This window comes from Notamacropus eugenii, chromosome 7 (genome assembly GCF_028372415.1).
Source record: "Notamacropus eugenii isolate mMacEug1 chromosome 7, mMacEug1.pri_v2, whole genome shotgun sequence".
NCBI lineage: Eukaryota > Metazoa > Chordata > Mammalia > Diprotodontia > Macropodidae > Notamacropus > Notamacropus eugenii.
Window position 1 is genome coordinate 13,612,541 of NC_092878.1, and position 72,089 is coordinate 13,684,629.

At 37.5% G+C, this 72,089-nt stretch overlaps 1 protein-coding gene and 1 long non-coding RNA gene across 2 annotated transcripts; one reads left to right on the forward strand and one right to left on the reverse strand.

Annotated features, from left to right (window-relative positions):
• Positions 1-2,524: 2,524 nt before the first annotated feature.
• LOC140514895 (uncharacterized) lies at positions 2,525-13,837 on the reverse strand. The gene is made up of 3 exons (XR_011970769.1): positions 13,704-13,837; positions 11,974-12,013; positions 2,525-9,566 (listed from the first exon to the last, which is right to left on the reverse strand). It is a non-coding gene; the product is annotated as an uncharacterized lncRNA (long non-coding RNA).
• A 7,940-nt stretch (positions 13,838-21,777) lies between these two features.
• RNASE12 (ribonuclease A family member 12 (inactive)) lies at positions 21,778-24,114 on the forward strand. The gene is made up of 2 exons (XM_072625280.1): positions 21,778-21,920; positions 22,924-24,114. Exons 1-2 carry the CDS (start codon positions 21,881-21,883, stop codon positions 23,409-23,411), a joined length of 528 nt encoding a protein of 175 aa, XP_072481381.1. The 5' UTR covers positions 21,778-21,880; the 3' UTR covers positions 23,412-24,114.
• Positions 24,115-72,089: the final 47,975 nt, after the last annotated feature.

Consider the following 72,089-nt stretch of genomic DNA (forward strand, 5'->3'; position numbering starts at 1 on the left):
GTGGGTGTAGCTCCCAAGGCAGGCAGCAGCCAGCAGCCAGCAGCCAGCAGCCAGCATCCATTGTTGATCGTAAAGCCCCTGGGGGAATTGAGCAGCTGATCTGAATCTCAGACCCAAGTGCTGGTGTGGTGGCACTGGAGGCAAGGTGGTCATGAAGAGGAAACTCTACTACTCCCAGATTCTGGGCACAAAAGTTTTGGGTTGCTCTCAGACCAGTGCATAGGCTTCATTGTGCCACCTTGGAGGAACTGAGATCTTACAGATCCCCAGAGTATACCCTACTTTTGACAAAGGACCCAAAAATCAAGTAATGGGTTGGGAAAATGCCCAAAAAAGGGGAAAAAATAAGACTACAGGAAGTTACTTTCTTGGTGAACAGATATCTTCTCCCATCCTTTCAGATAAGGAAGAAAAATGCTTACCATCAGGGAAAGACATAAAAGTCAAGGCTTCCATACCCAAACATTCAAAATAAATATTCAATGGTCTCAGGCCGTGGAAGAGTGCAAAAAGGATTTTGAAAATAAACTAAGAGAGGTGGAGGAAAAATTGGGAAGAGAAATGAGACAGGTGCAAGAAAATCATGAAAGGCAAGTCAACAGCTTGCTAAAGGAGACCCCAAAAATGCTGAAGAAAATAACACCTTTAAAAATAGGCTAACTCAATTGGAAAAAGAGGTTCAAAAAGCCAATGAGGAGAAGAATGCTTTAAAAAGCAGAATCAGCCAAATGGAAAAGGAGGTTCAAAAGCTCACTGAAGAAAATAGTTCTTTAAAAATTTGAATGGAACAGATGGAAGCTATTGACTTTATGAGAAATCAAGAAATCACAAAACAAAACCAAAAGAATGAAAAAATGGAAGATAATGTGAAATATCTCATTGGAAAAACAACTGACCTGGAAAATAGATCCAAGAGAGACAATTTAAAAATTATGGGACTACATGAAAGTCATGATAAAAAAAAGCCTAGACATCATCTTTCATAAAGTTATCAAGGAAAACTATCCTGAGATTCTAGAACCAGAGGGCAAAATAAGTATTCTAGGAATCCACAGATCACCGCCTGAAAGAGAGCCAAAAAGAGAAACTCCTAGGAACATTGTGGCCAAATTCCAGAGTTCCCAGGTCAAGGAGAAAATATTGCAAGCAGCTAGAAAGAAACAATTTGAATATTGTGGAAATTCCATCAGGATAGCACAAGATCTAGAAGCTCCAACATTAAGGGATTGAAGAGTGTGGAATATGTTATTCCACAAGTCAAAGCAACTAGGATTAAAACCAAGAATCACCTACCCAGCAAAACTGAGAATAATACTTCAGGGGAAAAATGGTCCTTCAATGAAATAGATGACTTTCAAACATTCTTGATGAAAAGACCAGGGCTGTAAAGAAAATTTGACCTTCAAACACAAGAATCAAGAGAAGAATAAAAAGGTAAAGAGGAAAGAGAAATCATAAGGGACTTACTAAAGTTGAACTGTTTACATTCTTACATGGGAAGACAGTATTTGTAACTCTTGAAACTTTTATCAGTATTTGGGTAGTTGGTGGGATTACACACACACACACACACACACACACACACACAGAAAGCGCATAGGGTGAGTTGAATAGGAAGGGATCATATCTAAAAAAATAAAATTAAGGGGTGAAAGATAAATATATTGAGAGGAGAAAGGGAGAAATGGAATGGGGCAAATTATCTCTCATAAAAGAGGCAAGAAAAAGACTTTTCAATGGAGGGGAAAAGGGAGGAGGTGAGAGGGAAAATGTGAAGCTTACTCTCATCACATTTGACTCAAGGAAGAAATAAAATGCACTCTCAATTTGGTATGAAAACCTATCTTACAATACAGGAAAGTAGGGGAGAATGAGATAAGCAAGGTGGAGGGGATGATGGAAGGGAGAGCAATGGGAGTAGGGAACAATTAGAAGTCAACACTCTTGGGGAGGGACAAGGTCAAAAGAGAGAATAGAAGAAATGGAGGGTAGGGTAAGATGGAGGGAAATATGGTTAGTCTTACACAACATGACTATTATGGAAGTCATTTGGAAAACTACACAGATTTGGCCTATATTGAATTGCTTGTCTTCCCAAAGGGGATGGGTGGGGAGGGAGGGAGGAAGAGAAGTTGGAACTCAAAATTTTAGGAACAACTGTTGAGTATTGTTCTTGCATACAACTGGGAAATAAGAAATACAGGTAATGGGGTATGGAAATTTATCTTACCCTACAGGACAAAAGAGAAAATGGGGATAAGGGAAGGGAGGGATGTTAGAAGGGAAGACAGATTGGTGGTGAGGGTAATCAGAATGTGTGGCATTTTGGGGTGGTGGGAGGGGAGAGATGGGGAGAAAATTTGAAACTGAAAATTTTGTCAAAATGAATGTTGAAAGGTAAAATAAATAAATAAATCAAAAAAAGAAAACCAATCCAAATGGAATTTGTTACTAAATGATCCAGGGATAAATGACATCCTATTAATCATCTATATTTTTGTTCATTTACTTATTCACTCATTCATTCGTTCATTTATTTATTTATTTATTCGTTCACTCATTCATCCATTTATTTACTTATTTATTTGCTTATTTGTTTATTTTCAGTGTTCCACAATCACTACTATACAACCTAGATTTTTTATTTACCTCCCTCAGTCTCCCTCCCCCCCCACATTCCCCCTCCTTCCCCGAGATGGCATACAATTTTATAAAGGTTGTACACATACATTCCTATTAAATATATTCTCACCATAGTAGTATTATATAGAGGAATCAAAATGAAGGGAGAAATCATATAACAAAACAAAACATAATACAAAAGAAATTGATCTGCTACAATCTATGATTGAATTCCATAGTTCTTTCTCTGGATGTGGAAGGCATTTTACCTTAAAAGATCATTTGGGAATTTTTTAAGCCCTTGCATTGCAATGAAGTACTAAGTCTACCAGAAAAAAATCCTCGCATACTGTAGTTGTGGCTGTGTACAAAGTTCTCCTGGTTCTGCTCCTTTCGCTCAGCATCAGATCATATAAATCTTTCCAGGCCTTTCTGAAGTCTTCCTGTTCATCATTTCTTATAGCACAATAGTATTCCATTACATTCATATACCATAATTTATTCAGCCATTAGCCAAATGATGAGCATCTCCTTGATTTCCAGTTTTTGGTCACCATAAAGAGTGCTGCTATAAATATTTTTGTTCATGTGGGACCCTTTCCAATTTTTATGATCTCTTGAGGATACAGTCCTAGAAGAGGTATGGCTGGGTCAAAGGGTATGCACATTTTTGTAGTCCTTTGGGCATAGTTCCTCCTTGCTCTCCAGAATTGTTGTATCAGCTCACAGCTCCACCAACAAAGAATTAGTGTTTCAACTCTCTCATAAGTTCTCCAACATTTATCATCTTCCTGTTCTGTCATGTTAGCCAATCTGATAGGTGTGATGGGATATCTCAGGGTTGTTTTGATTTTCATCTCTCTAGTCAATAGTGACTTACAGCATTTTTTCATGTAACTATAGATATCTTTAATTTCTTCCTCTGAAAATTTCCTGTTCATATCCTTTGACCATTTATCAATTGGGGAATGACTTCTATTCTTGTACATTTGACTCAGTTCTCTATGTATTTTAAAAGTGAGGCCTTTATCAAAGATACTAGTTGTAAAAATTCTTTCCAAGTTTTCTGCTTCCTTCCTAATCTTGGTTGTATTGGGTTTGGTTGTGCAAAAACTTTTCAGTTTAATGTAATCACAAGTATCCATGTTGCACTTCATAATGCTTTCTATCTCTTTTTTAGTCAAAAATTCTTCCCTTCTCCATAAATCTGATAGATACACTATTCCTTGCTCCACTAATTTGTTTATAGTATCAATCTTTATATCTAGATCATGTATCCATTTGGACTTTATTCTTGTGTACTTTGTCAGTCAATAGTCTATGCTTAGTTTCTGCCACACTTTTATCCAGTTTTCCCAGCAATTTTTGTTGAACACTGAGTTCTTATCCCAGAAGCTGGGGTCCTTGGGTTTACGAAACAGTAGATTGCTATATTTGTCGCCTACTGTGTCTTGAGTACCTAGCATATTCCACTTGTCTACCCTTCTGTTTCTTAGCCAGTACCAAGTGGTTTTGATAATTGCTGTTTTATAATACAATTTGAAATCTGGTAGAGTTAGGCTACCTTCCCTAGCATTTCTTTTCATTAGTTCCCTGCTATTCTGGCCCTTTTGTTCTTCCAAATGAATTTTGATATTATTTTTTCCAGCTCTAGAAAATAATTATCTGATAGTTTGATTGGTATGTCACTAAATAAGTAAATTAATTTAGATAGAATTGTCATTTTTATTATATTGGCTCTGCCTACCCACGAGCAACTGATGTTTTTTCACTTACTTAGATCTGACTTTATCTGAGTGAATAAGTGTCTTGTAATTGTGTTCATATAGTCCCTGGGTTTGTTTTGGCAGGTAGGTTCCCAAATATTTTATAGTACCTACCCTAGCTTTAAATGGGATTTCTCTTTCTATCTCTTGCTGCTGGGCTTTGTTACTAATAAGTAGAAATGCAAAAGATTTATGTGGGTTTATTTTGTAACATGCAACTTTGCCAGAGTTGTTTATTATTTCAAGTAGTTTTTTACTTGAATCTCTGGGATTCTCTAAGTATGTCATCATATCATCTGCAAAGAGTGATAACTTAGTTTCATCTTTGCCTATTCTAATTCCTTCAATTCTTTATCTTTTCTAATTGCTAGAGCTAACATTTCTAGTACCATATTGAATAATAGTGGTGATAATGGACATTCTTGTTTCATCCCTGATCTTATTGAAAATGCATCTAGCTTATCTCCATTGCATATAAGGTTTACTGAAGGTTTTAGGTAGATACTGCTTATTATTTTATGGAAAGTTCCCTTTATTCCTATGCACGCCAGTGTTTTTAATAGGAATGGGTGTTGTATTTTGTCAAAAGCTTTTTCTGTATCTATTGAGATAATCATGTGGTTTCTGTTAGGTTTATTGTTGATATGATCAATAATGTTAATAGTTTTCTCAATATTGAACCAGCCCTACATTCCTTGTTTGAATTCTACCCGATGATAATGTATTATTCTCTTGATAAGTTACTGTATTCTTTTTGCTAAAATCTTATTTAAAATTTTTGCATCTACATTCATTAGAGAAATTGGTCTATAATTTTCTTTCTCTCTTTAGTCTCTTCCTATCAAAACCATATTTGTATCATAAAAAGAATTTTGGAGGACTCCTTCTTCTCCAATTTTCACACATAGTCTATATAGTATTGGAATTAACTGTTCTTTAAATGTTTGATAGAATTCACCTGTAAATCCATTTAGTCCTGGAGATTTTTTCCTAGGGAGTTCATTGATGGCTTGTTCAATTTCTTTTTCTGAGATGAGATTGTTTAAGTATTCAACTTCCTTTGCCCTTAATCTGAGTAATTTATATTTTTTAAAATAATCATCCATCTCATTTAGATTGTCGAATTTATGGGCACAAAGTTTAGCAAAGTAATTTCTAATTATTGTTGTAATTTCCTCCTCATTGGAGATGAGTTCACCCCTTCTGTTTTTGATATTGGCAATTTGGTTTTCTTCTTGCTTTTTTTAAATCAAATTGACCAAAGGTTTATTAATTTTATTGGTTTTCTTATAAAACCAACTCTTTGTTTTATTTATTAGTTCAACAGTTTTCTTAATTTCACTTTTATTAATCTCTCCTTTGGTTTTCGGTATTTCTAATTTGGTATTTACTTGGGGATTTTCAATTTGTTCTTTTTCAAGCTTTTTCAGCTGCATGTCCAATTTATCAATCTCCTCTTTCTCTATTTTATTCATGTAGGCATTCAAAGATATAAAGCTTCCCCTAAGAACTGCTTTTGCAGTATCCCTTAAGATTTGATGGGTTGTCTCATGATTGTCATTCTCTTGAATGAAGTTGTTGATTGTTTCTATGATTTGTTGTTTAAATCACTCCTTCTTTAAGATTAGATTATTTAGTTTCCAATTAATTTTTGATCTATCTTTCCATGGCCTTTTATTACATATAATTTTTATTGCATTATGATCTGAGAATGATGCATAGACTATCTCTGCCTTTCTGCACTGGATTGTGAGGTTTTTATACCCTGGTACATGGTCAATTTTTGCATATGTGCCATGTAACACTGAGAAAAAGGTATATTCCTTTCTATCCTCATTCAATTTTCTCCAGAGATCTATCATATCTACCTTGTGCAGAGTTTTATTCACCTCCTTAACTTCTTTCTTGTTTATTTTAAGGTTAGATTTATCAACTTCAGAAAGGGGGAGGTATCTACATTTCTTTTGCTAATTTGGCTTATACAGGAGGTCTCCAGCATTTTTATGAGGAGGTATTTTTTTTATTTCTATAAAGAACCAAGATCATCAAAGAGATGGGTGACAATAAAACTTCTGAGTGGAGAAAATGGGAATTATGGGGATCAGGATAGGTGGCACCAGTAAACTTCCTGAATGGAGGAGAGAACACCACTGATACAGCACACCATAAAAAGGGAACCATACAGAAATCTAAGTAGTCAATAAGAATATAATATTGGACTTTAATATCTAGTGTTGTATTTTTACCACAACCTTAGGACATGCTGAATATCAATGATTATTTCATCTCGTGTTTTCAACATGTCTCATTAAGGAAATAATTGGCTGTGGGAATCTCACAACAACAAAACATTCATCCATCAAACTTATACATGTTAGCTTATTGTGGGAGGTGGGAGAGGGGAAGAGGCAGTCTTTAGAGCATAAGCAAATTCATCCTTCCTGGTGGATTTTACCAAACATATTCTATGTCTACTCCCAACTCAACCAAAAGAACTTTGGGGAACCAGGCTTTAGCCACGAATGATTGAAGGGCTAGTATTATCTGATGTTGAAAGAGCTGGTTGACTAAGGATCTGGGACTGATGACTCAATGCTGCAATGAAGTATGCATATAAAAGTCTCAAATATCAATCTTTTTCCTCTCCTTGGTAGGGTGGAAGAGGGGTAAGCTGTCCCAACTCAGACATGGCCATTACATGTCCATAAATGCAAGATGGCTCAGTTTCTTTTGTTAGTTTTATGTTTATTCTTTACTGTTCATAGGTGAATGAATATGCATATCTAGAGAAGGAATTGACCACGTTATGATTTTATGAGCTTCAAAAGGTCAGAAGAACCCTTAGAGATCCATTAAGTATCTGGAATCAGTAGCAGAAATCACCAAAGTCACTAGCAACAGTAGCTGAGTCTAGTATGGAACTAGCTCATATTTCTGTTAAATCACCAGGTCCTACAAGGAATGAGCCTAGCATAAGCAAGGGAGCATTTCATTCATTGGTGATGCCATTCTCTGAAGTCACCCTGGTGGGGATTCCTCTCAAGGGGAGAAGACTTTTAGTACTAGGAGTTGTGGGGTAAGAACACATGTGAACCCCATGTGTTCACTATGTGTATGCCTCATTCTATATATATGCCTTTATTCTTTGTTTGATATTACTTTCCCCAGGGCCTGTGTGTGTGCAGGCAGAGAAGTATGCCCCCTAGTTTGGCAGGTCCTTCCTATAACTTCTTAGTAAATATTCTCTTGTAAAAGCTAATTGATGTCAACTAGTAGATCATTATTAGGGAAGCACATTGAGTAGGGGCTTTTGAATAATTGTACTAGAAATCTAGCATCTTAGATTTACCTAACCAGACCATTCAAGGAGATGGTAGCCAACTGCCTTCAGGGGACCTGGTTTATTGATGTGAATAGGAGTTGGGAAAACAGTGATGCTCTGCTGATCTTGAAAATCCAGATCTATGATAAATAACTCAGATGACAAAGTAGGAAGAGTCATAGATGGTTAGAGGTGAAATGAGCTTGACAAATCTTCTGGTCCAAGACTGTCATCAATAAAGAAACTGGGGTGTAGCCTAGGATGGCAAGAGTCCAATAGCTAGCAATTGATGGAGATGGGACCTGAACTTAAATGTTCTGACCACAATCCAATCTTACTGAGGTAGCTTTTTGAAGATTCAATGCATGTGGTCATTTAATGTGACAAATGGTGATTGTACAACTCAGCAAAGCAGTAGGAGAAAAAGTTTGCAAAGGAATTCCTTCCCCATGTCATACCTCCAGAGTATTAACAGAAGCACTTGTGAATTTCTTTAAAATACACCTTTATAGGATCATTGAAGTATTTAAAAATTTTAAATGTATTTTTCCCAATTATGAGTAAAGACAATTTTTAGATTCATTTTTACAAGATTTTCTCTCTTCCTCCCTCATCTTCACTCCTCCTAAAATGATAAGCAATTAGATATAGGTTATATATGTGCAATCATGTGGAACATATTTCCATATTAGTTACAGTTGTGAAAGAAAAAACAGATCTAAAGGGGAAGAATCAAGAAAAAATAAAGTAAAAAAATAAGCTTCAATCTGCAGTTAGAGTCCATCAGTTCTTTATCTGGAATTCTTTGTAATTGTGTTGGATCATTGCGTTGCCGAGAAGAGCTAAGTCATTCAAAGTCAATCATCACACATGTTACTGTTCCGCTCATTTTGCTTTTCATCAGTTCATACAAGTCTTTTGCAGGTTTTTCCGAAATCTGCCAGCTCACCATTTCTTATTGAAGCATTTATTTTTAAATGCAAAGACAAGTCAAGGATGTTAGGAAGGAAACAGACAAACAGGATATCTTGGAAAGTAACACATCAAATGGATTATATACTTTTAAAAAACAATGCATAATAGAGTTTCATGGTTTCACACATAATTCTCTTTTTCTGCTCTGCTTTTACATGGAATTTTTTGGTGTTGCATAAGTTCAAAATTTTTATAAAGTTAATTTTTTAAAAATGCACCTCTACTAGGTTCCTCAGAAGAATTTACTGGGAGGTTGTGCAAGGGGAAATGAGAAAAAGCAACGTGGGGACATGAGCAAGAATAATTCATCACTCCTCTTGTGCTCCAATCACAGAGGCTGAAGGGAAGTGGGCCCTTCAGATTACTCTGTGCCATGCATATACACTTGACTTCCATTCACATAATCTTCAAAGTGAACAGCTTGATGTTTCCCATTGCAACCAATTTTTATATATGCATTCATTTTACGAGGGGAATCATATTCACATGATCTTCCTGATTTCTTTGTCTCACATATAGTCAAATTAAATTTAACACTACTTCTAAAGCAACGGTTATAATTAGGTTGTTTGCACTTTAAAGGAGTTCCTTTCTTACACACTTTATTGACTTCCTTTATATTGCTATGAATAAAAGTATTGATTGGTTTGCAACGACTATGATTATTAACTGCATCCATCACCTTATTACAGTCTGTAATATTTTTATAAGCAATGTGATTTCTTTTAAATTGGCTTGGGCTTTGATCCCAAGAAATTTCCAGACCCATATATGGCTCTTCAGGAGCTTCTGCACATACAATTATTCCAGCTACAAGTTGTACCATCAGAAGATGCATCAGAGGAAAAGCTGTTCTGAGAACCATATGTACCATCTCAGTCCTGAGAAAGGAAAATGAATAAGAAAAAAACAGGAAGCAAACAGTGGAGGTTTGATCTTTCCCCTGAGAAACCAGCACCTGCATTCACTCTAGAAATAATTATAGCAAGCCACTCAAATGAAATCCTCTTATGATCGCTCATTAAAACAATTCAGAGATGGAGGATGCTTTTACAAATAGACCATTTTATATTAATTAATCATCAAGCATTTATTAAGTATGTATATGATCTAGAAACTGCTAAGTGTTGGTAATGCAAATAAAAAGTAGAATCAGCCTATGCCTTCAAGGAGGGTATATTTTAATGGTTGAGAAAGAAAGATAAATAGATAGAAGGATGGATGGGTGGATGGATGGATGGATGGATGGATGGATGGATGGATAGAGAGATAGAGAGAGAGAGAGAGAGATGATAGATAGATAGCAGATGCATATAGGTACGTATACATATATGTACATTTATATAGATCAGAACATAAAAGATAAATAGAATAGATGAAAGTTAATCTGAGAGGTTGGAACTATACTATATTAATAAGGCAGCTGGGTGCACAGTGAATAAAGCTCTGGCCTAGAGTCACAAAGACTTTAATTCAAGTCTAGCCTCAGTTACTAGCTGTGTGATCCTGGGCAACACACTTAACTTTTGTTTGCCAAAGTTTCCTCATCTGTAGAATGAGAATAACAATAGCAGCTTCTTCCCAGGATTGTTGTGAGAAGCAATGAAATAGCAAAGGGCTTATCAAGTCCCTGGTACATAGTAAGCATAATAAAAATGTTAGCTATTATTATTTTTGAAAAGTTTTGATTCAGTGGTCTCAACTCTCTGATCTTTGAGTAAACTGGGAATCTAAGGAGAAGGAGTTAACTGTAGATGAGATTTTGAATTTTGCCTTCAGTGCTCTAAATTCAGGCTTTATCCCAGATTCTCATTATCTAGAATAAGAATATTTTCTATCAAATGTCATAACTCCAAAGGGAGAAATGGCCACATTGATTTTTTACAAATTAAATTAAAATAAAATTAAGTAAATATAAAATGTTCAACTCAATTGCTAAATTAAGAATCCCCATATCTTCAATAAGTGAAACAAATATTTTAAAAATGTACTTCATATTAAAATTTGCTTTCAGTAAGGAGAGGGAAAGCTAGGGAAAGATAGACAGAAGAAACAAGGGGAAAGAGAGAAATGAGAGAATGAGAGAGCCTGACATAGACGACAGAAGTGGAGGGAAAGAATAAGAGAGGAGAAAGGGAGTAAGAGACAGAAGAAATACAAAAACCTGGAGAAAGAGCTACACATAAAGGAAGAAAGAGAAGCAGGAAATCAAGAGAAATAGACAGGTAGATGGAGAAGGAGAGAGATGGAAGACATAAAGAGACTCAGATTTTTAGCAAATGTTAGTCAAGGTAGACCATTCTTGTTATGGGATAAAAACATGAAAACCCTACTTTTCACTTGTTTTGAGGGCCTCAAAATAGATTATTTTGTTGAGGTTCAGTCATGTCCAACTCTCTGTGACCCCCTTAGGAGTTTTCTTGGCAAAGATACTAGAGTGGTTTACCATTTCCTTCTCCAGCTCATTTTATAGATGAGGAAAGTGAGGCAAACAGGGTTAAGTGACTTGCCCAGGGTCACACAGCTATTAAGTATCTAACGTCAGGTTTAAATTTAAGAAGATGAGTCTTCCTAACTCCAGGTCTGCTGCTCTATCCACAGTGACATCTAGCTGTCAGATACTTTTGCCCTTCAGAATTGATCAGTTGATTAATTTCTGATCATTGCTTTTTGGCTACTGAAATGCTCATATCTTGAGAGACTTTGCTAGAGAAGCACAGCAGTCTCCATGAACAAAGTTGCTCTCTGCTATGTAACTGCACTGACTAGAATGGTATCTTTGCATGGGGTAGACCAAGAAAAGGGGCAAGTCAGGAGTTTTATATGCTCACCTGGGGCTGCTCCTTTTGTCTGATGCCTTCTGAGTACCCTCCCCCTGCCACTATTGCCAAAGTCTCTGCTACCCTACCTAGCACAGTCCTTGCCAACTTCTATCCTTAACTGCCTTTTAGCCATACCAAGGTTTTTTGGATTTTTTCCTGCCTCCCCTAAAATTTCTTCCCTCTCCCCCTTGCACACGTGTCCACAAATTCTGAATAGCTCATCATTGACGCTTACCAGTCCTGAAAATGAAACGTTACCCATCTTCTGCCAGAGTGGTGGTGGACTTGAGACATAGAGACATATATTTTGGATGTGGCCAACGGGGTCAATTGTTTTTCTGGATTAAGCATGTTTGTCATGAGGGTCTTATTTTTCTTTTTTTAAAAAAATAATTCAACAGAGGTAAATAGGGAGAGAGGGATAAAGAATGCTTATAAAAATAATTTTTTTAAGAATAAAACTTACCACTACCAGATGTCTGCTTGTTTCCTCAGAGCCAGATACCCTGTAATTTCCAAGGTGACAATTAGCTTATCGATAAACCAGTCTCTAACCATGGGAGAGGGCTCAGTGAGTTATCTAGGGGGTCTTGATACCCTTTCAGGGAACAAAAAATTTGGTGGTGGCCTTTTGGAGACAATGATATTTAATTTGCTGTTCAAACCAAAAATAATCTGTAATGGTAGGAATTTCAGGCAAGGTGGGAGAGCATGGGAGTCTCAGAATAAAGGAAAGATAATTTCTGGGTGATTTGGATTGGTCATGGGGGAGATTAAGTGTAAGCATAAGGTATAAAAGTAGAAGTATATAGCTGGGTGCTAGCACGTAAACAGAAACCTAGTGTAACCCAATAATAATTGCCCCTACTTATAGAGTGCTTTAAACATTTTCCATATCACGATCTTGTAAGAGAGAGAGAGTGCCAGGGTTATTGTACTTAATGTTACAGATGATAAACTAGTTTGTGAAAGGTTAAGTCCTTTGACCAAAGTCACGCAACTATGTTATTGTCTGAATAGTGATTTAAAACTAGACCTTTTGACCGAGCAAAGTTATTTCTCCTAACCCATTAAAGTCCTGCCCGTAGTCATCCTGTTCTCTATCCGCCGTGATTATTCATTTGTACACACTGTGTACAGCCCCTACAGACTGTTTCATCATCTTTTTTCATTTTTTGTGAGATATGGAAAGAACAAATTTAACAGCTAGAGGAAAGAGACCATATTCTTCTATGTTGTCTTAAAAAAATGTGAAATTAACAGAACTAAGAGAACATTGTATACAGTAATAGTTACATTGCTTTAAGAACAACTTTGAGTGAATAAGTTATTTTGACTACTATAAATACCCAGATTAGCTACTAAGGACATATGAAGAAGGATGCTATCTACATCCAGAAAAAGAACTGATAAATAGAAGCTTCTATAGAATAACTATACACATCTATTTATGTTTATACACACACACACACACACACACACACACACACACACATATATATGTAACTATTTGTGTCTAATGGTAGCCATCTCTGAGGTGGAGTGGGGGAGGGTAGGAAAAATAGAAAAAAGAAATTTACACGATAGTTTTGTTGTATATTTCAAAGGAATGACAAGTTGTACTTAGTAGATTTGCAGTTTCCTGTACAATCATCCTTTTTATTGTAAGCGTGTAGACATGTCTATTTTATTCCATAAATTTGTATTATTGTAAAAAAGGGAGAAATGCAAAACAAGTATTTTTTTAAAATGCCATCACAGTTCAGATCAGAGAGAGCAGGGTAGAAAGAGAATTAGGATTAGTGTCATGACACCTGGCTTCTAGGTGAGATTCTATGTGTGACTCGCCCTACCTTGGGCAAGTCACGTAAATTCTCTAGGCATAGTGGATATGGATATGGGACTGGACTTGGAGTCAGGAAAATGTGGGTTCAAATACTGCTCCCAATACTAGCTCTGTGCTACTGAGCAAGTAACTGAACCTCTCTACCCCAGTTTCCTCAATTGTAAAAGGAAGGGGTGGGGGGGGGCACAGTTGGTTGGACTAGATGTTCTCTAACATTTCTTCCAGCTTTAAAGGTATGATCTTAGGGTTCTGTAGTCCTATTTCCTTATCTATAAAACAAGGTGGTTAGACTAGATATAAAATCTTTAAGATCCCTTCTAGTTCTAGCCCTTTAATAATTATCTGCTTACCTTGATAATGGGTCCTGTAGAGAGCAGATCTAGCTGGTCCCTTGCCTGTGAGATTCTCTGAAGTTTTGAGGGTTTGGGGTTTTTTTTTACTGACAGGAGACATTTATAGGTTTTGATTGAATGGAGGTTGGATGTGTTCTAGTCTAGTCTAAAGAGGGTTAGCTTGAAGGACTGCCCCTAAACCACAAGGCTTAAGTTGCTAGGAATGGAAATATTGACTTATTTCCAACTACCCTGTCTATTCTCATAATATTGGGGCCTCTCTCAGGCTTTAATATGTTTAGTAAAAGCTTGAGGACTTAAGTAAGAAATGAGGGAAGGAGAAGGGATCAGACTTGATCCAGAGAAGAATAAATTTAGGGGTGAAATACGTGGAGGCAGAAGATTAGTGTCCTTAGCTGTGACTTCCTCCCAAATGGTTCCCTAGGAACAAGTATTAATTTTACTCCAGGCTGAGCAAAAACCAAACTAGTGAAAACACCACCCCTGCCCCTCACCAAACTGATATGGTTTGAAAATATTCTGTCTGGGAGAGTAAATATTTAATTGCTAGCAAAAGACACTGCAGAGAAATCAATCTTTACACCAAAAGAAGAGACAAAATAAATAACTTAACATATTAGAGGTAGAATTGAGTTTGTAGGTAAAAGGGATAGAAAGCAGTAACCACAGGATTTTTAAAAGGGAGAACTTGAGACTGAGAATCACACACTGACAAAAGCACCATTGTTGTGAAATGCATGGCCCAGAAATGAAGCTCAGGGTTTATATGAATCAGTTTCATTATTGGGACAGGGGCCTTCCCCATAAGCACTTTGTGCTTATTCCCCTACAGAGGCTTCTCCATGGAACATAAGAATTTGGCTTATAACTTAGTCTCTATAACAAAAAAGGAAAAATATGTCACAGGTTGGGCAAATATTCAGACTAATGTAACACAGAATAAAGGACAGGCCATTTTTAATCCAATTGAAAATGCAAAAGACTCACATCTGAGTCCATAAACAGTTTCTTTTCATCCCCTCTCTGGTTGTCCTTCAGCTTCCTCAGGGACAGTCCTCTAGACTTATAGTACTACCCTGGAGTTGAGACCTCACTATGCAACTGGGGAAAAAATTGAGTTTACTGGAGAGTCAAACAAGTCTGGTGAGCTCTGCCATCCCAGTGACCCATGCAATCTTTGTTACTTATAATACTGCTTTGGGTGCGTACCATTAAACATGGGAGAGTTGCTTGACTCCATGGTAACCCTGTGTTCCCTTCCTTCTCAGGTTGCCTCAATCCCAGGATAACACTGGAACATCTTAATAGGTCTTTGGAAGAGATGGAATTCATTGGAGGAGGTGAGTTGTTTGATTCATTAGCAACTCCACATTTTTTGTCCATAGCTATACCAGGGAAGCTACAATACCAGCTTAGTATTATAGCTCTGGAGAAGTGGGAGAGATGCAGACCCTCCAGAAAGGGAAATAGAGTTACTTCAAATGTTTATTGGCTGTCAAATGAGTCATTTGCACTTTCTAGGGTTAAATAAAACTTGTAATGTATGTTATATTGTGTAATGTGTGCTATGTGTGACAAGGGATGTAATATATGTGGCTCATAGGGAGAAAAGAATAGACATCCTTAACTTCCCCCTCCCCATCCTTCTCCAAAAGAGATTTGGGTACTTATCAGGAGGGAAAGCAGGAGATTGTATTCAGAGGCTAGCTACTCTATTCATCTCAGAGATAGGGCTCAGGACTAGAATCATATCTATCCTTTCCCTTAAACATGATTAATCTTGAAGATATAATTTTGGAATTCAAATTAAACCTCTGATGACTATTAGCATAGAAAAGAGGGCCCCGAACTTTGGCTCTAAGGCTTGTCTTCTTTCCCATCAAGTACTAGTTCCATAATTGATACATGTAAATAAATAGCCAATAAATTAACACGTAAGGAAATAGCAGATTAATTCATTTATCCCTATCACTAGCAAAACAGAAATTAGAGAAAGCATACATGTGAAAATGTACATCACATAATCTGCCATTGGGAACAAGATGGCTCAGGTCAAGCAGAAGAGAATCCGAGATCTCACCCAAAAAGAAATGTCCTTTAATTCATTAGTGTAACAAACTGGGAATAGTGACAGGAAGGAGACTGCCAGCTCCTCTTAGGTTATCGTCTTTCCAGAGTCATTCCTTTCCTTCAGCCACCTGAACAGAGATTGACATTGTGGAACTTCTGTCTCCAAGTTAGAAACCAGAAGAAATATGAAGAGACTGAGGAGACCATGCCTCTCTTCTCTCTCATTCTCACCACCTCTGCCTCACCCTTGTTGTAGACATCTCCATCAACAAGGAAGGAATCCCATACCAATGAGTTTGGAGGCTTGGTTTACTAGTTACTCTAGTTACACGTTATACTAGTCTGAATGCTTTCATGAAAACTGAGGGCTTATTTTTTCTCTTGATTGTGGAGACCTACACATTAATTTCTGATGTCCCAAGGGGTCCCAAAGAAAGATTGAATTGTGAAATTTCCCAAGAATGAATAAATTCTATGTAAACCCAGAGCTACAGCCCTGAGCTGTGGGTTATGATTAAATGGCAGAGGAGGTAGGAGGAAGCCAGTCCAACAAATGACAACCCAGTCTGAATTGTACGTAGTTAAAATGATTTCAAAAGAGATTCTCCACTCTAGCTTTTTGTCTCCTGCTTCTTCAGAAGTAGCTCAGTTCTATAGATCCACTGTAGCCTTCCTGTTCCCTTTATTGGCAACAGCTACACCCTTCTCTAAATAAGAAACTTGCACAACAGCCATAGTTCTTGTCTGCATGCATGAATTCGAATGTAAAGTTTATGGTTACAAAACTCCAAATAATGAGATGAGATACTATTCATAGGTAGCATTTGAGAGCTTTCCTTTTTAGGTGATCATAGGACTTCACAGTTGAAAGGACCTCAGAGATCAGATATATGATTCACCCATTTTCCAGAGAAGATGAACGAGTCTCAGAGTCATTAAGTGACTTGTCCAAGGTTACAAAGGAGGTGAGTGATGTCAAACTCAAGTATTTTTATTTAAAGCCACGGCTTTCTCTAACTACAGAACAAAGTTCTAGCACCTCAAAATTCCTCCCACATAGTGGCTCAGGTTTCCTATGTTGACTAGCTCAAGACTTTTGAGAAACACTTAATTGGCTAGGTAAATTAGGTAAAGGATTCTAGAGAAGAAATATACGTAAACTTTGGTGGAAAGAAGTGGAGAGGGCATTCCGCATGCAAAGAATGAAATGTAAAATCCTGGGAAATGGAGTCAAGCTGGCAATATGAGGGGTGTAGGCAGGCTTACTTAGACTGAGGGGACGGTTGAAACTGGCGCAGAAGAGGGTAGATGTTCCAATTAGGGAACAATGAGATAAGGGGAAATTCAATAAGTGGTGGATGATCAAAGAGTACAGATTTTAAGAGAGAAATAAGACTCACTCGAGTTACATATAGGGGAGCAACATCATCAAAAATGCCTTTTAGAGGGAAAAGTACCTCTGTGTAGAGGACAGATTAGCTGGAAATGAGGCTGAAGAGCTGATATCTAGGGGAACTATTTCCATAGTTCCAATATGAAGTGATTACAGAGGACAGTCTGGACCATTAGTGTTATTAACTCTTTCTGCCTTCTATATACTTCTGCATACTTCCCTGCTTTCCCTTTCCCCAATAGAAGTATCATCAGCAGATCTAGGCTCTAAACCCCAAGGGTTTTGCTCAAAACCAAGCCTTAAACCCAATTCATTCTGGAGCTCATATATTGGACAATAGGTCCCCACTCTCCCAGCACAGAGTGAATGTAAATACTAAATAGTAACTGCTTTTCTTTTGCCAGGAACCCTGAGGGTCTTCCCTTCCCAGTTTGATTTTTTTTTATTAAAGGGACCATCCCTTGAGTAACTATTGAAAGAGGCCTATTCATTGAATAGCTATAGCTCACTCAAAGTGAGAATCTCATAAAACCTTAGCCTAAAATGACCAGGGTCTCCCTGGGCCCTGATGAATATCTGGTCACTGGACCCAGATGACTCTGGAGGAGAAAGTGAGACTGGTGACCTTGCACAGACCTCCCTCACTCAAATCAAAGACAGTTGCAAGTCATGTCATAATCTTGATGTCACGGTCCTCTTTGAGAACGAAGGACAAACACCACTTGCCATCAAACCCCAGTTCTTTCTATCTTTCTTAGCTTTGCCACTTTTAGGCTGGGTGACTTTGAGAAAGTTATTTAACCTCTATGATCCTCAGCATCCTCATCTGTAAAATGAAAATAATACTGCTCCACTGGATTGTTGTAAGGAGCAAACTGGGAGCCTATATGTAAGGTGTTTTGCCAACTATAAAGCATTGTGCCCATGCAAACTGCTGTTAATTCCAGAATTGTCCTTTCTATTTATTCCTAGATATGTTCTCTCTCCCTGATCCAGTGACTGCTATACCAGAGATTCCTTTTCTCCTCACATTCTCTTCTTTCATCCTATAAAGCAAACTAATTATATCTGAAGATGGTTAAAGAGAAATATAATCCCATGAAGGTGTAATTGATTTTCCTATACTTCTTGAGATCTTCCACTTATCCTTTTCTCTCCTTTTAGCTTACACTGTCTAAGTCTGTAATTCAAAGGCAGTGCCAGAAATGTCTTTCCTTCCTCCTTTTCTTCCTTCCTTCCTTTTTTCTTCCATCAATATTAGATCTCCCACTACATACAAGCTATTAATCTAATGACCATCCAGTTCCTTCCCTTGAAGGGCTCAGGGATAGGAGGAAATTAATATCTTCTTCTTATCTACTCCCCTCATAAATGAATATAGGTGAAATCCACTAAAAATGTCAACATGAAAAGGAGATATGCAGTGACTGAAAGAAATAATCTCAGAAACATAGACCTATGTAGTGTTGCAGGGAGGAGGTGTGTAAAAGGACAACAAGCCTAAATGATCTGACTTTGGCATCCTGAAGATTACTGGCCACTGGAAAGTGATTTTTTGCCCTTGAAATCCGCAGAGCAAAATTGTGATCCAAGAATAGGACTGGTTCAGATTAAAAGTGGTGGTCAGAAGGGAATAGCTTTCTCTCTTTGGTAAGAAGTTCAATGTAGTATCTTACATAGTACTCCACAAGTTTTGCACATTTCCACCAAAAGAGAATTTGTTGCTTAGACATACAGAGAGATGGATGGATGGATAATACATTACTTGTCGAATGAATCATTCATTCAATCAGCAAATGTTTACTAAGGACCTGTCTATTATGCACAACAAAACAGGTGATGCTCCCTGTAAAGAAAGAGGTGTTTTTTAAAGCAAAATGGTGAAAAATCCCTTTGTAACATGAATTGTCATCTTCTAATTGATTTGTTGTATAGTCTTATCATGTAAGTTTTTTCTTTAGGTAAAGCTATAGTCTTATTCTCTGTCCTTCTTGGTGCATCTTCCCTTTTCCCTATCCTGCTGTTGACTTCTCCTAGGGACTTCTCAAGAGATTGAGCTGAGGAATAGTCAATATGATGTTTGCTGCCTGACAACTCTAGGAGAAATGCCAGAAGCAGAACAGAGATCTATACACAACGTTTGTAGATCTGACCAAGGCCATTATTACTGTCAGTCATGAGGGTTTGTGGAAAATTATGTCAAAATTTGATTGTCCAGAGAAGTTCATCAGCATTTACATCAGTTTCATGACACATGTTTGTCTGGGTTCTAGATAATGGACAATGAATGCTCTTGTGTTTTCCCAGTCACTGATGGAGTGAAACAAGACTGTGTGCTTGCTTGCGTGCTTTTAGCATGATGTTTTCAGTCATGTTGTCAAATGTTTTCAATGAGAACGAGCATGGCCTTGAAGTTAGCTACCACGCTAATAGTAAATTCTTCAACTTGAAAAGGCTGCAAGCCAAAGTGAAGGGAGTGTTGGGGCATGATTTTCTGTTTGCAGATGATTGTGCACTCAATGCAGCCTCAGAAACTGAGATGTAACAAAGTATAGATCAATTCTCAGCCACTTGTGCTAATTCTGACCTAACAATTAACATCAAAAAATCCAAAAAAAAAACCAAAAAACAACAACCAAATCCATAGGTGCTACATCAGCCACCACCACACCATCTAGACTTGGAATCAGCAGTTGCAGCAAATGGAGAAGTTTTGATGGTTGTGGATAAATTCACTTATTTTAGTAGTGTACTCTCCAGGCATGCACACATTCATAATGAGGTTGACACATGCACTGCCAGAGCTAGCTAAGTGTTTGGGAGGCTCCAAAGGAAAGTATGGGATAGAAGAGGTACTAGACAGACTACCAGACTGAAAGTCTATGGAGTCATTGTGTTGACCTCATTGTTGTATGCCTATGATACCTGGATAGTATACCACTGCCATTCCAAGAAACTGAATTGCTTCCATTTGAATTGTCTTATGAAGATTCTGAAGATCATCTGACAGGATAAGATACCAGACATTGAGGTCCTTACTTGAACTAAACTGCCAAGTATTCAGATTCTGCTTCAGAGAGCGCAGCTCCGATAGACTGACCACGTCGTTTGACTATAGAACCTAAAGTTGCCAAAAATATTATTTTATGGAGAAGTCACACAGAGCAAGCGTTCACATGATGGTCTGAAGAAGTGATAAAAGGATACTCTCAAGGTCTCTCTTAAGAAGTCTGGAACTGATTGTGTGACATGAGAGACACTGGCACAGGACCACTCAGCATGGTGAGCCCTCATCAGAGAAGGTGCTGTGCTCTATGAGCAAAGCAGAATCGAAACAGCTCAAATGAAATGCAAGATGCACAAATTTAGAGAATCCACCTCAAATGTTCACATGAATTATTTGCACCCAATGTGTGGTGGAGCATTCTGAGCTCATGTTGGTCTGATCAGCCATAGCTGGACACAATGAAAGTTGACTAGCACGGTGATGTCATTTTGGTCCTCTTCAAGATTGAAGGATAGCAACCACACTCCTTATTCAGTAGAGGGCAGAAGAGTACAGATGTCTACTGAGAAGTCCTAGGTGGTGCGTCTCTAACAAGGGTGATTGCAGAACAATTTAAGATAGTGTTGAAGATTAGAGCCACCCTTATTTTCCCCACCCTTGATAAAGAAAAATAATGTCAGTGGTGAGAATTCTCATATCCTGAAAACTAAGGCCATAATCTAGCTCCAAACAAGCCTCACTAAATGGTTTTCTGGGTGTCCACTGATGACCAGTGTTCTCTGTAGCATTATGATTGTGTAGCTTTACTGCTTCTTTCCTGCCTTTGGTACCATCTGAAGGGGGCTGGGGCTGGGGTCAGATTGAAATACTGCAGGGAGGAATGCTTTTCTATTCCTCTTACTTTTTTTTAACTCTGAGTATCTTAAGAGCTATATATTTCTCTGATAACTTTTGTGAATCACTTGAGTATTAATATTATGGTTTTTTCCCAGCCCAATCCTTGGAATTTGATGCTGGCACCTTGTGCTGACACTTAACATTTATTGTTTATCACTTTAGGCTCAATATTCTTACAACATTGAAAAACCTCATTATTATATTGCTAGTCATTAATATAGGCTTAGTTAGTGGAGTGAAATCATATTCTCCAGAACATTCCATAACACTTCAAGAAGAAGTTAATGCAACTTCAGATAATTGAAAAGTATTTGTTCATGGACAAATTACTTTAATATCTCAGATCCTTGGTCTCTTCATGTGTAAAATGGGAACAATCATATTTATGCTACCTATCTTGCAAGATTGTTGTGAAGAAAGCTCTTTGAAAATTTTGTTATATAAATGTTATGTAAATGTGTTATTAATAGTCTACATTTGCTATCTAGCCCTGTTATCCAATATCAGTCTTTAAAAGGGATCTACTGAATTTTCCATAACAGCTTATTCACTCAGATATCTCTTCAACTTCCCCTCATATCCAAACTTACTATGATTTCTCTCCTTTGTTTAAAAATAACCAACTCACAACATCCTAGCTCCACCTTTTTTCTGATTGTAAATCTCCCTTCCCCTCCAATGATATCCTAACACATGTCTCATGCAGGTCCCTCCCTTTCTCTGTGCCCTCTCAAATCCAACAGGGCTCTCTGTCATCCATTTCTGGGGAACTAAGAAACACAGGGAGCTTTGTAGACCCATGACCAGATGGACCCGCTGTCTGTGAGAGGCACAGCAAATAAAATAGGTAAGGAGAAGTAACCCTGACCTAAGGCATGACAGCTTGTCAGGACCCAGATAGAGGGGGAATGGAGTGGGGGAGAAAGAGAAGGGGAGAGGGAGAAGGAGAGAGAGAGGGAGAGAGAAAGAGAGAGAGAGAGATTGCAGAATGAGAGGGCTGTATACTATATACCGGGAAATGATTAATAATCAGAATACCTGGGAAGTGAAATAGTGACTGAAGGAAGTTTTTGTGGCTCAGAGGAAGGAATAGTCAATCAACTGAAAGTTTGGAAATCTGATAATAATCGTGACTCTGGCATTAGCTTGCTGTTATCTGAGGGGTTACTTGCTGTGTGGCTCTACTTCACTTCTCTCATCTGCAAATATGAGGAAGTTTGTAGTTGACCTCACATTTTTTTTCCAGCTTTAGCTTTCTGTGGGAAAAGTATGAAACAAGCACCCACTCTATGCCCAGAAAAATGCTAGGTGCTTTGAGAAAGTTTAAAAATCGGTCTCTGAAGTCAGTCAAGTGTCTAACCGAGGAGACAAGACAAGAGACGTGAGAAAATTGTTGTCATATCTTGTTTGGTCATTTCAGTCATGTCCAACTCTTTTTGACCCCTCTTGGCTTTTCTTGGTAAAGGTATTAGAGTGGTTTACCATATCTTTCCCCAGCTCATTTTACAGAGCAGGAAACTGAGGCAAACAGGCTCCAATGACTTGCCCAGGGTCACATACTACTAAGTGTCTGAGGCTGGATTTGAACTCTGATCTTCCTAACTCCAGGCCCATTGCTAATGAGTCTAAGCACTGCAAGACTATAAAAAAGAAAAAGACTAATTTGGTCAGGAAAAGCTCATGTGTGAGGTGAGATTTGACCTAGGTCTTGAAGGATGGAGAGAATTTAGATTAGAACTTGGGAAGGAGAGAGGAAGTTCTAGGTCTTTCAAAGATCACAAGAAAGAGATGGAGTGAGAAAGTCTCTAGTTTTCTTCTGTCTTCTTCTTCCTCCTCTCTTTTTCCCACAGGGGAGAAAGCAAAAAGTGTGAATGGGATCTTCCCCCTCCTCCTACTATTGGTGCTCGCTTTCCTGCTGATGCTAGGTCTGAGTAGAGGTCTGGATGATGACTTTCCAAATGAAAAGACTTTCGAGCAGGAGCATATAGATTACCCTAAATCTACCCGCTTGTTCAGGTACTGTAACTCCATGATGCTGTTGAAAAGAATCCGGGGTCCCAATGACACCTGCAAACAGAAGCATACCTTCATCCACGAGAGACTAGACAACCTTGCTACCATGTGCACTAACATTACTACCACTGCTACATGCAAGTACCCCTCAAAGATGGACTGCCACAAGAGTCAGAGGAAGCTCCAGCTGACAGATTGTAGACTCATTGAAGGAACAAAATTCCCAGGATGCAAATACCACTCTCAGCCCAAATACAACTCTATCCTGTTCTACTGTGATGATTTAGGGCCTATATACTTATATGGAACTGTAGAAGATTCTTAGACCAGCTCCTTTTCTTGGGACATCCTGTCCTCCATCTTTAGCTAAGAATCATCCTTGTTGATCCTTTGAATGACAAAGGTGGGATGGAGGGGAGGGAGGGTCATGAGGGGGATCTCTTGAGTGAAATAGTTGGGGCCAGTGATGATCATTTGCAGTGCCTGTACTTTATTTGTTTTTTTCTCTCAATAAAATAATTTACTGCACTGAATGATGAGCTGTGAGTGTGTTAGGGATGCTGGAGGCAAGCAGGCTTTACCTGTAGTTATACCAAATGGATACTATATGTTGAGTGGTATAATAGATAGTTACCTATGTTATCAGGAGTACATCAAAAGACCTATCCTAAAAAGGCCAAGGTCTCCTATTGCATCCTGGGCCATCTCCAGTTATCCTGATGAATATCTGGTCATTGGATCCAGATGGCTCAGGAGGAGAAAATGAGGCTGATGACCTGCACAGCCCTCCCTCACTCAAAACAAAGTCAAGTGCAAGTCATGTCATCATTTCTCTGATGTCATGGTCTTCTTCAAAAATGAAGGATGAACACAACAATTTGCAACAATCGGGGATGCCTGGGAAGGGCTCCAGTGCTTTTTGAAATGCTGTTTGAAATTCTGTTATCACAGCTCTGTTCTTGTGACGCATCTTTGCTTCCTATTAAATGAAAATACCATTGAATAAAGTAAGCCTTCATCCAACTTTACTAATCATTTGTTATAAGTGAACTTATCGGATCTAAGTTTCGATTGAGCTTGGATTGTCAAGTAAGTGAGAGTGAACTAGAGACAGTATGAGGATGCTGGGGACCTAAGCAGAAAACTGGAGGTAGGGAGTACACTTAGAAAGAAGAAAGAATTAAGACTTCTTTTCCCCTCTTAGCTTTGTTCCTGACTTTTCTGAACTTCAAAAACTTGCCTTCTCTACTGGTAGCTCATTCTAGAACTTCCCTAAACATGTGAAACAGACTACCACTGCCCACTTACCCACTCACCATGAAATATCCCTAAGCAAGACACATGTATCCCCCTTCTCCCACTGATGAGGTCCTCCAGGAACCTTCATGGGGGGTGGGGGCTTCTTTCCTTCTGCTCTGGACTTTCTTTGCATTTTAAAACCATGATCTACTTCACTCTGGGCACACCTCCCCCCACTATTGCTGTACCTTTATTCCTCCACATATACACCCTTTTCAGCTCCCTTTTGTACCTTGTCTTTCCTTGGGGGCTGGGTCTTATGTTTTTCTTGTAATATGTACACCCAGTGCTCAGCACAGTGCTTGGCCTGTGGTAAGTACTTAATGAATGCTTATTTCCTTCCTTTTTTCGCATTATTCCCCATTTGCTTTCTTGCAGTTTAACTACTTTTTGACTAACTGATACTTGTGGAGATACTTGTATCTCCACCTCCACAACTTTATACAAGTAGGCGCCAATATCTGAAACGAAGCCCCTCAACCTCTGCCTCGTAGACTTTCTGGCTTCCTTCAAAGCACAATTCAAATGTCACTTCCTAGACAGACTTTTCTTTATCCCTTTCTTCCCCCACACTCCCAGTTATTAGTACTCTCTGCCTCTTAAAATCACTTTGCATACATCTACTTACTTGTGTACACATTGTCTCCCCCACCCCTTTCTCCCCTCCCTCAAGTTCCTTGAGATTGTTAGGTGGTACAAAGCACAATTAACTCTTTTGTCCCATATAATTTCATTTATGATTTCTTGAAATAGAGCACTGGAAAATCTGGCCTTGATGATGCTCATTGGTATTCAAATGGAGCTACTTGACCATACCTTAAACCCAAATTACTCTGGCTGTCACTGATTGGCCAATAATAGGTCTCAGTCCAAGCTTCACTCGTCATTGTTTGGCTCGTTGATGGCTCAGAGTAAGTGTAAATATCAACTGTTTCTGTTCTGGCCAGAGACCCTAACGGTCTTCTATTTCCAGTTTGAGGAGTTTTTTTTGAGTAGGCAAACCAGACCACCTTTTGCCTCAATTCTTACCTAGCCTTAAATTACTGAATGAGTGTTGCCTCAGAAAAACTGAGACCTGGAAAAGACCTTAGCTGAAAAAGGCCAGGGTCTGCTACTGCATCTGGGGTCATCTCCAGTTGTCTTGACCTAGGTCTTGCCACTGGACTCAGATGACCCTGGAGGAGAGACTGAGGCTGATGACTTTGCATAGCCCTGTCTCACTTACTCCAATTCATTTGCCAGTCAAGACGCCACCCTCTTGATGTCACTGGTCCTTTTCATGAATGAATGACAAACCAGAGCATATTGTGCTGGACAGTTAAGAAAGCCTGAGTTCACACCCTGTCTGAGAAACTATCCAGTGTCAACTTGAAAATTTGGTTAAGAAGGCAGACAGGCTGAATACATATTGTTTACTCCCTTAAAATTAGCGGTTACATGACCATAGAGTCAGAAGGAAATCTCTGACTGACTCTTACAGGAATGAACAGGCTTAAATTTGTTTTAAGACAATCCAAGGGTATCTGTGTCCCTCAGATTTTTGGTCTCCATATGTGTTTAACTATACCATGAGAAAGGAATTTTTTAATTGGATAGGTTGTAAATACAGTAAGATAGCAGAGTTGACGGTTTCCATTGAAATTCTGACCCAGGATATCTGTGTTTTCATTACCATTAACATGCCATAACACAGTATATGTCCACAAAATATTAAGATATAGAAAAAGTCCCATTATTCAAGACAGTGTCTTGGGTTAAGGGTGTCATAAAGAATGCTAAGTCAGCCACAGCTGGCCTTGTTGACATAAGAAGAGGTATTCTCTGAGTTTACTTCAGAGAATAAAGAGGCTGTTAGGTTCAGGCTCCTCCATTGATAGATTAATTCAAGCTCTGGCCCTTATTAAAGTCCAAAAATGATATTAAGTATGTGACCTTGGACAAATCCTTTGACTTTTCTCAGCCTCAGTTGCCTCATGAGTAAAAGTCAAATCATCGAACATTTATTAAGCACCTACTATGTGATGATAAGTGCCAAGGATACTAAGAAGGGCAAAAACAGATTTCACTTTCAAGGAAATCACAATCTAATAGGTAAAGCAACATGCAAATAATTATTTACAAATGATATATTCAGAATAAACTGGAGATAAGTGCAGAGGCAAAATAAAATAACGGCAAAACCAGATTCTTCCATCAAGAAGCACACGATCTAATGGGGGAAGATAACATTCAAACAACAATTTATAAATAAGATTATACAGGATAAATTGGAGATAGTCATAGAAGGAAGGTATTGCATTAAGTGGTATCAGGAAAGGCTTCTTGCAGAAGGTGGGATTTCGGTTGAAACTTGAAGGAAGCCAAGAAAGAGAAGGAGAAGGAAGGGGAGAATATTGGGCATGGGGGACAGCCAAAGAAAATGAACTGAATCAGGATGTGGAGTGTGTTATGTGACAACAGCAAGGAGACAAGTGTCGTTAGATCCCAGAATATGTGGAGGGTAGTGAGGTGTAAAAGTGAGATAGATGATTAATTGGATCCATATTCTATTCCAATCAGTATTAATCAGTTTGATATGGTACCATAGGGGTAGTGATTATAAATTCTGTATATTTGGCCCTAGAGCTGTGAACTGCAGATTATAAATTCACTTGCCTACCCATAGGAAACTAACTAGAGGATCTCCACCCTTGTTTTTCCTCATTAGGCTGACCTAGCCCAGCATGGTGGAGGTGATTCAATGACATGGATAGTCCCCCAGTTATTTTTGTTTGTCTCTCTGTCCTTCATCAACCTTCCATCCCCCAACATGGAGAGATGGTCATGAGCATTTGGCCAATGAGTAACCCTGGTTGCTGGCCTGTGGCCTGCCTTTTTACTGGACCATTGGCCCACGCAGGTGTCTTGACAACTGTTTAATCAGCCCAGCCCATGAATCTGCATATTGGCTTGGTAGAACCTCTTGAAAGGTCAAGAGAGCTCTGCCAAAGTCTGCTCATCAACCTGTTTGTCAACCAATGGGAATATGTATTTTGTGTAGACCTTCCTGGGGGGTGAAGAGCAAAGTCTGTCAACCAATAAGACTCTGATTTTTTAGTTTGGCTCATCTACATAGTCTGGGTATCATGCACTATAAAACTAAGGCCCTGGAGGAAAGGAACATTTCAAATTGGGAGGAAGATCTGAGGTTCATTTCATTAGAGAGGAGCCATCCACCCTTTGATAAAGTACCATTGGCTCAGAGCTTTGCATAAGTTTCTTTTACCGTAGGTTGGACAATTTTGGACCTCCCAGAAGACTCAAAAAGTAGGAAGGGACCAGTGTTTTAAAAGTCAAATAGAATTTGATACTTGATCCTGGAGGTGATAGGGAGACACTGGAGTCTTTTGAAAGGAGGTATACATGAGAGATGTTGTGAAGATAGAATTGACAGGGTTTGGCAACACATGGCAAGTAGGTTTTCAAATCAGGGTGACTGGGAGGACGCTGGAGCCCTCAATAGTAATAGGGGAAATAAGAAGAGGGAAGGAGTTGGAGGGCATAATAATGAGTTCAGTTTCAGATATGTTGAGTTTAAGATGTCTGCAAGAAATTTAGTTTGAGGTGTTCAATAGGCAGTTGGACATGCAACACAGGAGGTCTAGAGAGAGGTTAAGATTGTTTAAATAGATTAGAGAATCATCTGTCTAGGGATGATCATTGAGTCCATGAGAGCTGAAGAGATAACCAAGCAAAATAGTATAGAGGGAAAAGAGGGCACACGACAGAACTTTGGGAGACCCTCATGATTAGCAGCATTTTCTGTATGAAAATTAAGCAAAGGAGACTGAGATGGAGTGGTCAGACAGGTAGGAAAAGAGAATACCAGGAGAAAAGGTTGACAGACTGTGTCAAAGACTGAGGAGAGATCAAGAAGGAAGAAAACAAAATGAGGATAATAATATACCTGCTTCACAAGGTTGTTGTTAGGATCAGAGGATTACATATGTAAAGTAACTTGCAAATCTTAGAATGCTTTATAAAATCTAACTACTCTGTGATGGGAAGAAAGAGAAAAAGAGAGAAAGGAGGAGGAAGGTAGCCAAATCAGAAATAGAATTTTCTATGACTGTAGAGGGCAGCATTATTCTCCCAGTCTCTCAGACTCCCCTAGCGAGGCATTATCCTCAATGCTTTACTGTGTCTCATCCCTATGTCTGAGCTATTGCGAAAGCCTGTCAATTTCACCTCTTCAATATCCTTCCTTCAATATCCTTCAATACCTCCTTCTCTCCTCTGACACTACCACCAGTCTAGTACCTCATTACCCCATGCCTGGACTATTGCAATAAGCTGCTGGTGGGGCTACCTCCCTCAATTCTCTTCCCACTCCAGTTCATGTTCCTCTCAAGCCACAAAAGTGATTTTGCTGAAGTACAGATCCGACTATGTCATTCCCCTATTCAATAAACTCCAGGGGCTCCCTATCAACGTTAGGATCAAATACAAAATCCTGTTAGGCATTCAGAGTCCTTCCTAACCCAGTTCCCTCCTACTTTTCAATTCTTCTTGCACCTTGCTCCCTTCTAGATACTCTTTGATCCAGTGACATTGGCTTCCTGGTTGTTCCATAAATAAGACACTCCATCTCAGCTCCAGGACATCTCTGATTGTCCCCCATGCCCAGAATGCTCTCCTTTTTCAACTCTGCCTACCAGCTTTCCTGGCTTCCTTTAAGTCCCAACTAAAATTCCACCTTTTATAGGAAGCCTTTTCCTACCCCTCTTAATTCTACTGCTTTCCTTCTCTTATTTATTTTATGCTTATCCTGTACGTAGCTTGCTTTGTATATTTTTGTTTGCATGTTGTCTCCCCCATTAGGTTATTATCTCCCTGAGATCAGGGTAACTAAATTAGAACTATTAAAGGTAGTTTCTGTGTCTTATACATTTTCAGTATCCTCCAGGATGCCTAGCACAATGCCTTACACAAAGTAGATGCTCAGTCCGTTCAGTATTAATGACTTATTTTTCCTTGTTGCTGTCCTATCGCCACTTTAATCTGCTTGAGCAAAGACAAATGAACATCTTTTTTTAAGGTACCAAGGAAACTTAAGATGCCACTCAAGGGAAGACCTAGTTCTTTCTCACTCTAGCAAAGTCATCTGAACTTCTCTGTCCCCACAATGAATGAGTTAGGATACTAATTTCTGAAATGAGTACTAATGTTCATTCTACCTATCTCATTCAAGATTCTCTCATCCTAGTAGGCTTTAAAGAAAAAACCCAGGAGTTCAATTTTTACCATAAAAGTAATAGGGAATTATTAAAGCTTCTTGGACAAGAGAATGGAATGTCCAGCCTTACGCTTGAGAATTATCAATTAGGCAGCTGTGTAGAAGACTGAATGGAGAGATGAATGCCTAGAAGCCAATCAAGATGCCCTTGCAATAGTCTAGGTGATTATAATCTCTAACTTGAAAAAGAGTGGGATTATAAAATTCTAATAAAATAAATGTCAACTATTATTATAATATGTGGAAATTAGCTCCCTCCAGTTCACCACTTAAAAATGGATCCTAGTATTAGCATCCCACCAGTACCACATGAGAACCAAGAGGCATGATAAATCTTGGCTAAAGGGAGAATTGTATAGATGTACAAGTTTATGTATATTTACATATATATGTATATGTATGAACATGTGCATGCCTATGCATATGTATATTCAAACTATTATGTCTGAGTATTATTTGCCAAAGTGAAAAAAAAACACAACCCTTGGTAGCTGTTGAAAAATAACCACTTTCTACACTGTAGGGATAAACTATTCATGAGAAAGTCAAGACCTCCAGAGGGAGGGTATTTTGATACATTTATACATCTGTGGTTTCATCTCTGTGTGTACTCCTATCTCTTATACAAATTTAGCCTCTTCCAAATCTTCTCACTTTTTGCCTTTCTTGTCCACACCTTTGCCTAAATCCTCCATAGAGTTATATTTCCTAAGCCCTGGAGTATCTATCATAGGAGCCTAGAAGGACAGATGAAACTTCAGAGATCATTTAGTCCAATTACCTCATTTGATAGTGGAGAAAACTGATGCCCATGGAGATGCCCATTAAGTGATTTGTCTAGTTGTGGGATTTGAACCCAATTCTAGCATCCATATTCCTTCTAGATTTTCCTTTGTTGTTCATTTGTTTTAAAGTATCTTAGCAAGTTTTAAAAGAATCACTGGATGAACAAGAAGACTTCAGAGAGGACTGGAAGCACTTATATGATCTGATGCTGAGTGAAAGGAACAGAACCAGGAGAACTTTGTGCACAGCAACAACCACAGTGTGCGAGAGTTTTTTTCTGGTAGACTTGGACCTTCGTAACAACATAAGAACTTAAAAAAAAATTTCCAGTGGTCTTCCAAGGCAAAATGCCTTCCACACTCAGAGAAAGAACTATGGAATTCATTTGCAGAATGTAGCAGATCATTTTTGTGTGTGTGTATTTTGTTTTGACTTGTTATATGCTTTCTTCCATTTATTTTAGTTCTTCTACACAGCATGACTAGTGAAAATATATTCAATAGGAAAGTATGTATAGATCCTATATAGAATTGTATGCCATCTTGGGGAGGGAGGGGGGTCATGGGGAGTAGGTATGGGGGAAAAATCTAAGTTTTATGGCAGTGATTGTAGAACGTTAGAAATAAAAAAAATTTAAAAAATTTAAAAAAGAATCACTGCCTGTTCATTTGTTGTCTCATTCTCACCACATGAATTGACAGATTTTTCCAGTAATTATTACAATATTCATATGCAATTTTGAAGAACCTTTATATTTTATACTTTATTCAATCCCTCTCCACATTACTCATCTCTTATGTGTTTTTTTTTCTAGCTCTTTTGTTGCGAAAAGATTGAACACACATAAAGTAAGAAACACTCTCAAACTCTCTCTGGTTCACAGATGAAATTTAATAGAGATGCACATAAAGTCCTACCCTTATATTGGGAGAGAAAACTCTTTATTCTTATAGGATGGAAGAGATCTACACAGATACCTCGAAGTCTGCAGAACTTTATGGTTGTTCAGTCATGTCCAACTCTTTATGACCCCATTGGGGTTTTTCTTGGAAAAGATACTAAAGTGGTTTGCTTTTTCCTTCTCTAGCTTATTTTACAGACGAGGAAACTGAGGCAAATTTGCCTATAGTCACACAGCTAGGAAGAGTCTGAGGCCAGATTTTGAATTTATAAAGGTCTTCCTGACTCCAGGCCCATCACTGTATCCACTGTGCCATCTAGTTACTCACAAAAGCTATAAACTGTGTATAAGTTATTAGCTTTAAAATATTTATGTAACCTGGCCCCAACCCATCTTTTCAAACTCATTAGGCATTGCACTTTCCCTGCTTTGTGATCCTGCCAAATTGGCCTCCTTTTTGTTTCTCATTTATGACACTTTGTCTCCCATCTAATGACCTTTACATTTAGTATATACCTAGAATATACTCACTCTCTACCTCCTGCTTGTAGAATAGAATTCCCCACTTTCTTTAAGATGCTGTTCAGTTACCATCTTCTGTATGAGGTTTTTTCTGATTGCTCCAACCACTAATGGTCTCCCTCATAAACCACTTTGAGATATATATGTATATATGCACATACACATACACATTCATACATATATATACACACACACACATAATCATTGCTGTCACTTGTTCTTTACGTCCAAAGGTTGTTTTCCTCCATGATACCTGGTTGCAGTTGCTGCCCCTTTTTCTTTTTTTAAGAAAAGTTTTATTTATTTTATTTTTTAGAATAAAACAAGCTTTTCAAAAAGCTGATTGTGTATGAAACTGCAAATCTATTATGCCAATCTACAACTTTCTATCCTTTTTAAATATATAATAAAGTTATCCATATAAATTTTTTCCTCCTTTCCCCACCCTTGAGATGGCTATCATTAGATACAAATACGTGTATGTACATATGTGTATATATATGTATATACATACATATGTAAAATCATTCTATACATATTTCTATTTATCACTTCTTTCTCAGGCTGCAGATAACATCTTTCTTCATATGTCCTTTGTAGCTAATTTGGGCATTTATAATAGTTAAAATTTGCTCCAAATTGTTCTTAAAACAATATTCATCTTACTATATACAGCATTCTCTTGGTTCAGCTCATTTTGCTCTCAATATTTCATGTAAATCTATCATGATTTTCTAAGATCATTGAGTCCATCACTTCTTATAGCACAGTAGCATTCCATCACAATCACATATTACACCTTGTTCAGCCATTCCCCAGTTGATGGACATCCCCACAATTTCCAGTTCTTTGCCACCACAAAGAGAGCTGCTATAAATATTTTAGAACATATAGGTTCCCTTTCTTTTTCCTTAATAATCTTGGAAAACAGACCTCATATTGGTATTCCTGAATCAAAGGGTATAGTAGGCAGTACAATACTTTGTGTACATGATTCCAGATGGCTCTCCAAAATAGTTGGAGCAGTTCACAGTTCCAACAATGAATTAGTGTCCTAATTTTTTCATATCCTTTCCAATACTTGTCATCTTCCCCTTCAATCATTTTAGCCATTTTGATAGGTATTTCAAAGTTGTGTTAATCTGCATTTCTTTAATCCATAATGATTTAGAGCAGTTTCATATAACTCTAAATTGTTTTGATTTCTTCATTGGAAAACTGCTTGTTCATATCCTTTGACCACTTATCAATTAAGGAATTACTGTATTCACAGAGATTTGACAAAGTTCTTTGTATATCTGAGATATGAGATCTTTATCTAAGAAACTGTCTACAAATTTTTCCCCCAATTTTCTTTTTTCCTTCTCATCCTGGTTACGTTTGATTTATTTGTACAAAAACTTTTTAATTCAATGTAATCAAAATTATCCATTTTACACCTCGTTGCTATCTCTTGTTTGTTTATAAATTGCTTACCTGTCTATAAGTATGATAAGTAATATGTTCTATGTGTTTCAAATTTTCTTGTAATATCTTTCTTTATATCTAGGTCACATATCCATTTTGACCTTATCTTGGCAAATGGTGCAGGATATTTGTCTCTGCCCAATTTCTTCTAGAAAGTGTTCCAGTTTTTCCAATAATTTTTACCAAATAATCTTAAGTCTTTACACTTGTCAAATACAAGGTTATTTTTTGATAATTACTGGTACTTCTAAACCTCATTCCTTTACATTTTTTTCTTTATTTCTTTTGATATTCTTGACTTTTTGTTCTTTCAAATGAATTTTGTTACTACCTTTTCACTACCCCCTTCCATATGTTATCTATGACAACCAGGTTCCAGAAACCATAAAGAAAAAGAATCACCATGAATCCATCTAAAAGGAAATAAAAGTCGGGAGCAAAAAGAGTTTTGGATTAAGGGTTGGAGGCCTAACATCTAGTCCTCAGTATGCCACTAAGCAACCATATGACTTTATACAATTTGCATAGACCTTTGGACAGTTTTTTCTGCTCTCATGTGGAGGTTCAATCTTTATACCCCCTGCCTCTCAGAGCTCTCTTAAAGATCAGTGAGATCATGCATATAAATTTTTGAAAAGTACAACTTGTTATATTAATGAAAAGATTAAGGAATATGAGCCCATATCTCTTGGTTAAGTCACCAGGACTCAGATTCCCATGCTTGAGCTCTCTGATCAATGCAGTTCATCTGATAAGTTTTGCTCGTATGTGATGCTCCCCTGCCTTCCCCAACAATGCCATGTAGATGGCCCTTTTACTACTGGTTCACTGTGGTCCCTAGGCAGATCTTCAACCAGATGAGCTCAAAGGGAAGGACTCTAAAATTAGAAGAATGTGGGGGCACTAGGGACATTCTGAGCTTTTGTCTATTAATTATTCATGTCCTGAGAGCTCAAGATGTACCAGCAGGTCATTAAATTGGAACCTATGCTGATCTCTTTCCCCCACTCATCGTAGATATTTGGATTCCATTCATTTCAGATATTTGATGTATGAGATTTACTAAGTTTAAAAAAAAATTTTCTGAGAATTCAAGGTAAAACACATCTAATTTTACCTTAACTCACCTTAGCCTCTCTTGCACACTTCATTCTACTAATTTCTCTTTGTTCCTTTTATTCTTGAATTTTTCTTCCTGTGTCCTTTCCCTGCGTTTTTGTCTCCTTAAATCATCCTTTTCAGACTCCCCTAACAACTGGGTAGGTAGGGGCAATATTTACTTGTCAGAATCTCCTTTACAAGTTTTATGAATCCAAGACTGGCTTTCTACAGGGTCAGATCAATTAAATACTCTGAGTTGAAAAGGTCTTCACAGATTATATAATCCAATGCCTTACCCAATTACGGAATTTTTTCAAAAACATCCCTGACAGGTCATCCATCATCCACCCTGTAGACTTGAAGACCTTTCATTATCTCATAAAACTGTTTTGAATTCTTTGTTGGAAAGGTATTTCTTAAGTTCAACCAAAAGTTAACAATCATGGGATTACAGAGGGTTCTCATAGATCATTAATCATCACCCTTACCCCAAGCGAAAGTCCTGACCACTATATATCTTACAAGTGATCATCCAGACTCCACCTGAAGACTCCCCCCAAAAATGAGGAAGTCAATACTTCCTAAAACAACTCATTCCATTTTTGGACAGCTAAAGTCAAGTGCTGGGGGTACAAGCACAAGAAAGAAGCAGTCACTACTCTCAATGAGATTACACCCTAAATGGAAGGAGATAAGGACATATACATACATGCATACCTATATAAATGTACACATTAATATAAAATTTAATTATATAGACACACAAAGTAGTTACAATAAATACCATTCAGACATCTTGAACTAGATATCCCATAGATATTCGATGTGTCCAAAACTGAATCCATTATCTTTTGCCCTAAACTTTTCCTTCTTCCAAACTTGAAAGGAAAGAAGGAAGGAAATAAACATTTATTAAGCACCTTCTGTCAAGCACTGTGCTAAGAGCTTTACAAATATCTTACTTGATCCTCACAACAACCTAGTAGTTGGGAGGTATTGTTATTCTCATTTTACAGGTGAAAAAAGTGAGGCAAACTCAGGGTTATATAGATTCCTTAAGGTGAACTTGAACTCAGGCTTTCCTGACACCAGGCCCAATGCTCTATACACTGTGCCACCTAGGTAGCTCAACTTCCCTATGGGAAGAATGGACATGACCATCCTCCCAAATCCCTCAGGATCCTAACCTGAATGACATCCTCAGTTGCTCACTGTCTCCAACTCCCCATATTCAGTCTATTGCCTATGCTTGTCAGTTTCACCTTTGCAACATCTCCTAGATATGCCCCTTTGTTTATTCTGATATTGTCACCACCCAGGTGAAGACATCTCATGCCTAGACTATTACAATAGCCTGTTGATTGTTCCACCTGCCACAAGTCTCTCCTCACTCCAGTCCATCCTCCTTTCAGCAACCAAACTGATTTTCCTTAAATATAGGTCTGACCGTGTCATCCCTCTAACTCAATAAACTCCAGTGTCTCCCTATTACCGCCAGGATCAAAACGTAATTCCTTTGTTGGTGTCCAAAGTGCTTCCTAACCTGGCAGTCCCCCATCCTTCCAGAAGTCTTCTCCCCTACATCTCTATACTCTTTGGTCTAGTAACACTGGCCTTTTTGATGTTCCTCACACAATATGCTCCATCTCTCTTCCCCTGGCATTTTCTCTGGTCTGTCCTCAAGCCTGTAATGCTTTTCCTCTTCATCTTCACTTCCTGGCTTCCATGGATTTCTTCAAGTCTCACATAAAATCCCACCCTTTACAGGAAGTGTTTCCCAAACCCTCTTAAGTCTAGTGCCTTCCCTCTACTGATTTTTTTTGTCTTCCATGTACACTTTATTTGCACATAATCATTTGCCTGTTGTCTCTCCCATTAGCTTATGAGTTCCTTGAGAGCAGAGACTGTCTTTTGTCTTTCATTGTATCCCTATTTTCTAACTCAGTGCCTACCATGTAGTTAGTGCCTAATAAATGACTGGCTGCTTCACAATTGGCTCCTACTATATAAACTTTACTCCAAATCTGTATTCCGATATGTGGAACATCTGCTCCACTCAGATGGGTCTACTCAGTTCCTTGAGCATTTCGTGCTAATTCATAGACCCACATAATCAAAGAACAGACCTGGAAGCAGAGAAAGTGGGGAAGAAAACAAGCACTTATGCAATGCCTGCTACATGCCAGGTGCCATTACTAAGCAATTTGCAAATAATATCTCATAGAAACTAAACTAACATGGGACAAATGAGGGTTTGTTCTAGGAGGGTGCACTTCTTCCCCCTGGTGAACCATATCCCTGTGCATTGATGTCTTCCAACCTCTCCCCATCCCCAACTGAATTCCCATTGTTAGGTGACCCTTCATTTTTGTCCACTTTTCTCTTACCCTCTTCCTCCCAACCCTACGTAAAGATTCCTCTCACTGCATGACTGAACCACCTTACTGTTTTCCCTCCAGGTAGAAAAAAATATATTATAGTTATAGCTCTAGCTAGAAGGACACTTAGAGATTCACTTCATTCTACAGATAAGGAAGTCACCTCTTCATCTTTCCTCTTGCTGGTTCCTCATTTGAATGCCCTCGTTTCTACCTAACCAAATACCAACCAAACTTCTCCACTTCAATTCTTAGCAACTCCATGAAGTTTCTCCTGACTATCCCATTCCAGAAGGAGTTTTCTCTCTTCTGAAGTCCTACAGAACTTTACTGTCTACACAGAAAGACAACTAGGTAGGGTAGTGAATTAAAGTTTGAATACTGACTCAGACACTTACTGGCAGCTGGGCAAATCCCTTCATCTCTCTCAGTATCAGTTTCCTCATCTATAAAATAAAGTATGATAGTATATATATCTTATAGAGTTGTTGCAAGGATCAAATGGTATATATAACATATGCAAAATGCTTCATGAACCATAAAACACTACATGAATGCTTCCTACAGTTTTTATAAAAATTATCGCTGTTATTATTATTTGACACTTTCTGTGTGGCATATTTTGTCCTGTTTTGTATTATTTTGTTCTTGCAGCATTACTCAACTTTTGATGTGTTTATAATAGTGATTCAAAGAAGCTAGAAAGGACCTTATACATGTATTGATAATGCATTTTTTGTTTTAGCATAATCAAGTGTCTCTGACTGAGTAATGTGATTAAAGAAGATCTTCCCTACCCATTAATGAGCCTAGGAAGATGTGTAGGAAAGCCCACACTTTTTGTTAAGTTTCTAATGAGGCACTGTTTCTCAAGAGTTGTGATGCCCTCTGGCTCTAAATAATCTATAGATACTCTGAGGGTGAGGCTTTCCTTTGGGGTTAGATTGGAAGTGTTTTGTTTGGCCAGATGACACTCTGGGCAGCCACTAGGGAGCCCCCTCAGCTTTGTAAAGGCAGATGTTGGTACTTCTCTCCCTGGTAACTATGTGTGTATGTAATGGTCAGACAGATCTGTCTATTGATTTATGATGTATGTATTGCTTATGTCAGACAATTGGAAGCCATGTCTACTGATTTGTATTTCTCTGGTATTTTCTCTGAAGTTCAGGGTGCTGACTTTTTCCTTGAACTAAGTGAATGATACGTGTGCTTGATTAAAGTGATTGTTGACCCCTCAAAAGTTATCTTTTCTTTTAGAAAAACAGATCTAAGAACCTGTGGTAGCAGCCTCCTGTGTATGTCGGGGTCCTTGTTTTTACAATACATTATCTAGTCCAATGCCTTTTTTACAAAGGAATAAATTCTGAACTGGAGAAGTAGAGCCCTAGTCTTGCTTCCCTAAGTATATTGTAATGTCAATCAGTCAATTTATCCTGTAATGAAAAGACTGTTTTAAGTGTCCATTGAGTTCTGGGGATATAAATCCGAAAGTGATAGTGCCTGACCTCAAGAAGCTTACATTCTCTGGGGGAAGAGCAGAGCATGTACACACATGCTCTATGCTTACATGATTATATGTTAAATAAATAGAAGGTAATGGGGGTAGGGAGAATTAGAAAAAGTCTCATGTAGAAAGTGACATTTATGTTGAGTTTTGAATGAAACCAGAGATTCATTCTAAGGAGGGACTGGGAAGAGGGAGTATGTTCCCGGCATGGAAATCAATTCACATAAGGACAAGGAGAAAAGAGGAGATGGAAAGACATGGAAGAGGAAAAGCAAGAAAAGCCAGTTTGACTGGACAGCAGTGGAGTTGAAGGGCAGTAATATAGAATGCTAGGAGTGTAGATTTAAGCCATGTGGTGAAGGGTTTTAAATACCAAACATTTAGCATTTGTATTTGGTTCTAGGGGCAATCAGGAGCCAATAGAGTTTGTTGAGCAGAAGAGTGATATGGGGAAACCCATGCTTAAAGACAATGATTTTGGCAGCCATTTGGATAATGAATTAAAAAGGGAAGAAACTTGAGGCTGAGAGATCAAATAGAAAGTTAATATAAGAATTCAGGTGAGAGGTGAAAAGAGCCTAAAATAGGAGCATGGGCATGTGGTAGAAAGAAGGAGGAGAGATATTATAAAGGGAACGTCAGCAAGGATTGTTAATTGATTAGATATATGGGAAAAGGAAGAAGAAGGAGTTGAGGTTGACTCTAAGGTTGTAAACTTACTTGATTAAAAGAACAATGGTACCTTTGATGATAAACATAGGAAAGTTCAGAAGACTGGGTTTTGGTGAAATGACAATTAGTTCAATTTTGGACAAGGTGATTTTAAGAAGCCTATGGGACATCCTGTTAAAAATATCCAATAAGCTATTGAAATGCACGGCTGGAGCACAGGAGAAAAACTCAAGTTGGATTTATAGAATTGGGAATCATCTCATAGAGATAGTAATAAAGCTCATGGGAGCCAAAGAGGTGACTAAATTAGAAAGCACAGAGAAAGAGCAGAGTGGGACTCAGGACAGGGTCTTAGGCAACACTCACAGATGTGACACGGATGATGAATTAGCAAAAGCTACCGAAAAGTGGTCAATGAAGCAGAAAAGCAAGAGAGAGCATTGTCGTGACAACTCAGAGAAGAGAGAGTACCCAAGAGGAGAGATCAGTGTCAAATGGTGCAGAAATGTTGAAAAGTAGCAAAATTGAGAAAAGGCAAACAGATCAATTACCTAATATAATACAGATCCATAAAAATTTATGAATAATGTTTTTGATAGATAACTCTATGCAAAATAATCATAATCTCTAAGCTATGTGGAACAAAAAGAATTAAAAATGTTAAGACCTATCAGAAAAAAAATTAAAATCATGTGAGAATAGGATGAGATACGTGTTGTTCCCCTTATCCCGTCTGTTACTAGAGTTGTTCTGGGAGTATTTTCGGGGAGTCTAGAGAAGATGAGTTCACATCCTAATACTTTTGTTCAACTACAAAAGGCAGAAATTGTTTTTATTCATATCTATCACAGTACATAGAATACTAAACATAAAAGAAAAATATCAGGATATTGACTTATCCCAGGACTGTTTCTATCTGAATTTCATCAAACAATGGGGAATTGAGATGACAATAATTATCATAGAAATTATAGTGATCCTAAAATGAAGTTGAACACTGAGTAACTGTGATATCAGAGAAGAGATGAGAAAGTACCTCAGTCCTTCAGTAGAGAGGTGGAGTATATGTGTGGAATGTCATAGATACATCAGACAGAGTTGCCATGTCAGTTTTGCTTACCTAACTTTGTCTTAGTTACAAGGAAAAGTGCAATGGGTGGGGGAAGGCATATATCTGGAAGTGAGAGATATAAAAAAAGAAAACATTAATTTAAAAAATTTCATGGCAAAAAAAGAGGTTATAGTGATCATAATAAGGTTTTGCATAACAAAAAGCAATATATCTCAGAATAAGAAACAAACCCAGAAAAATCCTCCCATTTTTAATAGAAGTCTAATATTTAAAATGTATAAGAAACTGAACAAATTTACAAGAATAAGAATCATTTTTCATTAGCTAAGCTGTCAAAAGATTTGAATAGATACTTCTAGAAAGAAGAAATAGAAATGATCAAAAAACCCATAAAATATTTAAAGTTGATAATAATTAGAGAAATGTACATTTTAAAATTTGAATATGATTTATAAAAGCCATCAACTAGGTAGAGATAATACAAGATAACGAAATTCAATACCAAGAATGCTACGGTAGTATGGACATGCTATAACTCTTCTTGTGAAGCTATGAATTGGTCTAACCTTAAGAGTTACAAAAACTTGGACAGCTTTTTTACCTGACAGTCTATTCTTGGGGCTCTACCTTTGTGAGGCCATTGCCAGTTTGCAAATAAAATTATCTGCACAAACATTTTACCGGAAACATTAGTTGTCACACACACACACAAACACGCAAACACAGAGACTTGCGTGCACACACACACGCACATACACAAACTAGAAATAAACTATTTGTCCAGTGATTGTGGAATGAATGAATTACAGTATGTAAATCTGATAGTTATTTTGCCATTAGAAATAATTATGAAACATTCAAAAATTATGATACAAGTGAAGAAAGCAGACTTGACAGAGGAATATATCCATTGATTACTATTTTCCCTTTGTAATCAGGGACAACATCAAAAACAAAAGCTAAGAAGTGGCCAGGTTGTGGAGGGTTTTTAAAAGCTAAACAGAAGATTTAATATTTGATCCTGAAAGTAAGAGGGAGAAACAGCAGGGAAATGATGGTCAGACTTGCTCTTTAGAAAAATCACTTTGGTAGCTGAGTGACTGTCATCTTTTTCCTGCACTGTGGGAATGCATCCCTGAGGTCTTTCTGAAGAAAGCCAAGCTAAGGCTTGGTCTCATCATCCTTGGTTGTAGTCTTGTCCTCCAGAAAGATAGATAGCTATATTAATATGTAAGGCATTTATTGGGGTATTATTATGTGCTTGTACTGGGCTAAGGGCTAGAGGTAGAAATAAAAACTCCTGCCTTCAAGGAGTTTACATTCTAACAAAAGAAGACAACATATAAAGCATAGTAAGATGGCAAGGGATTGCACAAAGGTTTTCATAGCATTTTGATTTGGAGCTGGTGTCAGGGAAGTGAAATGGAGGACCAGTTCCAGGCCAGGTAAGAGAAAGGTCACCTGGCAGGGTACAAAGACAAACCAGCCTGCTATTGTCCTTCAAGACCCAACTCGTTAACCATTAGAGTGTCGTCCAAGACACTCCCCCCCACATACATACATATATGTATAGGTATACACTCATATGTGTATATACATATATGTGTTTGCATGTGTGTGTGTGTGTGTGTGTGTGCACTTTTCCCTTTCATGGCAAGGCTTTCAACCATAGAGAACTCTCTAGGGGAAAATAGAGGCCCACCATGGAGCGTTCCCTTGACTATTTATGGTTAGGTTAGGTGTTTTGAATTTGTCGTCAGGAGAAATAAAGCCTGCCCACTATTCAAAATAATATTAGCTTGAGTGCTTGCATGGGAGTTGAGGACTTCCTAAATCTCCTCAGTAGAGAGATATAGATGATCTGTATTATGATGTCCTCAAGGGAAATTATATTTGGGGAGAAAATTACATAAATTCAGATGTTCCTGGGAGAAAGCCTAGGTTCAGGCACAAGGCAAAGAAATTTATTTTTGTGACTTTCCCAAGATTGAATTTGGTCTGTGAAAACTCAGAGCTAGTTTTAGACTAAGTTCTGGGCCTTGTATCAACTTTGAAAGTTGATGTTACTTTATTTTTTCAAATTGGTAAATAATGAAAATTAACACCTCTGTATATGATAATTTCTTGTTTTGGATTTGTCAATAGATATTTGGAATCTTTTTTTTTTTTTAAGGAGGAAGGAGTTGTCTTCCTTTATCCTCCCTCTATTTGACCTCATTTCTTTTATCTCCATTCTCAATTCTCAGCTCCTCCCCTTCCCACTGGGTTAACGTTAGCAGGCCCCATCCCTTCTCTCTGACACAGGACAGAATACTGTCATTTTTCTGCAGGCACCACAGCAACCAGACTGTAAGGTGAGATGGCACTGGGACAGAGGCAAGGTTGGCATTTATTCTTCACTAACTTGGTATCCATTTAGCTTTTTCCAGAAGGAAAATCTCATTAGAAAAATTAAAGAGAGAAACTGAGAGTAAAGATAAGGTAGTAGTAAAAAGGTATTCCGGGGAAAAAAAACAGAGAAGGGAAATGGAAGGACAAAAGTCTACAAAGAAATTGAGCACATCTGATTTTGGGCCATTAAACAGAGGCTCTGGGGAAGCAGATAACTAGTGCTCAGCTTCATAGACCAACAACATAAAATACACAATGTCACTCTTAAGCTACAGGTTGGTGGGCTCTACAGAGGATTTTAGTACTGCCTGTATTGTGTGAGCTGTATCTGAACAAACCTCTGACTCAGGCAACTTCATTTGGGATTTGCCTTCTAGAAGCATCCCCACGCTTCTCTCAATGTCACAATGGAGCCATGTTACAGAGGCAGGGGAGTTAATGAAGGTGGTATTGGACAAATTTCAACTGAGGCAGTTTAGTGTTGTTAGTTATAGATTCTAACCATGTGAGATTTTAAAATGTATCCTTCAACTTGATTCTAAGCTTTTATGAAAAAACACATTAAAATATCCTCAGTTATATGAATGTGTCTATAAATTTTTTCAAATACTAACAAATATTAATTGTGGGCTTGAACTGTCTATACATGAAGGTCTAGAGAGTGGGACAAAATTTACAATGGACAAAAAGATAAAAAGTGTTAAAGACCATGAACCCAAGGAGATAGTCTTTGGAAGAAAAATCTCTTTTAGGTTGTTCAAATGGTAGCTATTTTAAGGCATCCAGGTGGTACGTATTAATTGCATATTTAATTGTTAGTTAATAATTAAAGATTAATTACATACTAGTGTGGTCCCTAAGGTACCTTGAGGCAGCATTGGACTGAGAATCAGGAAGGCTTGAGTTTAAATCCTGACTCAGATACCTACCAAGGTATCTGACTAGGCAAGTCACCTAATCTTTCTCATCTACAGTTTCTTCATGTGTAAAATGAAGATAATAATACCACCTACCTTCTAGCGTTGTTGTAAGAATTAAATGAGATAATTTCTGCAAAGTGCTTGAATAAATGATTATTCTATTTATTAAATAAATAAACCTGAAATAATTATATAAATATTGCCTTGATACTAGTGGGTTACCTAGCTTCAGGAATACAGTCTTCCCATGGGATCATTAAGATGTAGACATGGCCTTGTATGTTTTCTATCCCTTCTAATAGGAAAGATGGTCCTGAATCTTCTAGGAATTCATTCCCTGCTGCTGCTATTTCTTCACCAGGGGCTGGAAGAAGACCCCCTCTCAGCGACTAAAGGACTCCTAGCAGAACAGCCTGAACAGCATGTCAGCCACAGAGTGCCAAGGTCTGATAGTTTGTCCTACAAGAGAGAGAAGTTCTTGGAAAAGTTTGTGGATGAAGTAATGATCCCTTTGCCTCCAGATGTATACTGTAATGTCTTGATTAGAAGCAGAAATGTCATGGTTTCTTCCAGCCCATGCAAGAAAGAGCACTATTTCATCCATAACTCCTGGGATAATCTACAAAGCGTGTGTAAAAACAAAAAATTCCCATGCAAGAATTCCAAGAACAGCTGTTACCAGAGCAAAAAATATATGGATACGACAGTTTGTAAGCTCCTTGATGGTGATCTATTCCCTTATTGTGAATACACATCCATTGAAAAAAGGAAAAAAGTGGTCCTCTCCTGCAAAAAGCTGAAAAATTCCCCTTCCTTTTTCCCAGATTCTGTGGAAGCAATCAGGGACTAAGCCAAGGGAATAAATTGTCCAGTTCAGTAGGCTGAAAGCACTGGGCTCTACTTTCATCTCATCCAACCCCATAGGCTATCCTCAGATGTGAGAAGGATGGATAGAATATCAGACATGAATCCCATCCATGATGTTGTTTTGTGAAGGAAACTGGAACTATAAGTTCTACTCCATTCATTTCCATTAATCTGTGAGCAGCAGAAGCTGGTCCTAGGTTGGGAAGAGTTCCTTAGCCTGGGAACTGATTGCGTAGAGTATCTGATTAAATGGAGATAGTGGGCAACAGTGAGAGGAAGAGGGACTTTTTTCCTTAATTTGTATCCCAGTGCTTTCCTGAACTGAGTCATTTAGCTAAAAACAATAAAGTGCATTGCTCTAGACAAATGGTTAATGTGTCTTTTTTAAAAATAAAAACTGTCATTTATAAAGCCCCTACTATGTGTCAGGCATTTTACAAATATCAACTCATTAGATTCTTAGTATAATATGAAAAGAAGATGAAATGAGGAAACTGAGGTAAACAGAAGCTAAATGACTTGTCAAAGGTCACACAGTTCACATCTGAGGCTGTATTCGAACTCAGGTCTCCCTGACTCTAGGCCTAGGTCTCTAGATACTGCATTACTGACCTGCTTTTCTATGGGGCCAAACTCATATGAGTTTGGCATGTGAAGGCTGAATTTAAATTCTGTGATTCTCTTTCTGTCTGTCTTTTTCTCTGTGTGTGACAAAATCAGGCACTACAAAATAATACCTAATAAGGAATGTTTCCTGCAGCCCTTTGTCTGGGTTAATTTTCTAATGTTACCATTATAAAAGGGAGAAGTCTATTCCCCTGGATTCATGATCTTTACCTTTTTTATCTTTGCTCCCCTCCAGGATAAACATTTCCTTATCCTCTTCCTTGTTGGGCCATCATGTATAGTTAATTTGTCTACAATTAATATTGATTATTGTTTAAGGGAATTTATAGATATGTGCACACAGCTGAAGCAAATCATGGGGAATGTCTTTATCCCTCAACTTGGCATGGATTTAAAGTATTAAATAGTTGTTTTCAAGGCTGTCCCATTATCATTTTCCCAATTTCACTACTGTACAACCCTCTTCAGAACTGCTTCTATCACCAGCCCACTTAACACAAGCTCTCCTTCTAGAACGTAAAGCTCAGACTGTCATATTAGAGTCACATACAGAGCTGAGGTGGAAAATGGTGAAGACTGATGCATTTATTTCAACCTAAAAAGGCATCTCTCATAGCATTACTCAAGTCAGCTGAAGTATGCTTTGGCCACTGTAACCCAGGATCTTTCTCCTCTAGTTTCCCCTGATTCAGTGCTCTTTTTCACCACACCATGCTGTGCTAGGCAGCAAGGATAAGCACCCCACTGAAGTCTGAGCACACCATCGATGATTAGTCTCTGTAGGTGTTCTGAGGAGGAAGACACATCAAGCCACTAAAGACTGCAGTAATATGGTTCCCAAATTCTCTGCAGTATTGGGAATTAAGTGGTAGACCCAGCACACTGTGACCATTCATTGGGACTACCAGTAAATTGTCTTCAAATCAGGCTATTTTCGATAGAATTTCTAGTTGGAGGAAGATGACCAAGAGGAGACGAGAAGAGCTGTGTAGACATAACCCAGCACTCCTCTACTTATTGAGATGGTACAATGAACCCATTACTAGAACTTCCAAAACATGGTTAGTGCTGGGAAAGCAATCATGACAGGCAGTGTAGGTGGCAAGTGTATATCATGATGCTGTTAAAGATATATCCACTCACTCCTGGCTCACTCCCCTGCATTTTGTGATCTACAGACAACAGCAGCCTGACTCAATATTAATGAAATAAGTTATCAACGACCAAGGGAAACAGCATACATTTTTGGCTACCAGGCGGTGGTATATTTTGGGTCATCAACCCAGGAGTGGGCTATGTCAGTTGACTGCCAGTGCACAAGTTGCATTGGGCTTCCCAATAACTTAGTCTCCCTAATTATTCACCCTGACTATACTGTGGTCTGTGCTCCACTCTTTTCAGCTTGCCCTTTCTAGAACCACTCACTATTATGGGTATGATTTGGAACTTGTTCAAAATTACCAAAAAAGGATATCCTTTTCATCTCTACTGTGAGCCCCCACTTCCCAAGTTTGGAAAACTTCCCTTATGCACTCACACTCCCTCATTTGTATAATTCACCAATTTACTTTTTTTTCTTAATGGTCATATAATTTGTTGAACCAGTAAGGTAACTTAAAAAAAGATAGCAAAATAAAAGTAAAAGCAAGTGTAGGAGTATGACACATCAGTATTGAGTCTCTTTCTCATTCCTCCTCTAGGAGGCAGAATCCAGAAACTAATAAAGAGAAGTTTGGAAAATTTTGGTTCCTGTAAAAATTTTACTGTTTCTAAGGAAAGAAGAGAGAGGAGATACAATTGGGGATGATACTCCTGAATGTCACACCACAACTGTGATTCACAACATGCTCTTCTAACCAGTCTTAAATCTACTCTGGGAAGGGAGCAGGGGGATAGAGAAAAGTAAGACATGCACTGGCGTCAAATCAAGAGCTGTTAATGAGGGGAAGGAAACCTTTTTGGTGTTGTAAGAGAGGATCCTGTAGAGCAATGATTGAGGAGGTGGAGGGAAGATTGAAAAGGAAAGAGACTTTACACACTTAAAAAACATAGACACACAAAATAAAATTAGGGGAATAGGGGAAAATTAACTCTACATCAATATTCCTCTGTCAGTTTTGATAAGATCGGCAGAGAGTTAAATGAAAGGGGGAATATAGAACTGAAAAATTTCTGGAGAAACTAGAGTTAAAAGACTTATGGCATCTTTTAAAGGAGATAGCAAAAGAAAAAGAATTTCTGCACCACATGAAACTTTTTAGAAAACTGACCATGTATGAGGGCACAAAGATATTGCAAACAAATGTAAAAAGCAGAAATAGTCAATGAATCCTTTATAAACCATATTGCAATAAGAATAGAAATTGGTTCAGGGACCACATACAAAAGATACAGATCCAAAAGGAAACTTAATAATGGAATTTTAAATAATTAATACATCAAAGAACAAATAAAGTTAACAAATAATGATGAAAAAACATACCACAATTTCTTGGACGCAATTAAAGAAGTCCTCAGGGGAAAATCGTATCCTTACAATTATGCATTAACAAAACAGAAAAAGAGAAGATTAATGAGCTGAATATGCACAAATGAGGAAATATTTTTTAAAATGCAAAGGAAATATTTAAACTGGAAACAAAAAAGTAACACCATAGAAATGATAAATGAAACTAAAAGCTGGTTCTTTGAAAAGACTAATAATTAGCTAATCTGATTAAAAAGAGTAGAAAATCAAATCAAAACAACCAATGAACGAAATTCTAGAAAACCAGAATAAAAAAAATCCCATTTTATGCACTTATCCATTTATATGCTAATAAAACTGAAAACACAAAAGAAAAAGAGGAATACATTCAAAAACATAAAACACCCAAAATCAAAAGACCAGATAGAGATCTTAAATAAACTAGTCTCAGAAAAGGAAATAGATATAGATACAAAGGACCTTCCATTGTTTTTGTGGTTGTACAGTCATTCAGTTGTGTATGCACCATCACCAAAAACTTTCACCTTCATTATCTTGAACCCTAAAGTTCTCCCCTGATGTCCCTCAATTTCTCCCTCTGTCTATCTTCTTAACTTGTTCTTCATTCTCACAGTGACTTTCAGCCCCTCCGTGGAATCCATTCTGGAATCAAGAGGGGATGGGGGACTTTTCTTGTATATGGAAAGAATATGGTTGGAAATTAAAAGTCAAGAGGTCAGTAATCAAAGAGGAAAAGGGACAGCATTCCAGGTATGGAGGACAACCAAAGAGAATGCCTGGAGGAAAGAGATAGAGTATCTTGTTTGTGAAAAAGCCAGAAGGCCAGGATTACTGGGTAGAAAAGTATGTGTTGGAGAGTAAGGTAAAAGAAGGGAGGGAGCTAGGTTATGAAGGACTTTGACTGCCAAACAGAGCATTTTGTAGTTGTTCCAGAAGGTAGTAAGAAGTCACTAGAGTTTATTTAATAGGGCCTGACATAATAAGATCTGTGTTTTAGGAAAATCACTTTAGTGGCTGAATGCAGGATGCATTGAATTGGGAACAGACCTGAGGCAGGCAGATCCACCAGGAACCTATTCAATAAGCCAGGCATGAGGTGATAAGAGCCTGCACTGAAGTGGTAAGAGTCAGAGGATAGAAAAAAGGTATATTTGATAGATGTTGCAAAGGTGATATTGACAGGAAGTGGCAACAGCTTGGATATGGGGGGATGAAAGATAGGAATCCAGGATAACTCCTAGGTTGTGAGCCTGAGGTACTGAGAAAATGGTGTCCTCTACAGTAGTAGGGAGGGTAGGAGGGAGGGAAAGATAATGAGTGCCATTTTGGACATACAATATTGAGTTTAAGATACCTAATGGACATTCAGTTTGAGATGCCTGCAAGGCAGTTGGAGATTCAGGATTGGAGGTCAGCAGAGAGACTTGAGCAGGATAGGTAGATTTGAAAATCATCAGTATAGAGATAATTATTGAATCCATGGGTGCTGATGAGGTCACCAAGTGAAGTAGTATAGATAGAAAATAGAAGACCCAAGTCAGAACTGTGCAGGACATCTACGGTTAGAAGGCATGATCTGGAGGAAGATCTGGCAAAGGAGACAGAGTAGTCAGATGGGCAAACTAAGAGGTAAAGGTGAGCAAGCATATATTCTCAGCATGAAAGACAGCAAGTGAAAAGATACAAAGACAGGAACTGGAATGACAACCTCAGAGAGGAGTTATTGGGTCCATTTGACTGGAAACATAGCATGCTTGAAGGAGTAGCACAAAATATCTATAGAAAAGTAGCATCAAACTAGATTGTGGGTGGCAGGCAGAGGGGAAATATATGAGGGAAAGCTGAGATGTCAAATTTAGGAGTTTGTATTTTATTCTAAAGGCAATAAATAACATACTGATGATTTCTGAGCAAGAGAGATTCTAAGGGGATACTTGGTCAAAATTAAATACCACTTTCCTGGAGATCAGTAGAATATAAGCTCTTTAAGAGCAGAAATTTTTTATGGTTTATTTTGTTTTTGTATCACCAGCATCTCACTTATTGCCTTGTACATATTAGGCACATAATGCTTGATGGTTTGGATTGGATTGAATTGAATTGGATGTGAGATATAATAAACAGGACGTAGGCCATACTCCAAGAGAACCCATCTCAGGGTTCCTTGGTCTAGTTTATTTATGTCAGAGTCATAATTTTGAATTCCTAGATAAAATTGACACCATTTCCTACATCTGTTCTTTTAGTTCACCCAGGTTCAGTCACTTAGTGGCTGAGAAACTCAGTGCTATTGTTAGGAGGTCATTCAATGGTGACAGGTTTCATCTGCCAGGTGATACTAGAAAGTAGTCATGCGATCCAGTAGGAGTGCGCTCCATACAGTTAGAATATCAAGGCAGTTCGGGTTTTTCCTGTGTGTTCTGATGATTTCATTCTCATTTAATCATGCTCAAGTAATAGCTACCTTGCAGAGTTGTTGTGAGAAACAGACATGATAATATCTGGCACATAGTAGATACTGCACAAATGCTTATTTTTCTCACCTTCCATGTACAGCAGAGTTGCAGAGTCCAAGGAAAATCATCAAGATAGTCATAATCATTCTTGGCTGATAAAAGGGGAGAATCAAAGAAAGAAAGGAAACAAGAAAAAAAGAAAAGATATGGCAAGGAATATACAACGCATTAAATCAACAAAGCCAGCACCACTGCACCTGAAGAGAAAGAGGAAAATTTATGGAACAAATTCAGCATAGAATTGAAATGTATATGTGATATCTGAAGCCCCACTTATATGTGAACTCCTAAAAAGCTACCCTATGTTCAAGTCATTTGTAGGTTAGTATCAACTCAATACCTCTAAGTTCACAAACCTCTATCAATAGTATATCCCTACACAGTTGCCTAAAATATATTTCTAAAGTATAGGTCTGGCTATATCACTTCCCTGCCCAAAAAGCTCCAGGTGCTCCCTGTTGTCTCTTGAATAAAACTCCTTCCCATCTGACCTTCTGCTTGTCTGAATTATGTAGTACAAGTGTAATGCAGGTATGACCATGAACCCAGCTTTGTAGGCAATATAACCTACAGGCATGGTATCTTCCATGACATTCATGGTCCCTCTCTCCCTGCCAGGCTGGTTTACACATGCCAACCTGATTTTAGGTTGTCAAGTCTTGATTTTTCCCGAGAGGAGGAACAAGGAAGCTAGCCTTGAGTATATAGCTTCTTCTCTTCTTCCCTCTCCACTTCCTCCTCCTGGCAGGGGACAGATATATTCCTACTATTCGTCATATATACATCTTGAGCCCCCATTGGTGTGCTTCTAATTTACATCAAATCAGCAGCAATGACACCACTGAGTCTTTATATAAATACATTTTACTGGTCTTTTGTTTTTAAAAAAAGAAAAATTCTCCCCCAGTACTCATCTCCCTTCTCCTTTTCTCCCAGAGAGTCATTTCATAAAATAAAAAATATTTTTAAGGACAGAAAAAGAAAAAGAAGAGAAAATCTGTCAGCTAATACATACATATATACATATACATATACATATGCATATACATATGTACATATATATATATATAAAATTTGAAAATGCATATAATGTAACATACTTGCAGACTTCCCACCTCTGAAAAGTGGTGGGGTGGGAATGTCTTTTTATATCTCTTCTTTGGATCCAAGTTTGTCCTTTGTAATTTTACAAAATTTACTTTCGATTTTTTGTGGTTGTTCTTTACATTTGCGTTGTTATAGTCATAGCATATATTGCTTTCTTAGCCCTATTTCACTCCACATTCTTTCATATTGTTGTTAACAGTATATAACTCTTCTTTTCAGAACTGTTTGATCAGATTCTTTGACACAACTTTTAGAGAATGGTGTTTGGATATGTGTGTGTGTGTGTGTGTGTGTGTGTGTGTATCTTAATTATTTATATATCTCTTAGAGAAATTTAGTACAAAGGTTTTTGTTAAGGTAAGCTCAGTTCTCACGTGAATGGTCTTGGGTCGGGTATGAGGCCCCCCAGAGAACAGCTGGGAATTGAGGAGTGAGACATGAGTTATATCGTTTTCCACCTCTTCTCAGTGGAAACTTGCTGGGGAGAGCATCCCACCCTTGAGATTGGTCCGTGGTCTGAGCACACCTTTTGTTAATTAGCTAAGGGGCTGAGAGCATGCATGGTGTCCACGTGCGAACTATGCAGCTGGGAGAGCTTAAATGGGGATAGGAAAGCCTGAGAGATTGTTGGGTTCTTCCTTGCTCCTCGGGAGGGAGAAAGGGGCTCCCATGGGGGGCTCCCATGGGGAGCACTAGCCCTGTATGCTGACATGTAGCTTGTATCCGGAATAAAGCCTACATCCCTGTTTGACTCTGGAGGTCTTTTCTCTCATATGCTTATCCTGCTGGCCACTGAAGAGCTGAGATAGGCAAGAGGACCCAAGCAGCCCATGGCAGTTAGGCCAGTCAGGTTTTTAGCTTTTTACACTAATTAGTGGAACTAGACAGAGAAAATAGAGAAACAGAAAATTTTAGAAAAAAGCATTTCTCAGACTGATCTTCAAAATAGCCTGTGCCTGTCTTCAACATATCTGAAGGACTATATTTCTTTTCAAGTTGAACTTGTCAATTTTCATTATATAAGCACAACTTTTATCCAGAGTTAGATAACTTATGACTCTGACTCCCCCAGTTTTGCAAGTCCTGGAATAGTTCAAGCTGGACTCTGTGTGCAGGACACTGTAAATTTCAGATGGGAGGCATGTCCCCTACAGTAGAATGCCATTTAAATAGGCTATTGGAGTCAGATCAAAGGACCGAGGAGAAAAAGAAATATGAGTTTTGTTTTAGTTATTATCAATAGAACACTCTGCCTATCCCCCATACTCTAGGTGTCAAGTTCATTGACTATACAAGCCATGCACAAAACTGAGTGAAGCCTGAATCAGATTAGAATGTCCAAAACAAATGAAACACAAAATAAATAAAAATGCGATGCAACAAAATAATGATAATTTGTGGTTTTTTAAGTCAACATGCCAGTATTCATTTCTATTGGATTTTGACACCACTGCTCCACATCCTTTTTCCATAGCTGTGAATCCTAGGAATAGATAAGACAGCATCATGTATGATGGGATAAGGGATCAGGGAGGATGGAATGGTTTAGGACTTTGTGAAGAAACACAACCCATTCCTTTAGAGAGAGGCAGTGTGATGTAGTGGATAAAATATTGGACCTGAAGTAAGGAAGATGTGGATTCAAATCCTACCTCAGACACTTATTGCCCCTATGACCCTAGAAAAATCATTTAATCTCTTTATGCCTCTCTTTTCTTGTGTATAAAGTGAGGGGATTTGACCCAATAGTTTCTAAAGTCCCTTCCAGCTCTAAATCTATGTTGCTATAAATCTTTGGGCTATTTACTTATTTGAGTTCAAAGGAATATTTCATTGCTCTATGAGGCTTGTCACCTAGAGGAGTTATTGAATGTGTGTATATCATATCTCTGGTCCAACTTCTAAATATTGACATGTGTGCTTTTTTTTTCAAAGTGATGCTTTGTGGTATGCCATAGTAGTGGATGAGACTCTTAGTGTAAACTTTTGGCACTCCACACACACACACACACACACACACAAACACACACACACTCACAGACACACACACACACACACACACACACACACACACACACGCTTTTCAGGATGGGTTCCAAACTTTTCCCCCATCAAATTCCCTACTTCACAGAGAAGGCAAAGTCAGAAGATAGCAATCAGTGCCTACCAAGGCAAATTTAAGATTATGCCAATTAAGGGATTACTTTCCTCCTCAGGATGTGTGAATCCCTTAGGGATGGTAACAAGGACATAGTGGAAGCTGTGAATTTGAGCATAAGAGGATGTATGCAACAACACTGGATAAATTAACTTTGGTCAGAGGATCTCATTTTCTGGCTGACGAACATCCATGTATTAGCTTCCATTCCCATTCATATCATGGACCCAGGTGTCAAGGGCCATGGAAATGGTGGTGAGGTCATCAGTTGGCCTAATGCAGGAGAGAAGAAACTTTTCATGTTGGAAGGCTGAAATTAATATTTAGCTATAATCAAATAAAGTCACATTCAAGAAACTTCAATCAGATGTACTTTAAAATAAACATTATTTTGTAAAAATCTAACTACTGTGTACTTAATAATTTCAAAAAATGAAAACTATTTGTTAATTTTAAAGTTAACTAACCTTTTAATGATTTTCTTATGACTGCCTTTGTTGGAAAGTATTTAAATATTTGGCTGCAGCATAGAGGTCCACAGTTTCAGTTGATCCTCTAGATGGGTGTCAGTCATTTGTGACCTTAAGGGTGTCTTGATTTGGATTAGGTAGGAAAATGTAAATTAGCTGCAATAAGTGGTTAAAAAGCAAAAAAGCATTTTTCAGGCATGTTGCCAAATGCATGGGTATTCTGCTGCATTTTTCCATATTTCAATTTGACCTTTCTTAACATCAGACAATGACTTTAAAATGTTATCCACTGAGAGTTCAGTCAGTTCCATTTATAGTTCTTTAGGTGTCTTGGTGATATCAACTAGGTGAGGCTGAAATGCTAACTTGAGTGTAATGTCATGATTCTCAAAGTTAGAGAACCTTTCATTATATTCTCCAATTAATAGGTCTATAACCACTGCATATTCTTCAAATGATTCACATACATCATCCTGTTCATCAATGACCTTTGCTAACGGAAGAAAATTTCGTCTGAAATTTCCTTATGAAGCAGTGTTTTGAAAAAAGACAACTTTTTTTAAAAAATGATTGCCACATATCATATAGAGACTTTTTGTCTTACCTCCCAAAGAAATATTCAAGTCATTTTGATTTTACATGATATCACACAGAAATGCAGCATTCCTGTAGAAATATTTTTTCAATAATTCACACTGCGCATTCTAGTCTTCATAAAATTTAACTATCTGTTCTCACAGAAATGTAATTTTGGCTAACACCTGTCCCTGTGATAGCCAACATACTTTAGAATGATGTGCCACATTCACATTGAATACCTCATCATTCAACTTTAGCATGTTATGAAACTAATGATGCCATGTTGCATTTGCACAAATACATTTAACAAAACTTATAATTTGTTGCAAAGTGTCACTTAAAATAGTAGTTTTAGCCCAGAGTTTTTGCTGATGAAAGATACAATGGAAAGAAATAAGAGCATCTGAATCTGTTAATACTTTTTTTAATCTGTGCAATAAACCCTTCATATTTTCCTATCATGGAAAGTGCACAGTCTATACATTCACTTACCAAATTTATCAGATTCAGTATAACTTCACAATATTTACCCTGGAAGTTGTTAAAGATATCTATTCCCTGTATTCTGTTTGCAAGGGTGCCCAAAACAAGTAACTCTCTACAGCAAAGAAAATCTTTGGTTATAACCCAAATGAAGTATAAAACTTGTGCCAAGTCAGTAGTATCAGTTAATTCATCCAAAGCAATTGAATATATATTATTCTCCTTGAAAGAGGCAGTTGTTTGTACTTTGAAATGTTATCAGGGTCTAAGCATCCTACAACTTCAACAATGCATTCTTTTGCAATTTTTACATCACTGAATGGCTTCCCTTTTTTCCCGTGAATATAAGCTAATTTTTAAATTGCTCAGTGGCATTATTTCCAGGTCTTACTGGTGCTTGAAAGAATTGTCTATGCTTTTGCTTTTCATCTTTTAATTTCTGCAATACAATATTTCACACCTCTACCTCTAATTTAAAATATTCATGGTCTTTATGAGTGTTATAATGCTGATGAGCATTGAATTTCCTTAATGCTGATATTACAGTATCACAAAGCAAGCAAATCCTCTTATAATTAGCAGAAACAAGATAATTTTGCAATTCCTAACTCTCATTTTTTAAAAATCTGTTTTCTTCCTTCGATGTTCTCTTGGTCTTCTTTGACATGACAGGCTGTTAAGCAGACAGAATTAAAAAATATTATTGAGCTGTGCAATGATTCACAAATTATACTTCGGATAGAAACACAGTACATTGCTATAAAAAGCTAATAACAGGCTGGCGTACTTAACTCCCATAAACTCTCCCCAACTAGCTTCATATGTTAGTGGTGCCCATCAGGTGGGGGAAGATAGAACTAAATATAAGTGTAGCAGTCAACAATTTTGCTGTTATAGCTTACTAATGTTTTAATTGTGCTGGTCAATTTGGGAGGATTAGTTTGTTGAAATTGATTTGTTCTTTGGCATTTTAAATACATTAATTTTGAAGATAAAATAAAAATATAAAAGATGAACAAAAATATATCAATAAAAATAGGATTTGTTCTATAAAATTTGGATTCAGTCAAGACTGTACTCAAGGACCTAGAAGGCCAAATGTGGCCTTAAGGTTTGCCCCCCCTGGCCTGATGAAAGAATGACAGTGTTATTTACTCCCTTTGGAGATCTAAACATTTCTGGTGAGCATTTTTCACTGAGCAAGTACACAGACTCTACAAAACTTGGAACAGTGGCAACAAAAGAAAGTTTCCAACTGAAGGGAACTCAGGAGAAGCCAAAGGGCAAGGATTAAAAATTGTGCAAAAGTCTATAGAACAGTGAGTATATAAATTGAAATTGTCTTTGTCTAGTCTACAATTTGTTTCTTTCTGAGCCCTAAACACAAATAATGACACATTTAGTGCTTTAAGTTTTGCAAAACACTTTGCATATATCCACCATAATAACCCTTATAATAACCCTCTGAGTAATTTGATCCAGGTATTACTCTCTACATTTAACCAATGGGAAACTAAGGCTCAGATTTGTTAAATGACTTGTCTATGACCACACAGTATTAGAGATTGTATTGGAACTCAAATCCATCCATTGTGATGTGATGTCTTTCATTGTGGAACCTGGCTGCTGAACCTCAGGTACCAAATTCCACTGACCCTATCAGAATTGGTTGTGTTCCCTAAGATCATGGTATCACCTGGACTTTTTTGGTTGTGAAACTTGTATTCCCAGTCACTAACCTGGTTGCTTATGCTGTGGTTTTCTCTTCCACCCCAATGCTATAACCCTGTTATAAGATTTGGTCTTGGGACTACCATGACAATCTCCCCTTAAGGGGGGCTATAGTTTATAGAATCTAGTTATGGAAAAATATTGGCAACAATATTTTTAAGTTTAGTGCAGCTATATATCCAAAAATAACATCTTTTCAAAACTCAGCTGATTTTTCTCCCTGAACCTGTATGCCCTACCCCCAAAACCCTTGTGTGCCCTGAACCCTGACATGCAAAGAGGGAGAACTGAAGGAGGACCTGATGACAAAGGCATCACCCCTATACCACAGGTGTAGAGGTGATTATAAAAATCAAGCTACTACAAATTTTAAAAAATGCACAGGCACAGGAGAAAGAATCTAACCACAGAGATTTACTAGAGAAATAAAGAAGATCAGCGTTCATCTTTAGAGGAGGATACTGACACAGAGAAACCCTTTTCTATCACCAAAGAGCAATGTCAAATGATCACCTGATCAAAAAGAGTTCATAGAAGAGCTTTAAAAAGACTTTAGAAATCAAATGAGAGAGATTGAGGAAAAAAAAAAAAGAACAATCCAAGAAAAACAAGATTATGAAAAGAAATTCAACTGATTAGAAAAGGAGATCCAGAAAATTAACGAAGAAAATGACTCCTTGAAAATCAGAGGTGGGCAAGGAGAAGTCAATGAAGTCATAAGAGATCAAGAAATAATAAAACCAAATATAAAGGAAAAAAGAAGAGAATCACATAAGAAAAACAACTGACCTATAGAACAGGTCAAGAAGAGAAAATATAAGAATAGTTGGACTACCTGAAAGCCATGATAAAAAAAGAATCTTGATACAATAATCAAGAAATAATGAAAGAAAATTGTCCTGAAGCATTAGAACAAAAGGGAAAAGTAGATATAGGAAAAAAAATCCAGTGATCACCACCTCAAAGAGATCCTATGAGGAAAACCCATAAGAATATTATAGTCAAATTCTGAAACCTCCAGGTCAAGGATAAAATGTTATGACCAAGAAAAAAAAACAATTTGAATATGGCAGTGCCACAATTAGAATCACACAAAACCTAGCAGTGGTGACACTAAGAGACCACTGTCTATTGAAGAGCAAAAGAACTGGGGTTCCTATTGAAAATATCATACCCAACAAATCTAAGTAAAATGCCAAATGGGAAAAAAATGGATATTTAATGAACTTTCAACTTCCAGGACTTTGTTAAAAATAGCAATAGAAGATTTGACATATAGGACCCAAAAGAAATACAAGATGTATGCTAAAGACTAATTACAAGGAACTCAATAAGGACAGACTGTTTACTTTTTATGTATGTGAAATGCATGTCTAAGATTATTATTTATAATTGAGTAGTTTTTAAGAAAAATTGGAATAGACCTGAGTATGATATGATTTTAAAAAGTAGAACCATGTAGGAACAGCTAAAAAGAGGAATTATTTTATGTAAATGAGGTACAAGAAGAAGAACCAACACAGAGGAATTATTTGTGGAGGATAGCTGCTAGTTCTGGAAACCTACTTTCATCAGGTGTGGGTTTAAGAAAGAACAACATACACACAGACAGACACATATGTATCTGTCTCTGTGTATGTGCATGCATATATATGTCTTCTAAATTCAGAAGGAAATAAACACTAAGGGGATTGGGAGAGAAGAGAGGATAAGAGAGGGATCTTTGGGGGGAGGGTAGGTTAAGTAATAGGAGCGCAAAATAAGGGTAGAAGTAAAGTAGAGCAGTTAGGAAAGATAGGAAATAAGAGATATTCACACACATAAAGACAAAGTTCAGAAGTAGAATTTGTTAGGGAAAGTATATATCTATATATTTATATATTATGTATATATATGTATATGTGTATCTATATATCTAATCTATATATAAATCTGTCAGCATCTAATTGTAGCCTTCTGGGGATAGGAAGGAAGAGGGAAGAGAAGACAATAAAAAGTGCACAGCAGAGAACAAAAGAAAACTAACAAGGAAGCAAAGAAAAGATGGATAGCACTCAACACAACACATAGCAATTATTATATAGGCTTTCTTGTAAAGGAAATTTATTGCTGTATGCTTTGAATCCTTTCATGTTCTGCTGTGCACATGACATTTTTTTCCTTTCTTATTTATTCCTTTCTTATAAAGAAAAAAAATTACCAAGGGAAACTGCCCTGATATCTTAGAACCAGAGGGGTAAAATAGAAATTAAAAGGATCTACCAATCACTTCCTGAAAGAGATCCCCAAACGAAAGCTCTTAGAAATATTATAGCGAAATTCTAGAGTTCTCAGGTCAAGGAGATAATATTCCAAGCAACCAGAAAGAAACAATGCAAGTATCATGGAGCCACAGTCAAGATCACACAAGATTTAGCAGCTTCTACATTAAAGGATCAGAGGGCTTGGAATACAATATTCCAGAGTTCAAAAGTATTACAACCAAAAATCACCTCTACCCAGCAAAACTGGCATAATCTTTCAGGAGGAAAAAAATGGATATTCAATGAAATATTGAAATATTTCAAATTCAATGAAATCTTTTTGATGAAAAGACCAGAGCAAAATGGAAGATCTGACCTTCAAATACAAGACTCAAGAGAAGCAAAAAGAAAAAAAGTTAAACAGGAAAGGGAAATTATAGGGGACTTCAGATTACATGGTTTGCATTCCTACATGGAAAGATGATACTTGTAACTTATAGGAACTTTCTCATTATTAGGGCAGATAGGAGTATATATAGAGAGAGGGCACAGATATGAGTGGAATATGAAGGAATAATATCTAAAAAAAAAATAAAATTAAGTCATGAGAGGAGAATGTACTGGAAGAAAGGGAAAGGGAGAGATAGAATGAGGTATATTGTTTCACATGTAAGAGGCAAGAAAAGGCTTTTACAGTGGAGGAAGAGGGAGGAATTGAGGGGGAGTGAATGAACATTACTCTCATCAGAACTGGCTCAAAGAGGGATTAACATACACACTCAACTGTATAGAAATCTATCTTACCCTACAAGAAAGCAGGAGTGGCCAGGGATAAGAGAAGGGGGAATAGTAATAGAAGGGAGGGCTGATTGGGGTAGGCAGTAGTCAGAAGCAAAACATTTTTGAGGAGGGACTGGATGAAAGTTGAGAGAGAGAAAAGAATAAATGGGAGGGGGAAAAACAGGATAGGATGGAGGGAAATATAGTTAGCAGTAGTAAATGTAAAAAAAAAATTGGCATGTTTCTCTGGTAAAGGCCTCATTTCTCAAACATATAGAGAAGCGAGTCAAATTGATGAAAATAAAATTCTCCAACTGATAAATTATCAAAAGATATGAACAGTTTTCAGATGAAATAATCAAAACTATCTATAATCATATGAAAAAATGCTCTAACTCACTATTGATTGGAGAAATGCGCGTTAAAACAATTCTGAGATACTACCTCATGCTGATTATTTTGGCTAATAGGACAAAAAAGGAAAATGATGGATGGTGAAGGAGATGTGGGGAAAATGAGACATGAATGCACTGTTGGTGGGGTTGTAAACTGATTCAACCATTCTTTAGAGCAGTTTGGAATTATTCCCAGAGGTATAAACCATGCTTGCATAATACCACTACTAGCAATACCACTGCATCTCAAAAGAAATCTTTTTAGAAAATAAAAGGACCTTTTCTGGTGGCAAAGAATTAGAAATTGAGGGAATTGCCCATCAGTTAAGGAATGACTGAACAAATTGTGCTATATGATTGAGATGGAATACTATCGTCCTGCAAGAAATGATGAGCAGGATGCTCTCAGAAAAACCTGTAAAGACTTACATGAGCTGATGCAAAGTATAATGTACTGTGTATAAAGTAACAGCTATATTGTAAGATGATCAACTGTGAATGACTTAGCTGTTTTTAACAATACAATGACTCAAGACAGCTCTGAAGGACTATTGATGAAAAATGTTATCAATCACCAGAGGAAGAACTCGTGGTGTCTGAATACAGTATGGTTCTTTTTTTTCTTGGGATCTTTTTCAATCTGTGTTTCCTTTCACAATATGAATATTATGAAAATGTTTTGCATGACTATACATGTATAACCTACATTGAATTGCTTGACTTCTTAATGAGGGAGGTGGGAATGGAGGAAAGGAGAGAATCTGGAACACAGAGCTCTAAAAACAAATGTTAAAAATTGTTTTTACATTTAACTGGAAAAAATAAAATACTAAACAAATAAAAATTTGTTAACATAAAAAGAAAGAAAGAAAGGACTTCTCTGCTGGGCTCCAAAGCTATCTTCTTTGAATTTCAGTTACTTTATTCAAATAAATTCAACCTAACACCTTTTATTACATATCTGTTACTTTTGAATTTGTTACAATTTATTAACAATTCATTTTTTTATCCCCATGTCCCCTGTCATTAGAAGCTGTGAAAGACAGTAAAAATGCCTAGAGCTGAGATATGGGGTGTGTTAATCAAGCAACAGCAAGGAAATCAGTGTCACTGGATCAAGGGGTGGGGGCAGTAGAGTTTAAGAAGATCAGAAAGGTAAGGAGTTAGGGTATGAAGCAGAGGATTTCATATTTGATCCTAGAGGTGACAGGAAATAACTGGAGTTTAGTGAGTTGGGAGGTGGAGTGACATGATCAAACCTGTACTTTAAGAACATCATTTTGGCACCTGAGTGGAGGATGAACTAGAGGGGAAGATACTTGTATCAAAGAGGCCAACCAACAAGTTCTTGCAATAATCCAGAACTAAAGAGATGGGGGTCTATATCAGGGTGATGCAGTGTCAGAGGAGAGAAGGGAGCATATACAAGATATGGTATAAAGCTAAAATCAGCAGACCTTGACAATACATTGTCAATGAGATGAGATGGGGGGAGAATTGTGAGCCTGGATGAACGCGAGGATGATGGTATCCCTAATAATATTTGCAAAGTTAGAAAGATGGAAAGATTTGGGAAGAAATATAGCCAATTAAGTGTTGGAGTTTAAGATGTCTATGGGACGTACAGTTCAAGATATCAGTTGGAGTTATGAGATGTGAGATTGGAGGTCAATAAAGATGTTAGGACTGGATGAATAAATCTGAGAATCATCAGCATAGTAACAATCATTGAGTCCGTAGAGTTGACAAGATCACCAAGGGAAATAGTACAGAGGAAAAAGAAAAGGCCCACGACAATTCTGGGCAACACTCCCCTTTGGACTGAGGAGCAATTAGATATGTAGAAAGGAGACCAGAAGAGAGTAGTGTCATGAAAATCTAGAGAGGAGAATATTAAGGTGAAGAATGCGATTAACAGTGTCAACGGTTACAAGGTCAAAAAGGATGAGGATTGACAAAGGGGCATTCAATTAAGAGATCATTAACAACTTTGGAGAAAAGTTTCGGTTAAAATGAGGTAGGAAGTCAAACTATAAAGAGTTAAGAAGAGAATGAGAAGAAAGAAAGTTGAGGCAGCTTTTGTAGATGACTTTCTCAAGGAGTTTACTACAAAAAGAAGTGATATAAAATGATAGGAGGTGGGTGGATCAGATGATGGATTTTTGAGGATAGAAGACACATAGGTATGTCTGCAGGCTGTAAGAAGCAACCAGTAGATAAAGATTAAAGATAAGTGAGAGACTGGGGATGATTGAAGAAAGAAAGGAATGGGATCACTTATGCATGAAAAAGCTTTGCCTTGGCAAGGAGAAGGGCCACCCTAGTATGTGAGATGAGGTGAAGGAGGAGATAGTGGCAGAAGACATTTGGGTGGGATGAGATTAGGAGGAGGAGAGAAGAGAAAGCTCTAAGTGAAGATCCAGGTCTTCCTGGCTTTTAGGCTGTCTTTCTGTCCACTATACCATGATGTGGGAATATTCTTGTCATTGCTGTATGTTGTTGGAAGCATATGAACTCAAGGCCATGTGTATCCAGCTATAATATCTGGTACTAGGGGAAGGGGAAGGGAATAGAAATCACCTCCTCATCCTAACTAGAAAACAAAGGGGAAATGGATAAAAGAGGGAAGAGAGAGAAGAGAAAAGACTTTGACTCCTTAAATATATTCTGATTGGGTAAATTTTCTAGGCTCAATTGATAATCCTCTTTGGCACAGTCTCTAGTAACAAAGGCTGTGGGGAACAAAAATGAATTATTATTTCAATAAATTCGATTATTAATTCTAAACAAATTAGTAATATTTGTGGTTGTTTCTATTAGTATTATCATTAATTTTATACATCTTATTGTTGTATATTATTATTACTTTATATTCATTATCTTCTGTATAATTATAATTACATATTGTGTGGCTATATATAATTGTGTAGTATTTATATTACATAAAAATGACTAAGCTGATATTTAATGTGAATTATTTTAATGATTAGTATTGTATCTTCCCAAAGTACAAGTCCACAGAAACAAGTAGGGGGTTGCTACACAATCCCAAAATTCAATTCTTTTAGTGCTGAGCCAGAACTTGTCTTTCCCCATGAGCTAGAGTGCATATACCCTAGGTACTCCATCCCAGGAAAATCAGGGACTTTCTGATTGTTCCCATTTCAACAGTGTAACAAAGATTGTCCCCTAGATGTAACATGGGAGTGTCTGCTGTGGCTTGAAGGAAGGCAGAATAGACATCTCTAGCTTCTACTCTCCCTACCCTTCTCCAAGGGAAACTTTATTTCCTACCAGGAGGGGAAGCAGGAGGTTGGAGCCAGAAGCTTGGCCATTCTGCTCTTCTTAGAAAGAGGGATACTGGGCTAGAATTACATCTGTCTGTTTCTTTAAATACAATTAGTCTAAGGGATGTAATTTTCAGATTCAGATTAGCTTCTGTTTATCATTTCATTAACTGAAGCAGGGGGGAGTGGGGTAGTAAAGCACCTCAAGCTCATATCTAAGGTTTGACCCCTTTCTCACCAAATATCATTTCTACAATGAACACATGTAGCAAATAGCCAAGAAACTCATTTATCTAAGTCTACAGCAAAAACAGAAATCAGACACAGTGTGTGTGTATATTGTATGTAATATACACATATATACATATACACACACACACATACATACATACATACATACATACATAAGCCCAACTTACTGAAGTTGGAGCTGGATACACCTTTTTTCTGGAGTGGACACAGTGAAGGGGAGTGCTGTGAAGCTGGCGTGGGTTTTGCAATCAAAACCAATCTAATCAGCAAGCTGGCATGCCTGCCAAAAGGAGTGAATGAAAGGCTCATGACAATGTGATTGCCACTCGCAGGAAAACTCCATGCCACCATCATAAGTGCCTATGCTCCCACCATGACAAACCCTGATGAAGTCAAAGACAAATTTTATGAAGATCTAGAGACCCTTATCATCAATGTGCCAAAAGAGGACAAGCTTATAATTCTGGGTGACTTTAATGCTAGAGTAGGCTCATGCTACCAGACTTGGCAGGAAGTCCTAGGGAGGAATGGAGTTGGAAACAGCAACAGCAATGGTCATTTACTGCTGAAGACTTGTGCATCACATGACCTCCTCATCACCAACACTGTCTTCCATTTACCTAAACGCAATAAAACTTCATGAATTCACCCTCGCAGCAAATACTGGCATCTGGATAATGGATAATATTCTTGTGCCTTCCCAGTCACCAATGGAGTGAAACAGGGCTGTGTGCTTGCTCCCTTGCTTTTTATCATGATGTTTTCAGCCATGTTGACAAATGCTTTCAATGAAGATGAACACAGCATCAAGGGCAACTACCGTACTGATGGCAAGTTCCTTCAATTTGAAAAGGCTCCAAGCCAAGACCAAAGTGGAGGGAGTGTTGGTGCATGATTTTCTGTTTGCTAATGACTGTGCACTCAATGCAGCCTCTGAAGCTGAGATGCAACAAAGTATAGATCAATTCTCTGCTGCCTGTGCTAATTTTGGCCTAATAATTGAACACCAAGAAAACACAGGTGCTCCATCAGCCACCACCACACATTCATACATGGAACCATAGGTTTTAATAAATGGAGAAGTTTTGAATGCTGTGGATAAGTTCACTTACCTTGGTAGTGTACTTTTCAGAGATGTACACATTGACAATGAGGTTGGTGCATGCATTGCCAGAGCTAGCTCAATGTTTGGGAGGCTCTGAAGAAAAGTTTGGGAGAGAAGAGGTATTAGACTGACTACTAAATTGAAGGTCTACAGAGTCCTTGTGCTGACCTCATTGTTGTATGCCTGTGAAACATGGACGCTCTACCATCACCATACCAGGAAACAAAATCGTATCCATTTGAATTGTCTTAGCAAGATTCTGAGGATCACCTGGCAGAATAAGGTACCAGACCCTGAAGTCCTTGTGTGAGCTGAACTGCCAAGTATTCAAACTATGCTTCGGAGAGCACAATTCCAATGGGCTGGCCATGTTGTTCAAATACAAAATGTACACTTGCCAAAAAGACTATTTTATGGAGAACTTGCATAGGGCAGATGATCACATGGTGACCAGAAGAAACGATAGAAGAACACTCTCAAAGTCTCTCTCAAGAACTTTGGATTTGACTGTGCAACAAGGGAGACACTGGCACAGGACTGCTCAGCATGGCATGCCCACATAAGAAAAGGTGCCATGCTCTTTGAGCAAAGCAGAATTGAGACAGCACAAAGTAAATGCAGGATGCACAAATTTGGGATATTCACCCCAAATATTCACACGGACTATCTGTGCCCAACCTATGGTAGAGCATTCCGAGCTCGTATTGGTCTGATCAGCCACAGTCAAATACACAAAGTAAGTCAGTTTAATCAAGACAGTCCTAGATCTACCCAAGGGGAAGTACCCCAAAGTCTCTAGGGTAGCTAACTGGGGACAGGGACATGTTGAAGACTGCCAGTTCCTTTCATGTCAGCTTCTTCTCAGTCTTAGTATCCCTGCAGCAACCTGATGTGAGATTGATGTAGTGCGTCATTTCTCACACAGTTAGAAGCCAGAAGTACCCAAAACAACTGCATAGTCCAAAAGAAATTCAAAGAAACTGAATAGACTAATTTTTTAAAGAAGCTTAGCACTCTCCTTTCTCCCACTTTCACCATTGTCATTCCATTCCTCATGTAGGAATAGGGCATTGATCTCCAGTGACAGGTAGTGAGTGCCATAACACTGGTCTTTGGGATTCAGGTTATACTTTACATTGAGCGCTCATGCTCCAGTTGAGGTATACTTATTTCCAAAATATTGCACATTGAACTTGGTAATTCATGGAATTTAAAGAATGGAATAGAAAACGGGCTACATCATAGGTAAGGAATAATGACTAAATTTGAGTCAGTGCTCCTGAGTTATTCTTAGGACTTAGCCTGGAGCAAGAGAAGGGCAAGGCAAAGATTAAGATTGCCAGATAGTGGAAGATATGGGGAAGTTGAGAACATTCTGAGCTGTACTGTTCTGCTTTGGAACTATCTTCCTTGTCCTCATGAGTTCAGGATGTGCTAGGGACTCTCCTTACCATTATGGGGAACATGAACTGTGACCACCAACTGGGATGTTAAATCTTCTCATTCACCTTCAAGTCCTGAAAGGAGATTTTTGGGTTATTTTTAAAGATACATTCACATGACCAAAAAAAAAAAAAACATTTTTATCACATCTATTTTTTATGACTTTTCTGATTTTTTTTCTCATTTCCATGTTATCCCAGTCCTTTCCTTTACTCAACTTTTTTTTTTTTAATAATCTAAAGCAGGAATTAAAGAGAGACTAGGTACATTCCTTCTTAGAAATACCCAAACTTTCCCCAGTTACTCCAGTTATTAGTGCTTTCTCTTTCCCTAAATTATTGTGTATTTACTTATCCTTATACAAGATGTAGCCCACTAATTATATATAAGTTTTTGAAGACAGTCCTTTATGTTCTTGTCCTTGTATTACCAGGGCCTATCGCAGTCTCATACACAGAGAAGACACAATAAATGTTTGCTTGTTTTGTTTAGGGCTCAGCATAGTGGGGGGTAATGATGAAGACATTTTGTAATATTGCTTTTTAAAATTGTATATAATTTTTATAGCAGATTCATAATTTCATCATTGTGGGCACTCTTTCCTTTAAAGAAAATCTTAACTTTTATATCTTCTCTCTCCGTGTGATTCTCCCCCATGATTTCCTATAACATCTCCATGGAATTTAGGATGAAACATTTACCTCAATTTCTTCAGGTCATTTGTCTTGTTTTTCCACTGTCTCAGGGACACCATGGCTGTTACTTACAATTTTAATTCTTATGTAAGATTATGGTATTCCATTATGCTCAGCTACTCAGTATAAATGTATATGTTTATTATATGTGTATGTGTATGTTTGCATATGTGCATGTATACTGTTGATAAGTTGCATGTATGGAATATGGAGTTTTCATTCATTCTGATTTCTTATATAGTGAGACCAACACTTTTCACATTGTTATGTATTTCTTTAAGAGGTTTTTATATTTTCTAGAAGTTAACACTATTGGTATTGTCTCAACTTAGAACTATTTGGAAAACATTATCACCAATAGGAAATCTTTCTTTTATCCAGAACTGATTCAGGATCCATGAAATATACTTATTTTTAATGCCAGAAATTTCTCTCTTTATGACCTATAGGTATTATTTGTAATGAGTCTAATCTCATGTTACAAAGAAGTCTTAAAACTTCTGGTGCAATCACATGAAAAGGTACATTTTTCCAAACTAGGAGAAGGGTACAATTTTAAGATTTATCTACTATACACATATACTTTTCTTGAGTTTTGTTATTCTTATTTATTAAAATAATCAATAGCATTTATTCAACACCAGCTACGTGCTAGACACTATATGCAGAATCTCTCCTAGTAAAGAGATTATATTCTTGACAGCTGGAGGAGATAGCTACTTAATTAGATGGTCTAATTAAATGGGGTAGCTAGGTGGTACAGTGAAGAGAGCTGGAAATCAGGAAGACTCATCTTCCTGTAATTCAAATCCAGCTGCAGACACATACTAACTATGTGACCCCTGGGTAAGTCACTTAACCTGATTTGCTTCAGTTCCTCATCTGTAAGGATCATCTGGTCAAGTAGTTTAGAAGCACCAAAGTGGAATTCTTCCTGGGGGAGGGACTATATGATGGATTAGAATGGCAAACAGGACACCTAAGTTCAAACTGCAATTCTAACAATGAGCAGGTAAATTAATAGCTCATTTGTAATAAGGACCCTACCATCTAAAATTCTATTTCCCAATTTGGGCAGAGGCCAGCCATATTATACGCCTGTCTTTTGCTGTGCTGGATATGTCATTGGGCTTTTTTGAGGGGGGATGGATGTGTGAAACAGGGAATGCTTATTCATATTGTTACTCCATATTATTCGGTTCAGTCTCCTATTTACCTCCTTTGCCAATGATCAGCTCTTCCCACTCCAGTTGGACTCTATATCAGAAGGATCCAGGAATTCTCCTAGGCATAGGACTAGAAACTCTGATTCTCTACAAGAGCTACATCACCTGGATTAAGTCAAGTGAGATGACCTAGAACAGACTCTGGGCTGGAACCTCCTCCTCACAGACCTAATAGTCACTTTGATCTTTTTTCCTTAGAGAAGGAAAGAGAGAATGTGAGATTAGGGATAAAAATAAAATACATATAGAGAGCTAGAATAGAGCTTTTAGGAGCCTAAAGATAAGAGAAGAGTGATGGAAAACTTCCCAAAGTGGTTTTCTGATTCTAGGGATGGGTCCTCAGGTAACAGGCTCATCATAGACCAATATACATCTCAGGGAGAACTACTGATCAGGAATATACTAGAATGTTAAAAGCAAACATCAGCAAGTGTGTTTCTTCAGGATTTTAATAAAAACAGTACATCTATAATCTCATCAATGTAACTATTCTCTCCAGTGATGCAAATCTTATAACCCTTCCTTGCCTTGTTATCTTTTTATAATTTTTGTCCATCTTTTTCTATATATTCTTCTTAGATATTTCAGATCTTCCTTAAATACTCAGACTTTTAAATTTGCATTTGTTCCCACCTTTGCCACAGGTTGAGGTCACATTTCAATTGTAAGCTTCATCAAGGCAAAGATCATATCATGTCTTTAAAAGTTTCTCAAGCTCTATATACATTTTCTTGCACATAGAATAAAGAATAGGCAGGGCTCGCAAGCTCTCTCCTTCTATCTTTTTCCCTCCCCCTTCCTCCTTCTCTCTTTTTTCCTAGCCCATCCTTTCTTCCTCTTTCCTACTCTTGTCCTTTTACTTCTTCCTCTCCTTTCTTCTCCTACTTTCTCTCCTATATCTTCTTTCCCCCCACTTCCTTCTTGTTTCTTCTCTTGTACTTCTCACCTAATTCTACTCAGTCTGCTCTCTTGCTCTCCCTTCCCTCTCTAACTCCCTCTTTCTCCTCTCTTGTCTTTCATCTCTCCTCCCACCTTTCTTCTCTCTCTTCTTCAACTTTCTCCGTTGTTACCTCTCCATCTCTTCCACTGATGTGTGAATAACCCAGTTTGACCAGAGAATATCCATCAGGGAATTACCATAAGTCTAGAAAATTGGATTCAGTTAGAGCCATCCTAGAATAAAAGGTCTGGTCTTTCTTTGAAAGGCAACAGACAAAGAAAAAAAGAAGGTAAAGTAGAAATAGAAAAGTTTCTACCATTCACCACCTGAAATATATCCCAGGAAGAAAACTTATAGTAATGTCATAGCCATAGTTTCAAAATTTCCAGGTTAAGGAGAAAATATTGCAAGCCACAAGAAAATAACAATTTAAAAATTGTGGGAAAATAAGGTTTCACAAGATCTAGCAACTGTTACACTAAAAGACCATAGGACTTGCAACATTATATTTTAAAGAGCAAAGCTGCTGCAGTTGTGTCCAAGAATAACTTACCCAGCAAAACTGAGTATAATCCTGAATGGAAAAAAAATGGACATTTGATGAACTGGAAGACTTTCAGGTATTTGTAACAAGAAGACCAGAACTTAATGGAAAATTTAATATAGAAGATCCAGAAGAAATATAAGAAAAACATTAAAGATTAATTATGAGGCACTCATTAAAGTCAAACTGTTTACTTATGACATACAAAAATGTTATAAATATTCTTAAAACTTCCATCATTACTAAAGTAGTTTGAAAGAAAGGTTAAGGCTGAGCAGTGTGATGATGGGTTGATTCTAAAAAACAAAAGTGAGTAGGAAAAGGAGCAATTATTTCATAAAACTGGATGTGAAAGGAAGAACTAATACAGAGGAAGCAGGTTGGGGTAAAGGGCTGGTAATTTTGGAACTTTACTTTCATCTGGGTTGAAGAGGAACAATATATCCATCTGGAAAGGTTTAGAAGTCTTCTGAACTTCTAGAGATGTGAGAAATCTGGGGGACAGGATGAAGGAGGGACTTTTAGAAGGGTGTATAGATTAAGATTAGTATGTGGGGGAGAAGATAAGGGAAGGACTTTTAGAGGGGTGGGTAAAATAAAGAATAAGATGGTAAGGGAAGAAGGTGAGGTAACAGGGTTAGGGTTAAAAGAGAGTCTGAGAAGGAAAATAGTGAGTAAAAATAAGATAGCAAGAAGTTCACAAATAGTAAATACCTTTGAATATAAATTGGATGAACTCACCCATAAAATGGAAATGGATACCAGAATGAAATAAAATTCAGAATTTAACAATATATTGTTTACAAGAAGCACATTTATGAATGAGAGAGATACACAGAGTTAAAATGGAAGGTTGAAGTAGAATTTATTATGCTTCACCTGATGCAAAACAGGCATGGGTAGCAATCATAATCTAAGAGAAAGTTATGACTAAAATATACTTAACTAAAAAGTATAAAACAGGGTAACTGCATTTTTATTAAAGGCACCATAGACAATGATGCAATATCACTACTGAACCTATACCAAATACTGTAGCATCCTTATATTTTTTAAAAGTTAAAAGAATTACAAGTAGAGATAGATAGTAGTACTATAATAAGAGGGGACTTTAATCGTTCCTTCTCAGAACTAGATAAATCTAAACAAAAAAAAGTAAAAAAGAAATTAAGGAAGCAAATAAAATTTTAGATAAACTAGATATGATAGATATCTAGAGAGAATTGAATGGAAATAGAAATAAATACACTTTTTTCTGAATGGTTCATGGTATCATTACAAAGACTGGTCATATATTATGGCATAAAAATTTTATAGTTAAAAAAAGAAAAATATCATTTTCAGATCATAATGCAATAAAATTATATTTGATAAGGGATCAAGTCAACACAAATTAAAAACTAATTGGAGATTAAACAACCTAATCTTAAAGAATGAACAGGTTAAAGAACAAATCATAGAAACAATAAATAGTGTTATTAAAGAGAATGACAATAATGAGACAACATATCAAAATCTATGGCATACAGCAAAAGTAGTGATTAGAGGAAAATTTATATCTCTAAATACTTACATCAGTAAAACAGAGGAAAAACCAGACTAATGAATTGGGTATGCAATTTAAAAAAAAAAACTATAAAAAGAACAAATTAAAAATCCCCAATTAAACACTGAAATGGAAATACTAAAAATTAAAGGTGAAATCAATTAGCAAAATTGAAAGTAAAAAGCATTGAATTAAGAAGCAAAACTAGGAGTTGGTTTTATGAAAAAAATTATTCTATTTTCAGTTTCAAATTATCTCCTTCTCCTTTCCACTTTCTTCATCCATTGAGAAGTCAATAAAAATAAACTTCTTACAAATATGCATAATCATGCAAAATAAATCCCCATGCTTGCCAAGTGCAAAAAGAAAAAAGAAAGAAGAAAGGAAGAAGAAAGGAAGGAAGGAAGGAAGGAAGGAAGGAAGGAAGGAAGGAAGGAAGGAAGGAAGGAAGGAAGGAAGGAAGGAAGGAAAAGACAGAAAAAAGTGCTTCAATCTGTACTCTTAAGTCCTTCAGTTCTCCATCTGAAGGTGGATAGTATGTTTCACAATGAGTCCTTTGGAATTGTGATTAGTTGTTGTGTTTCTCATAGTTTCTAAGTCTTTCAAAGTTGACTTCCTTTACAATTTTGTTATTGTATAAATTGTTCTCCTGGCTCTGCTTACATCACTCTTTATCAGTTCATATAAATAAGTTTTGAATAAATGTTTGTTGAATTAAATCACACATTCACAGAAAGATGGCTGGGTGATGCCATAGATAAAAGTAGGTGAAGCTCTGAGTTCAATTCCTGCCTCAGAGACTCAGTAACTGTAGTACCTGGATAAGTCATTTAACTTCTTTCAGTCTCTATTTCCTTATCTGTAAAATGGAAATAATAATACCACCTATCTTACAGGGTTGTTATGAAGATAAAATGAGATAATATATGCAGATTGCTTTGTAAACCTTAAAATCTATCATATAAATCCTAGTTATGATAAAATAAGGTCAGAAATTTGGAAAGTTAAAAGGAATCTGGAAAAGAGGAACAAATAATGAATGTGCACAGTCAGAAGAATAATAAGATGGAAGTAAATCTTAGGAACATAGATGGAGGAGCACAGGGAAATTTTAACAAGTAAAGATGGAGAACATGTACAGGAATAGTGAGTGTATGCTGTGTGAATGTACCTTACAAATGGGTCCCTAAATTCCCACAATGAATTCTGAATTTATCAGGAGATCAGGAG

Coding starts and splice junctions, on each gene's coding strand:
- RNASE12 (XM_072625280.1), top strand. CDS start 21,881: ATGGACCCGCTGTCTGTGAGAGGCACAGCAAATAAAATAG. Junction 21,921..22,923: donor AGGCACAGCAAATAAAATAG/GTAAGGAGAAGT, acceptor TTTTTCCCACAG/GGGAGAAAGCAAAAAGTGTG.